The sequence below is a fragment of the Camelus ferus genome, chromosome 1 (genome assembly GCF_009834535.1).
Source record: "Camelus ferus isolate YT-003-E chromosome 1, BCGSAC_Cfer_1.0, whole genome shotgun sequence".
Taxonomy (NCBI): Eukaryota; Metazoa; Chordata; class Mammalia; order Artiodactyla; family Camelidae; genus Camelus; species Camelus ferus.
In genome coordinates this window covers 7,907,027-7,978,649 of record NC_045696.1, presented here as the reverse complement: position 1 = coordinate 7,978,649, position 71,623 = coordinate 7,907,027, and the positions used below count along the sequence as shown (strand labels likewise).

At 47.0% G+C, this 71,623-nt stretch overlaps 1 protein-coding gene and 2 long non-coding RNA genes across 3 annotated transcripts; 1 reads left to right on the top strand and 2 right to left on the bottom strand.

Moving 5' to 3' along the window:
* Positions 1-13,974: 13,974 nt before the first annotated feature.
* On the bottom strand, positions 13,975-26,468 carry CLDN14 (claudin 14). Its single transcript, XM_032468814.1, has 2 exons — positions 25,809-26,468; positions 13,975-15,081 (listed from the first exon to the last, which is right to left on the bottom strand). The coding sequence occupies exon 2, from the start codon at positions 15,033-15,035 to the stop codon at positions 14,331-14,333; it is 705 nt and encodes a 234-aa protein (XP_032324705.1). The 5' UTR covers positions 15,036-15,081; positions 25,809-26,468; the 3' UTR covers positions 13,975-14,330.
* Positions 26,442-35,207, top strand: LOC116660180. Its single transcript, XR_004315556.1, has 3 exons — positions 26,442-26,576; positions 27,860-28,153; positions 35,070-35,207. It is a non-coding gene; the product is annotated as an uncharacterized LOC116660180 (long non-coding RNA).
* A 23-nt stretch (positions 35,208-35,230) lies between these two features.
* LOC116660190 lies at positions 35,231-71,164 on the bottom strand. The gene is made up of 3 exons (XR_004315590.1): positions 70,901-71,164; positions 46,552-46,687; positions 35,231-35,366 (listed from the first exon to the last, which is right to left on the bottom strand). It is a non-coding gene; the product is annotated as an uncharacterized LOC116660190 (long non-coding RNA).
* Between the last annotated feature and the right edge of the window lie 459 nt (positions 71,165-71,623).

Genomic DNA, 71,623 nt, shown 5'->3' with positions numbered 1-71,623 from the left:
AGTACTCTGGGGCCACCTGTTCTCCTCTTCCCCAATTTTATTCACTCCTTCTGGCGATTTTGTCCTACTTTATATTACTGTCATTTAAAAATAATTAAATAGTTTCCTCTTTTCCAGGAATTAAAACAATTATATTCTTTTTTTTTTTTTTTTTTTTTTTTTGGTTGGGGGAGGTAATTAGGTTTATGTGGTATTTATTTATTCTTAGAGGAGGTACTGGGGATTGAACCCCTGACCTCATGCATGCTAAGCGTGTTCTTTACCACTTGAGCTATACCTTCCCCCCCAAAACAATTATATTCCTGTAATTAGAATTTCTACCTTATTTAGAGGTAATTCATATTTAATAGATTCAAGACTCAAAGCTGATGTTTTACCCTATGACTTCTCCACTTCTGAGTTATTTATTTTTATTTTAACTCTCAAACAGATTACATTTTTAACTAAATTTTTTCCAGTTTTACTGAGGTATAATTGAAGTACACGAAACTGCACATATACAATTTAACTAAACTTCTGGAGATGATGGAAGTATTTATTATCTTGATTGCTCAGAAATAATATAGGTGGAATTTCCCTTTCCTGTGTTTTCCTGAGCACTGTTTGAAACCTCCTCTTAGTGCTTATTCTGGAAGGTGAAATGTTAATAATTTCTATTCTGTTTAGATCTTCCATTGCTCAAGGGTCTGGAAGGAGGACCAAGGTTATGGGCAGCCGCATTCTGGAACTTCTGGCCCTGTGCTTTCCCTCTGAATGTGTTGACTCCATTGGAAACTGCATTGATGTCTTATCTTGTTCTGTGCACATGGGGTTACCCTTGGATTTCAGTTTGTTCCTCTGCCTGCATTGGTGTGAAAAGCTGAGTTGGAGTGACGCCTTGTAGCCTGGTTTGTAAGATTCTTTTTTTTTTTTTTTGTCTATTAGCACTTATTTTTATCCAACAATTGCCACTTGTCTGCAGCTCCCAGATCTTCCCAGTTAAGAAAGAAGCTCCTCTGTAAGAAGTTGACATTTGAGCAGGACCATGAATGAAGGGAAGGAATAAGCTGTTTGAAGATTTAGGGAGAGAGCCTTCCAGGTAGAAGGAAGAGCAGATAAAGAAGACCAGAGCTGGGGAAAAGCTTGATGCTGCTTTAGTTGAGAGCCTTTTCTTTGAGCCTTGCTGCACTTGCTGATGTGCAGTGGAAGAACTGTTCTAAGTGAGGGTTTTCCTGTTCTTTCCCAGCCAACTCATGCCTTTCCCAGCTCTTTCAAGAAGCAGCGGGGGTTTTGAGGAGAGGGAGATCCTTTTGGAGTTTCCTTCTCTTTCTCTGTTGACATTCACTGTCCTCGCAAGCTGGGCATTGGTGTGCATGATCCTGACATGGCCTTTCTCACGCACACCTGGCCAATAGTCTTTGAAGTTTAAGGTAAGAGGTTGAAGCTTTTCTTAGTTTCATCCTAAATAAAGTTTTATTTCTCATGGAACTCAGTTATCAATTATTCTCTTGTCCTTTTGCTCCTAAGTGCGTGTGTGTTATGTGTGTTCCCTGCCCTGCCAACCCAGATGTAGAACTCAGTGCTTCTTCAACTTCCCTCCAAACATTCCTCGTTGCCCGAAAGCATTAGTGATTTCACAGATTTTACTGAAGGTTTCGTAGGGGAGACAGAGGAGGGAGTTACATCTTGTACTCCATCACAAACAACTGAAAAATCCTTTCTCTGTTTTATTCATTGGGTCCCCCCTCAGTCAATGCCATCACTTAGAGATTCTCTTTCTAAGTGAGTGTTAAGGATGGAACAGTGGGAGCAGTCAGCGTCCTTTCCACCTTGTCCAACTGCAGCCTTAGTCTGTTAATACTCTCTTCCTCCCTGGAAATAGCCGTGGAGAGCCATCTACTATTATATTTTTTTTTTAAAAATTGAGATAAAATTCACATAACATAAAATTAACCATTTTAAAAATTGTGGTAAGTTAAATTAACCATTTTAAAGTATACAACTCAGTGTCCTTTAGTATATTTAAACAAATTGTGCAACCACTACATCTATTTAGTTCCAAAATATTTTAATCACTCCAAAAGGAAACACCATACCCATTAAGCAGTCATACCCTGTTATTCTCCCCCACAATCCCTGGGAATCTCCAATCTGGATAGGCTAGTCCAGTAGGGAACACACACAGCACATGTGATCTGCCTATACAATGGAATATTATTCAGCCATAAAAAGAAATAAAGTTCTGATACGTGCCCAATGTGGATGAATCTTGAAGACATCATGCAATTTCATATAAATGCAATCATACAAATATGACCTTTTGTGTCTGGCTTCTTTCCCTCACCATGTTTTCTTTGAGGTTCATCTACATTAAAACATGTATTCATTACCTTATTCCTTTTCGTGGCCGAGTAATATTCCATTGTATGGATATAGCATACTTTGTTTATCCATTTATCTATTGATGGACATTTAGATTGTTTCCAACTTTTGGCTATTGTGAATAATGCTGCCATGAACATTCATGTACAAGTATCTGTTTAAATATCTGTTTTCAGTTATTTTTGAGTATATAACCAGGAGTGTAATTGCTGGGTCATTATTACATTTTAATTAGAAGGAGTCTCTATTCTTTAAAATGTGTTATGATATAATTTCCTATGGCTTCCTATAGGATTTCCACCTGTTATTTTATACGTTCTCATTTCTCCAGTCTCACCTACTTGAAATGCTCCCATAGAACTAGTCATGGACTCCAAGGTGTGTGCTGGTAGAATTTCTTAATCCCATAAGACCTGGGCCTTCACATACTTCTTTGACTTTGCAGTTTGGTCTTTCAGGAGTGGAAAAAGTAGGTGGCTGAGATGGAAAGAGTACATGAAAGAGGAGGGTTGCTATGCCAATGCGGCCTGGCCAACGTGGAAGGGTGGATGAAAGACTGAATGAATGTAACCCAAGCTCCAAAGTCAGCTTCTGGGCTGAGGTCTCTCCCAAGAATGTTCTTTAGCTGGGTAGTCTGCTAGTGGTGTAGGACCCAAGTAAGTCCTGGTGCCCTTTTCCCTCCACCCTCAGGCCCTTGAACTTGCTGAGGTAGCAGTCATTTTCACCATAGTGTGAGTCCGTGCTGGTTTGCTAACTTTCCAAAGAAGCACTCATGCCCCCTGCCTTACCTGCTACCATCCAACTAAAATACAGAACTATGTTTAGCCTAGGATTGTGCCTGGTCTTGCACATACAACAGTGAGTGGCAAAACCTCTGCACTGATGGACCTGGAGTCTAATGGAGGAGTCACAAAAAAATGCCTGTACAAACTGAGAAAACAATTCCACATTCTGCGAAGGCCAGTGAAGGGAGTGGACAGGGTGCTGAGATGGACACCAACTAGCATGTGAGGCTGCTCGGATGAGAAGGAGCCAGTTATTTTTTCTGAATTATCTGGATTTTTTTCTCTCTGGGTTTGTTTTTTTTAAAAGATCTTTTCTTCTTTCACTTTGATTTTCTGAAAGTTCATGGGGATGTATCTTATTTATTAGTGTAAATTTTTGTCCATTGAGTCTATTAAGCCTTTTCAAATTTGGAAATTCATGTCTCCCTTGACTTGTTTTAGGTAATTTCCGCTGATCTATTTTCTTTATTGCTTTCAGGAACTCCTATTTGTCAGGTGTTTAATCTCCCACAGTGATGCTTTATGTCTTTCATATGTTTCCTATGATGTTTTCCTGTTCTTTTACTTGTATTTTAATATTTGTTATGCTCTGGAACATTTTCTCTACTTTATGTTCCAATCCTATTTCATTTTTAATAGTAAAAATGAATACTATTTTTAAAAATTCAACTTAAGAGCCTTTTCCATTTTCTTATTTTTTCATGGTATTCTGTTGTTACGGATGAAATAAGATCTTGAATTTCTCTGTTAACAAAGCATAGAGATTTTAAAACCTCTTCTCTTCCCTGAAGTATCTGTTTCTTCTTGTGTCAGTTTTTTCTCTTTGTTTATCTTTCCTTTCTCATGCTGCAGGTGTTCCTCAACTGTCTGGAGCTTCGTTGAAGCATGAAGCTCTACAGAAGCTGGAAGGGAGTGCTATTTATATAAGCAGGGCTTGTCGAAAGGAAGACTTCCCTTTAGCCAGAGGGAGCAGGAAGCTGGTTTTACCCCAAGCACTTCCCAAAAACCCTAAGCGGATGGCTTCATTGGTGAGGTGCCAACACCTACACTATCTGCCTCTTCCCGGGTAGTGAGTCTCTCGCCAGTTTGTTCATTTGCTTTAGGAGAAACTTCTGTATGTGTGTGGTGGGAATGGGGGAGGCAATAAACAAGTACTTCCCTGGAAGTTAGCATTTTCAGCTCCACTCTCCTCTTCCTCCTTTTCTGCTCTTTGTCAGCCTTTACTTTGAATATGCCTAGGGTCTGCCCTGGTTAAGGTCTGTCCTCTTAATTACAGACTCTCCACTTGTAGTCTCATCTGTGTCTCCTGCCATTCTGATAAAAAAATCATATTTTTCATATCAGCTTTCCATCTTCAAGAATTAAAAAAAAAAACCTGATGGCTCTTCTCCCATTCTCTTTATTGTTATATTTTGTTATTTTATTATTTATTATTATTTTTAATTGGATCTAGGGAGAGTTAGACATTTAAACACATGAACTTAGTCTTCTGCCTTGAATTGGTAGCTACTAATTTTTTTTTTTTTGGTAGCTCCTGATTTTAAAAGATTACTTCCACTGTCCTATGAGAAAGAATTGGAAGAGTGAATAGTATCTAGACTCCCAGAATTGTTATGACCCCTACATCGCTATGAAATGAACTTTTTTTAATCCCTGTTAATATTCTCTGCTCTAAAATCTGCTTTGTCTGGTTTTAATATGGTCACTCCATCTTTTTTTTTAAATTAATGTTAGCATTGTATATTTTCCCATCCTTTTACTTTTAACTTATTTTATCTTTCTCTTTAAACTGTATTTCTGAGTAAGAATCATATATCTGGCTCTTGCTTTCTTATTTAGTTTGACAATCTCAGGTTTTTTTAATTGAGATATTTAGACCTTTTACGTTTAATGTGATTATTGACATGGTTAGGTTTACAACAAGAGGACACAATTCTTAGTTTTTGCATGTAATAACAGAACTTCAAAATACAGGAAGTAGAAACTTACAGAACTGCAAGGAAAAACAGACAGATCCTCAATTTATAGTCAGAGATTTTAATACTCCTATCTCAATGCTTGGTAGAACAAGTAGAAAATCAGGAAGGATATTAAATAATTGAACAACCCAGGACAGAGAGAAATAGTCAAGGAGGCAGTCTGGAGGGATGGGGACCCCAATTTGTGTGAAGAAGGCTTTTGAGAGAGAGAGGAGCAGAAAGGAAGTAGAAGATGGGAAGAGGCACAAGTGAGGCTGAAGATTTGGAGATGATAAGAGGGGGAAGCTTAAAGACTTTTCCTTAAATATAAACGGAAAGGCTTTGCCTTCACGAAAAGAATTTTGTGCACAAAGGCCAGATGCGCAGATGTTTTAGAGCACCAGAATCGTACTTCAGCGCTTCTCCTTGAAGACTCTGGTTTAACCATGATCCTGGTCACATTTGGCACGGTAGGGGACTGTGTCTCTGCTGTCTACTGCAGAGTCTACTGACTCTACCGGTGAAACAAGGTTCAGCCTCCACTTGGGAGAAGGGACGGCTCTCAGGTACTGTCTGAAATGCATCATCCTGCATTCTCTCCTCCCTTTCAGTTTAAGTCCCTTGCCCTGTAGTGGAGTTTCCAAGAGTGGAGTGGCCCACAGTGCCAGGAGGCCTCGTTTTCTACACAATGGGGGTCCTGGGAAGTTCTGTGGAAATGGATTTTTAAAACAAAGTCATGGGTAAAATATATGAGGAGTTGCATATCTAAATGGTGGCATTCTTTTGTGAAACACAATGCCATGCATTCAATCACAAATCACTTGTTGAGAAACTATGATGTACAAGGCCATGGGAATGAAAAAATGACAAGAACAGGAAGGTTCACAATCTAGCAGGGAAAAGAAACAAGCATAGAATGAGTTGGAAAGAAAATAAAACCAGTAACCAAATATCCCAATTGTAAGTATCCATCTGGATAAAAGATCACAGAATGAATACAGCTGTGCAACTACCTCCCAGGTCAAGAGAGGGGACTTTACCAGCACCCAGAAGCTCCCCAAGTGCCCCCTCCCAATTACCAAGGTGTTGGTATCAATTTACATTCCGCCTCCCAAGAATGTAATTTGCAGTTGCTTCACCTCCTTGTGAACACTTGATTTTGTCAATCCTTTAAATTTTAGGCATTCTAATGGCATGTAGTGGTATCTCATTGTGATTTTAATCAGAACCAGATTTTATTTTGGAAAAACAAAGGCAGGAGATATTCTTACGCCAGGACATTGTGGAGCAATTCGTAATCCCTACAAATATGGAAGAGGAATTTCATAGCGGAAATACCTATGGATCTATGAATGGGAAAGGAGGCTACCCCTCCTGCTGAGAGGGTTGTCTGGGGAGAGGGCTGGGAATCGGGTCCTGGCTCAAGGACCCCCAAGTGCAGCACTGGTTCTCCCCCTTCCCACAACCTCTTCACTGTCCTGGGCCCCTGCTGCCTCCAGCCTGTGTTTAGCAAGGTCACAGCAAGCTCCTACCCAAGGCAGGCACCAGCTTTGCCAGGCACCTGTTGAAGCCACTAGACCAAAACTCTCCTGTGTTTTCCTGGCTGTTCAATCTTGCCTTCTTGCTATTTATTATGCTGGATGGGAAACCTATGCAAATACTTTATTTTGGAAAAATGCCTGGGATGACTAAAAAAAAACCCCAGACCTCCCCAGAGTTGGAGGCAGCTGATGGTCCCAGCCGGAGCTGGTAGGCTGCCCTAGTAGGATGGAAAGCTCAAGCCTGTCAATCATTTACCCAGCAGGGATGGGAGGGTGGTGAGCTTTTCAACAGAAATCCCCTCCGGAGAAAGGAATTAAGGTGTCTGTTGTGCTGGGCTTTCCTGAGGCAACACTGGTAGAACAGGAGGTGTGAAGAGGGTGCAGGTGATTTGCCCCCTCAGGGCTGGGCCCTCCCAGGTTTATGGGGCGACCTCCACTGGCCTTTCTCAAGCAGGAAATAGGCTGTTTGCTAATGCTTTTCCCCTGCCACACACACCTGCAAAAGCCAGTTGGTGTTATTTTAAAATAATTTACTACAATGAAATTTCTGTGTTTTCCTTTGGATATTTGCCCAGCAATCGGCTTTGTGCTTTTTGATTCAAGAAATGGTTTCAAATATACAGGACCTCAGATTTCAATCTCTCTCTGTCTCTTACGCACACATACACACACACAAGCACCTGTGCCTCTTGGGTGAGAAAGGGTGAGGATACTACCTGCGAAGTGGGGTGGCTTTTTAAAAATCTTTGAAGCCTTAGTTAAATCTGTTTCACTCACTTGTTCTCCACCCACCTCCCCAACTTCCTCTGCTTACTCCCTACTGTGACTGTTAAGCCTCAGGGCATTGCCAATTCCAATTTCATTTGTCTGAAACTGATGTTTCCTGCAGAAGAAATGTGCGATACCTTTGCCTTTGCTCTGGGTCTGACTTGGTTTAGCAAGGTGCTCCCCTATTCCTCCTGTGTGCGGACGGAGCACACCACAGCCAGTGGTCCCTGGCCGGAAACCCACCACTCGGGTATCTGGTGCCCAGTGCTTCTTCAGCTACAGGGAGGAGCTCGCTGTTCTATCACTGATAGGAACACCGCCTTCAGGGGGTTAAAAAGAAAACCACAGGCCTAAAATGGCATCACTTGGGCTAAAAGCCCATAATACCAAACCTCGATTTAACACCTACCTAACTGCATGCAGTTTCCATCTTCCTCAGAGATGTGTAGACAAAGAATGTTGCCTGCCATTCGGGTAGACAACGGAGGTTGCCCGCCATCAAGCCATCGGCCACTGCAGCTGCCCCCGGTGATGTGCCCTGAGGGGATTTCAGGATGGAGAAAATGGGATACGGGCACTGGATAGTTAAGCTGCTTATCGAAGGAGTAATTTCAATGAGCCTAGACTCTTGAATCTTCCCAAACACAGAAAAGCACTAAAACCCTTAACTTGAGGTGTCTGTTTTTGGTGATTAGCAGTAATATTTTGATGTCCTACTACTTGTTTTTTGCTTTTTTTCTTCCTAACAAAACCCCTTATATATCCTCGCTTCTCCCTCACCTCTTTGGAGCAGTTCCTCAGGGTAGTCTGAGAGGCTGCCTTCCTGCCCTATCCTCCTCAGCAAGTTTCCCGAATAAAACATAACTCTCAAATTTGAGGCTGTGCATTTTTTTTTTCAGTTGACAAACGTAATCTTTTTTTTTTTTTTGGTTTATACCTATGCATATATTTCTTTTTAATTTATTTACTTACTTTTATTGAAGTACAGTTGATTTATAATGTTGTATTAGTTACAGGTGAACAGCAAAGTGATTCAGAGTCTTTTTCAGATCCTTTGTCACCGTAGGTTATTACAAGATATTGAATATAGTTCCCTATGCTACACAGTAGGACCTTGTTGTTTGACAAATGTGATCGTAATCAGCCAGTTTGGCATTTTCTAATCAGCACCAAAGAAGTCATCTGTCTCATGGGCTGAGGAAGGAGAGGCGATCTGCATGATAAAACACTTGCCATTTCCTCCCCCGACAAAAAAAACATGTCCTGCTGTGAAAAGAACGTTTTTCTGTTGCCAGTAGCTCCCTTGCCGCAGCCTGCTTCCTATAAAACCCCCCATTGTGTACAAACCCTCAGAGCGCCCTTGGAGTTGTTCGGGGGATGCTGCCTGATTCATGAATTAGCTAATAAAGCCGATTCGATCTTCAGATTTACTCCACTGGATTTGTTTTTTGATGGGAGCATTGCAATTCAGCCCCTCAGGGCATTGAGCTGGCTCTTCCTGTGCCAACGACAAAACTTCCAGGTTTATCATTGTGTTCACTGGACAAAGAGGGGAAAGGATGCTCTGAGAATTCATGGAGGACCCAGGCTTCTGCCCTCTTCAGGAATGGTGCTCACCCTGCTGCCCCCACCCCCGATGCACACATGAAACACCTCCGCGTCCCCAGGGAGCAATTAGGGATTATTCTTAGTGAACTAACACTTATGTGCAGAAGGAAATTGGAACTTGTGGTTGCACGAATGTCTTCTCACGTTCAAGGGGCTTCTAGTATCTTCAAGTGACTTGAGCATGTTGCTAATTTTTTTGTTGTTGTTTTTTGTAGTTCAGCCCTTGTGACTTTGGAAATCACAAATATTTTCACATCGAATTACAATTGTTGCCAATTTCTGAAGATATCATTGCTGCTCATTACTGCTTTGAAATTGCCTCCCCCGCTGGATAATGTCACTTTGTGCTTTAATAAAGGAGCACAAAGAATACTATGCCATAGTTTTAAAAGAGTTTGATAACATATTTCAATAAAATGGATTCCTCTTGAAATCTTACATATTTACTTTTTTTGGTTTATATTTAAAAGTATTCATCTGAGGTAAGGCCATAATCCCTCACCACTCTGAGCACACAGTCTAAACTCCAGCGAGAAGACCCTGTTCTATTATCTGGAGATGAGTGGTCTTACTTTTTATGCAGAAAGAGCAGGAATGTGCATACTCTTCTGACAGGTTATTGCAACCTTATGAACTGGAAATGAGAATTTTCCAATCCCAGTGTGTGGGTTTCCATGACCAGGCGGCTTGTTCCCCACCATGGATGGAGCAGTCCTCGGCAAGTTCCTTTCTTTTCCAAGCCCAGTTTCCTTACCAGTGAAATCAGCTGATCACAGTGCCTATGTCCTGTGTTACTGTGACAATAGAAAGATGTGATTTAACACTGTGGAGCGCGCCCTCCTCCACAGCTTCCAGAATATCCCCCTCCTTGCCCTTCTGGCTGCCTCGCTGCGTCCCCCTCGTCCTCCCAGCCTCTGCACGTGAAACATCCTCAGATCAGCCCTTGGCCTCTTCGATGCCTCATCTGTGTTCACGTCCAGTGTGATCCTTTCTGGCTGCATAGCCCCAGTAGCATCCGGGCTGAGAGCGCCCACATGGGTCTGTCCCTGAACTTCAGCTTCACACTTCTAAGTGCTCATTCGGTGTCTCCACTCGAGGCAGCTCGGACCAAAGGCATGGAAGATAAATCTAATCTGCCTCATCAGAACCCTTTCTTTCCAGAGTCTCCTTCTTGCAGAAAATGGTAACCCTATGCTTCCAGTTGATCAAGTCCCAAATCTTGGCCTTGTCCTTTAAGCTTCTTGTCTTCACATCCTGCACCCAAGCCATTAAGAAATTTGATCAACTCTACCTTCAGACACATTCTCTTCTCCCCTTGTGCAGACCCCCATCTCACGCCTGGAATGTCACCATTCATGCTGTCCCTGCTCCCTGGCAGCGAGAAAGCACAGCGCATCTAAGGTGGGGAGAAGCCGGGTGGCACATGGCCAAGCATGGGGTTGGGGGGCCAGGTTCCATCTTTGGTTTATTAATATTTGTCACACAAATTGTGCATTAATTATGAATGTGCTGTAGTTTTCAGACTCTTTCCATTTAGGACAACAGGGGCCGACATGAAAGTAGGATTCTCTGGGGAGTTTCAGAGGCCTTTGATTCCAGAACGCTAAACCCATGGAGGCAATTAGGGTGTGTTATCTGAGAGGATGGACTTTCAGGGGCTTTATGAGTATAGGAAGCGCAGTGGATCCATTTCAGGAAGTGGCTTCCCAGAGACGGGGCCTGGGACAAACAGTATCTTTCTCCAGGGTTCCTCAGGGTAGAAGATTCCAGTGCCTACTCACACACAGGGCCAGGGAGGGGCAGGGACATGACACGGGTGACTGTGAGGATGGATGGGCTGTGGCCTGGGAGCAGCATTGGAGGCCCTGGGCCATGAAGGCGTCGGCACCTGGAAGTCAGCAGGTGAGCCAGGGACCCCAAAGTCTAAAGGCTGGGCCTCGCCCCTCCCCCACGTCCAGGGCCACCATTAGTGCTGGGGTCCTGAGCCGTCATACATCCAGGGGAGGGAACAAGGAAACGTGGCTGGCTTTAGACTTCTCTGGATCAGAGCCAAACTTGATTTGATTTAAAGACGCAAAGAACTGCAGCATGCCTTATCCCAGGAGGGTCATATTATAATTTCCATTCGTAACTACAGTTTCCTGGAAAACATCAGAGTTTGACTCATGTTTCCTTCTTAATTGTGAAGTTTGGGATTATATGTTGTACCTCAGAAGGAGTCCGTACTTTAGTCAAAACAACCTTGGTCACGACTGCCTGGTCCCAAAGATGTGGGCAGAGACAGGCATCTGTGTGAGGGCTCTGGTGGTTGCAACGTGACAAAAGAGAGGTTCCCAGGACCTGACGTCTTGTCTTAGGAGTGAACGGGAGCAGAAGAGCAAGAGGAAACCTGGAGAGGCGCTCTTACACCCCCTTCCTTCAGGGAGGGGGTCCTGGTCTTATTTGGACCTACTTCCTGTCTGGGAAGGAGGCATCCGTTAGTCACTTCCACCAGCTATGGGGTTTCAAGCTTGGACTCATGGATTTGATATCACATTTCAGCTAATCCAGCCAGAGCCCCATTAACAGAAGCTCTGTGGAGTGATGGTTCTAGAAAGAACCAAATATGGACATGAGATAATTCACTTAAATATATGGATATAGTCTGGACATGAAAGCAGTTAGGCTATAGGGCACGCTTCCACTTGAATTGATGTATTTGCCCCCTGCTTACCCGTCTGGTTCAAATCCTGGGTCTTTTACTCACTAGCCCTGTGACCCTGGGCAAATAACTTAATCTCTGTGTGCTTTGATTTCTTCCTTTATCAACTGTGGTTAAAATAGCATTTATCTCATTGGGTTCTCAAGTATCCCATCGGACCAAATTAGTAAATAAAAGGTAAGCTTGGCACCTAGTAAGGGCTTAATGAATTGTAATCACTGTTACATTAGTCTTACCTGAGTAAGGAGAGAGAAAGGGACATATTTTATTTTAGTAGTGACAGAATTCAGAGAAAGAGTTTGAAAAAAAACTATTTTAGAATGAAATATTGCCATTTGCTGCAACATGGATGGGCCTAGAGATTAGCATGCTAAGTGAAGTAAGTCATACAAAGACAAATATTATATGGTATCACTTATATGTGGAATCTAAAGAAAGACACAAATGAACTTATTTACAAAACAGAAACAGACTCACAGATACAGAAACTAATGGTGACCAAAGGGGAGAGGGAAGGGGGAAAGGACAAATTAGGAATCTGGAATTAATAGATGCAAACTAATATACATAAAATAGATAAGCAGTGAGGATTTACTGTATAGCCCAGGGAACTGTATTCAATATGTTGTAATAACCTGTAATGGAAAATAATCTGAAAACATATATAACTGAATCACTTTGCTGTATACCTGAAACTAACACAATATTGTAAATCAACCATACTTCAATTTAAAAAAAGCGGTTTCATTTTAAAATCTATAATCACACCATTAACTAGAATAATTTCTCTAAACACATTCTAGATTGTGACCATCAAGTAAGGGCTGACAGAGTATCATTCTGTTTTCAAAGATTCTGTTTTTCTTTTTTACTGATTTAGATTTATTTTTGCAATTTAAAGAGTAGTTTAAAACTGCTTGTTTCATCACAAATAAATGATGGCCTTTCTGATCTAAATCCCTGACCTAAATAGGATGGCACATCCCAGCCCCCCTATCTTCTCTGGGGTCAGGAGGCTAAAATGTGCAGCCCTACCTCCTTCCAAACAGAGATGGCCCTGTTGCCTGGAGCCTAGACATTGGCAAAAAATAGAAAAGAGATATGTATATGGAGGACTGTTCCTTAAAGCCCTACTTTCTGATGTTGCTAGAAGGTTTTCCTGTTGCTAGATCTCATCAATGATGCAGATTATCAGGTGTAACTGGTAAGGCTTAAAGGCATCAGAAGAGACTCACTGGGTGTACGCACATTACTGGTGAGAGCCTCTGCCTGCAGGGCAAGCATGTGGTGGCTGGGTTTCTCATCACCATCTCAGTGGCCTGGTCTGAGGGACCAGAAGACCCTTTCAGGAGGAAGCATGAAGTCAGGAGAGCATCAGCCAGACTCCTGCCTTGCTGGATCCAGAAGCGTGGGCTGCATCCTTCCTGGCCTCCTGACCCTTGTCTGGAAGCCTCCCCTTCCACCTTCCTGGTCTTAGGGCCAGGGTCTTACCGGGCCACACCAGCATGCCTGGCCACCTGGCTCCATGTCCACGCTGACCTGCTGTGGCTCTCTTTCCTGCAGGAGATAGTGACGGCTGGAGCCCTGGTGGCTCTACTCCAAGACCCCTTGAGATGGAGGGGCTTCATGTAAGACTCAGCCCTTCCACAGAGCAGGGTATTTCCTTCTGCATTGGGACAGAGGCATCCTGGGGTGCCAGGGAATCAGCCAGTGTGTGTGTGTGTGATTAGATCACAACCAGAAACCATCACCAGTATTCCTAAAGCAGTCAGACCTCATCTGGCCGTCTTGGCGGTTCTTTCCAGCTAAAAGAGCAGTCATTAGCCTCTGGTACCACTGTACTTCCATCCCCAGAAAAGAAACCAGTGACATCCTGTCCTTGGCAGCAAGCAGCCCTCCTAACTGGGCCTCATGCCAATGCCTGGAAAGCCAACTGACCAGGCGCGTTTACTTTGCCTTTTTTTCCTTCTGACTTTTGCTGCCTTATGAGTGGGGGCCTACTGCATTAGAAAATGACATTGTCCTTCTTTTGTGGTTTATAGTAATTACCTGGGGTTTTTTTGGTTTTTTTTTTAGGAAGCCCTGTACTTCCTGCCCTGCCTCTGAGTTTAAGCCAGGATAGGGCAACAGTTTTGGGGGAGGTTGCTCAGGCATCTTTGAGGTGAATATCAGCCCAGGCCCCAAGTGCACTGGCTATGATCACCAGCACCTTAGCAGACAGAATAATGGTCTGGACACAGAAACAAACATTGTCCATTTCATAGACAACCACATCCAAAAGGTTTATTTCTGACTTGCAAACAAATCCCATTGACCCAGCTGCAAGTTGTTTTTTTTTTTTCAGCTGTCATGAAATCACCCACATAAATACATATAATAAATACAAAAACAGGATTTTTTTTTTAAGTCTTTGGTATAGAGAGCTTTTCTTCTCTTCTCTTCTCATCTCGCCTCCTTCCCCGTGTTCTAAGCCAATTTCCTCATGTTCACATTATTCCTTTGGACACAGAAACAGTCCAGAAATAAACTCTGTGCCAGGACCTTGAAGCACTCAGCAGACTGGGTCCCGGCTTCTCTCCGGGCTCGGGGAGGGGCAGGCCCTCAGAACTCACACATAGTCGTTCAGCCTGTACCCGCTGTGCGAGGCCGAGATGGCCGAGGGGGCCCGATTGTCCTTGTAGGCGTCGGGGGGCCGGTAGGCGGGCGCGGTGGCCGGGCCGGCCCAGGGCTGGTAGGGCCCGGAGGGCGCCTCGTCCTGGCAGGCGAGGCAGAGCAGCGTGCCGCCGATGAGCGACAGGGACGAGGAGATGAAGCCGAGGTACAGGGCCTGCCCGATCTCGAACTTCATGCCGCTGGGCAGCAGCGGGTTGTAGAAGTTCTGCACCACGTCGTGGGTGGTCCAGGAGACGGCCACCATGCAGAGCAGGCCGGCCAGGAGGAAGAGCGCGCCGCCCAGCACGGCGAACGTGGACTTGGCCGGGGTGCCCTTGGCGCAGCGCGTGCACTTCATGCCGACCACGGCGCAGGCGCAGGCCACGCCCGACAGCAGGCAGGAGATGACCATGAGCGCGCGGGCCGCCTGCAGGTCCCGCGGCAGCGCCAGCAGCGAGCGGTAGATCTGGCACTGGTAGATGCCCGTGCTGTGCCACACGCACTCCATCCACAGCCCCTTCAGGTAGGACACGGCCGTCAGGATGTTGGTGCCCACGTGCGCCGTCCGGCGCCAGTGCGGCAGGATGGTGGTGATGAGCGTGCCCACCAGGCCCAGGAAGCTGAGCACGAAGCCCAGGAGCTGCACGGCTGTGCTGGCCATGGCCCCGCCGGCGGCTGCCTCGCTCGCTCAGGCGCCCGCAGGAGTCCTAATGAAGCCGGGAGGCGGGGCGGGGGAAAGGAAACGGGTTAAATATTATCTCGATGCATGTATTCTTGCCACGGAAAGGGAGACTTCCATAGGCAGTTGGTACCACGATTAGCATATTTTTCAAAATAGTTTCTGAGACTGGATGGGGTGACAGAATAAGCGGCTGGTTGTCTTAGACACTTTCCCTGGAAGACCAGAACTAGGAGGGGTGACAGCGACATCTGGCTGGCCTGTGCCTTCCAAGGACCCCAGGGAAGGACACTGGAGAGCTCCCACATCTCTTAGTACTTACCAGCCACGTGTGGGAAGTTCCTTCTTACTCTATCCTTGAACTCTGCTACATTTGAATCTCACTTGGTTCTGTTTGATCGGCAATCACTTTGGTTGTTCAGTCAACAAATGAACTGGCAGTTCTTTAGGCTGGGCTGCTTCTGAGTTAGAGAGCAGCCTTAGGCTGCCAGTCAGCAGGAAGCATTTTCTGAAGGCAAGAGGCTTCCCGCTGTGCTCAGGCAGGGAGGTTTAGGACCCAACAGGCAGGTCAGACACTTCCTTCCAGAATCCCCAGATGTGACCTTAGCGATTATCTACTGACGTCAGAGGAGAGGGATGACCAAGGTCATCAGCTCCTTCAATCCTGCGGCCAGGGGCCAGGACCACAAACCAAGGACCTTCCCCTCGGGCAGGGCACCTCCCCTCACACCACTCTGAAGAGGGGCGGGCTGGTTACAAGTCAAAGGCTGCTCCCTGGGTTCAGAGATCTGGGTGTGTGGAGCCATTTCAGAGTTTGTCAAAAGTTCTAACCAAGGCAAAATTCCAAACACTGCTTGGGGGCAAAGATCCAGCATGTATGTAGTGCAGGCATACAAGGGATATTTGGGAAATACGGGGAGGGAGGAGGAGGAGAAACAGGGAGGGAGGGAAGTGGATGGAAGGAACAGAGGATGGAAGGAAAAATGGGAGGGAGAGTGGAACGACCAGTGTGGACACCACCAGCTCCTCTCTCCCACCCAGAGCAGGGTGAGGAGCAAAAGAAAATTAAGAGTCCCGGGCCCAGGGCCACCCCCACCCTCTGGGTGCCTTGGGGCCTCTCTCGCTTTAAAACAAGGGAGCTGGACTTCATGCCCCCAAAGTGTCTTTGAGGGACAAGTCAGTTCAGCATCCCAAACTGGTGAGAATTCAGTAGGCAAAACCCACTCCTTTCAGAGCAGATGAATGTTCTGCACTGAAGCACAGGAAGTCTGCAGGGAGCAAAAGTGCATGGGGGGTAGGTGTCACCCAACACACACTGTCCTGCGAGCCATCTCTGGGATCCCACAGGCCCTCCTGTTCCTAATCCTGGGTCCGTCGTGAAGAAATCACCCACTACATCATGATGAAGGATTTGGTTGGTAACAGGTGATGATTCCAAGAGGGCAGACCATCTTGCTGGATTTAAAAACATATACAGGGCTTACAAATCCTCACATTGGAGGAGGCAGTCTTTAATTCTGTCCTGCTTAACAAACAAGCTGGACAACAAGATGCCATTGTGCTGGACAGGATGTCGTGGGATGAGGTCAGGGGTTTTGCTGGTGTTAAAAATGACTCTTTGTCCTGGACCCTGTGTTCTTTACTCACGCTTCCAGCTGATGGCCACGTGTGTCTTGCTGAGAAGCTGGCTTTCCTTAGGAAGTCTTCCCTCCACTCAGCAAGCACCCACTCTGTGCAGGTGCTGGGCTTGGGGCAGGGGGCAGGGACCCCAGGTCCCTGCTGCTCAAGGAAGGGTGGGGCACTGTCCTGCGGTCACTGCCAGGGAGGAGGTGGGGCCCAGAAGGGGCAGCTCTGATGTGTGGGGACAGAGTTGCCTCCACCGACCTCCCAGATGCACTGGGTGCCCAAACAGAGCTGACACAGAAAGCACCGATTCCCTGGGCCTGGGTGATGCTGGGCGCTACGCTGAGCCCTCACACACGCTGCCTGGTTTTTTATTCCCCTCAAAAACCCAGCGAAGCAGCGACTGTCCCCACCCCTGCTTTCCACATGGGGAAACTGGGTGCAGGGGATGAAATTTCTTTTTGTAGCCTGGCTACTGTTTTCCCTAGTTTAATTCCTTGCTTACACTCTGCCTTTCCGAATTCAGTGGGACTAAAGTTAGCAGGAGGGCCTGGGGCGGTGACTGTCCCCAGTGAAGACGTCCAGTTACAGGGGTTCAGGCGGCCAGCACGGCCCGCTGTTCTAGTTTGCTGGGGACTGAGAGGCCGCCCGGTGGGGGACTTGAAGCGCTGAAATTGGAACAGTCCCAGGCAAACCATGACAGTCGGTTCCTCCAGGAAGCCCCCAGTCTGTGGGCTTCTCCAAATGGCCTCTGAGATCCTTCTAGGAACGCCTGGAGGCTGCCTCCAGCCCGGTGGCCACACAGTCTGTCCGGGATTCTGGGCCTTCCTAGGCTTCTCACAGCACTTGCCTGTCAAGGTCAGTCATTCAGGATCCTGAGCCTAAAGAATGCGGTGTAAAAGCTAAGCCTGCTCGACCCCATTAGTCTAGGGAAGTGGACCAGAAGTTTATTGGACGTCTAAATATTTATGGAGAGCAATGACTGCTAATTTTAGAAACCATTAGGTTGCTATATTTAAACTTGTGCTGGAAGGATTTGCTAATTTAAGAAGTGAGTGTTAATGAGCCCCCAACTCCCAGACACCAGCTCCCCACCCCCTTCTCTGCCGTTACCCACAGCTGCTACTGGGATTAGGTCATAATTCAACTTCCCAGCAACCACTTTTCACTTTAGAGCCATTCAATGGAAAAACCACCTTAAATGTACAGATTTCCTTAGAAACCACTGAAGGCTCATCCCTGATGCTTTGGAAGGAACCTGCCCCGGCGTGGCCTCCCAGGATGGGCAGTGCATGTGGGGCTCAGCTGGCCTGCAGTTGGCTTCACCCCAGGCTACCCTTTTCCTGCAGACGTGCTTGTGGAAACATTTGCTAGAGAGATGTGAGTCCAAGACAAATGTGGTTCTAAGAATCAAGTTCCAAAAAGACCTTGACAGGCTGGCTGGGCGGGGCTGAAGTTAGTCCAGATGATGCATTCCAGGAATAAACGTTGGGTCTTGCATTTGGGTTCACAGGGCCCCCAAAGCACACTCCTGGGTGGACAGTGTGTGAGTTAGTTGCGCGTGTGAGCAGGATTTAGGGCAGTGCTTCCCAAAGACTGCTTCTCGGCATGCTTCGTTTGCGCGATGTCTCTCGTGGAAGACGTAGGTTGGAGAAAACCTGGTAACTGTTGGACTTCTCATTGATGGTAACATGCAAATGTACATTGGGAGTCTCCCAAAAAGTCTTTCGTGTGGCATTCCCTCAACTTATTTGACTAGAGACATCCTTCCCCAGCTTTGCCAAACGGCAGCTTAAAGTCAAATCACTTTGGCAGGTGGACTTGGAGGATATAAGTCTGTTGAAAGTTTAATAGAGCAATGATGAGATAGGGTTGCTTAAAAAACAAAGATAATTTTGATTTGGGGGAGGGTTGAATGAGCACAAGTCAGAGGGTCAGCCAGATGCTCTGATTTGCCCCCAGTAGAGTCTCAGAAAACCCCCGGGCTGTAAACTAATGTGAAAATCTGTGAAGAGCAGCTGTGAGAAACACCAGACTGCTGTCGGCCCCTTATACTGGATCTGGTTTTATGAGCACCAGATCTGAAAGGCAAGGTTTTTTTTTCCATATAAACTTTTATGTTGTGTCCTTCCTCTGTTGTCTGTGAGCTAGATTTTTCTTTTTAAGGAAGGAATGAAAAAAAAAAAAAAAAAAAGGCAGGAACGTACAGCACATGGTGGGTTTGCTCCCAGCCTGCCTGGGCCCCAGCTGTGTCAGCTTTGGAGCTTCACCTCTGACTTAGGCGTCATTTCAGCAGCGGTGGCTGGAGGGCGCAGCCTCGCCGGGACAAGGGGCAAGTGTGTTGTTTCCTGGGTTCCTGCTTCTTTACTGCCTTGTGTCCCTCGGCCCCTACTATGAAGAGCTCTCCTATGGACACACGTGTCCTTTGTCCTTTCCACCCGCACTGCTGAAGGGGACGTCAGTCCTGGAGCAGGAGTGATGCAGGCTGTACATGGGGAGGCAGGAGTGTGGAAGGGTCTTTACCCAGAACCACCCGGGGCCTTCTTGCCCGGGTGAAGAGTTGGGTGATTTGGCCTCGTGCACCTCATTTCAGCTTTTGACTGTCCTGCAGTCGCAGCAGATTTCAACCCGGCCGGGAACGGCCCATCCCACACAGGGCTGCCCCACAGGCTCCTGACACAGTGTTGGATCCACTGTGGAGGCAGAGGACTTGAACTTTGTCTCCTAGAGTTTTATTGGGAAAATGAAGAGCTGCCTTGAAAGGGAGATGGTCGTTGGACTTTGAAAGAAAGTAGATTTGCTGCAAATTTGATGTTCAGCAATTTAAGAAAATGTCTGGTTCCCAAAACTCTAATGTCCTCCCTGACACCCCAACCGGACTCCATCATAGTTTAGATATTTCATAAATGCTAGACCTTGGAAACCAAGGATAAACTCAAAGGAGATTTGGATTCATCTAAATGAGATACATTAGCAAAACTACCCAACAGGAGAAAATAAAAAGGACTTTTATGCTCTATCAGAAGGAAATAACTCTAACCAGTAATTGCCAAATACACGTTGGATACTTATTTCTTAATAATGTACAAGGCAAGTGGATCTCTTTCCTAGGAGCTTAGGTATACTCCAGAGGTGCTATTTCAGTCCCTCTTCTGACACAAAGATTTAAGAATGATGAGAAAGCAATCAAATAATAATACCTTGGAAAAACCATTTCATATTCACTTAGGATGGGCTGGACTGTGGGGTTTTTGGCTCTAAAAATGAAGTTTCCTTCATTATTATTCCAAACTTTCTGTAACTTTCCTTGGGTTATTTTTCAGACTGGCAGGCATCTATATTTTAAATTTATAAGGACTTCTATGCCATCTACACATGGTGTGGAAGAACCACAGTCTTTCCATAAGAGGCAGGACAGAATGAGAGTTGGGATTGCTAAGATGATTCAAGAAAACCAACGTGAAATATCTTGCCCAAATCAAATAGAAATGACAATTTACAGATTAAAATTTCCCCTCTATTTTGGATGAGTAAAGAAGAATCTATTTTTTCTAACAAGAGCTGGTTTGGGGGAAAGCCTGTGTTAATACGAATGAAAATCACAGTATGTGGTTAAATGCCTGTCTAGGCCATTTTCAACTCAGCGAGATTGAACAGACTATTGATTGAGTGAAAACTACAAGCTTAAGTTACCACGACCATAAAAAGCCTACACTGTTTCCCAGCGGGCATTGTCTCTCTAATTTCAACTCACCAGATTTCATTAGAATCCATTAAAAATGCAGTAGATCAACATGTGAAAATGAAAGGACTGAATTTCATTTAACAAAATAACCTGGTGCCTTTGCCTAAGTGTTTTTTTCCTGGCCAGATAGTTGTGTAGATTTGCTCTGTTGTTTTCATTTTTTTGAGGGTACAGGTGGCCAACAGTCTGCTGTGCAAGGAAAATCTTAGAAAAGCAAAACACACAGGTTATAAGCTTATTTTCTAAAGTATTAAATGATGATTTTTTTGACTAATAAAATGTTGTCTAGAAAAGCTTTGTATAAGGGATGCTGTGGGTTGAATTGTGTTCCCCCCCAAAAGATACGTTGAAGTCCTAACCCCCACTCCCTCCAAAGGTGACCTTATTTGGATGAGGGTCATTGCAGAGGTAACTTTTGGTTCAGATGCGGACATACTGAGTACGGTGGATCCCTATACCAACGAGACTGGAGTCTTTGTGAGAAGATGGCCACGTGAAGACAAAGAAATAGGGAGAACACCATGTGAAGATGGAGGCAGAGGTTGGACTGATGCCACTCTGAGCCAAGGGACAGCAAGGATGACCAGTGACCAGCGGAGGCTTGGACAGAGGCCTGGGGCAGATCCTTCCTCGTGAGCATCAGAAGGAACAGACTCTGCTGACACCTTGACTTTGGACTCCCCACCTCCGGAACTGGGAGAGAATTCATTTCTATCATTTTCAGCCACTGCGTTGGTGGTACTTTGTACTTTGCAGCTCTCGCAGACCAGTACAGGTGCCCAGCTGAATGGTGGCACGGGGAATCACAGGAAAAAACAGTCATGTCTGAATGTGAGACTTGGGTCCCCTTCCAGAGGAGGCACTGAGCATGGTCTGATGGCTTCACATCTACCATGGAAAACCGCAGGTCAGTGGTTTGCTTCATGTCCCAAGGTATGGAGGACGGAGTCCAGGGAGACGTGAGAGAACATGGCGAGGGAAGAATTTGGAAGGCCCTTGTGTAGTGGAAACTCAAGAGCCAGTGCCAACCACAGCGGGTAACCCACACAGTGATCAGATGACTCAGCTTCTCCAGGCTGGAAAAGCATATGAATCCACTGATCCCCCAAAGAGTTTGGGGCGCTCAGTTCCCCAGTTTGTATGTAACTGGCTGGGCTGCACCCAGAGACGTGGCCGACCTTTTCAGGCTACTGTCTGGTTTTCTTAAATCAACATGTCTTGGCTTCATAGACCAGAAAAACCCAAATTTGGGGTGCAGGCCAGGTTGGGATAAGGCAACTCCGATGGTTGCCCAGGCTTTCCCTTGGAAATCCAGGAGAGCACAGTGGGGCCTCCCTCTAGGACTTAACATCAAAACAACAAGCCCCAGGACGCTGGCCCTGCTGGGCTGGAAACCTCTATGGATAAGACAACTAGTCGATGGATTTTGTAAGCCTGTGAAAATGATTTATTTGAGCACGGAACTGGGATTATATTGCAGTGACTAAAATGAAGACATAAGACTGAGGTGTACTAATGCTAAGTAACATACAGCTAAAAATGTTTAGTGCTCATTCTCTGTCAATTTTAGCCCCAGGCATCCAGAAGCTGAGTTAATAATGAGAAGTAAAAGCAATCACAGCCAAATGTACTGAGTGTTCGTGAGATGCCTGACACGTGCTAAGTGCCTCCACAGATGTTAACTTGTTGAATCCTTCAGCAAATCTATGATGTGCCTGACATTGTCCTCATTTGTGGATGGAGAAACTGAGGCTTGGAGAGGTTAAGTAACTCATCCAAGGTCACACCTGGGCTGAATCAGGGAGACTAAAGAAGAGTTCTGTGGTCATCCATGTAAGAGATGCTGGCAGTGACAAAGGTGGGTACTGAGAAGGGGTGGGTTCCTAGATACATTTGAAGGTGAGAGTGGCAGGGTTTGCTGATGGTTTAGCAGTGGAGTGTGAGAGACCGGTGTCAGACATGGCTCCAAGGTCTTGGGCAACTGGAAGAATGGAATTACCATTTATTGAGGGTGAAGGCAGTGGGAGGTGGGAGTCTCTGCATTTGGAGGGTGGAGGGAGAGGAGTTTTGTTTTGGACATGTTGAATTGGCATGGCTGTGACCACCCGGTGGGGGACGGGAACACCACACTTGCATGTATAAGTGCAGCGCTCAGGGAGGGCACGGAGTGAAGAAGTCCACTTGGAACTCAACAGCACAGACACAGGATTGAAAGTGGTGAGATCGGGTAAGAGCCCCCAAGGAGTGAGTGTAGACAGGGAAGAGCAGGTGCCTGATGACTGAGTCTGGTAACCTTCCAACATGAGAGACTGGGGTCTGAGGGGGAGCCAGCAATGGGCCACAAGGAGTGGCTGAGAGGGAAGAGGCAACCCAGGGGGAGAGTGGTGAGTGAGGACAGAGTTCCAGGTTGGAGAGGGTGACCCACTGCGTCGTCACCAGACAAATCACATTATCTGAGCACTGAGAAATACGGTTGGAATTAGCAACATGAAGGAAACTGGAGACCTTGACAAGCTCAGTTTCGGCAGAGTGCTGGGAGTCAGTTCAAGAGAGAGTTGGGATAGGCGCACAGGAGATAGTGAGCCCAGAAGATTCTTTCAAAGACTTGGACCATCAAGGGGAACCAGGAAATGAAGCAACAGTTGTAGGACAGGGGTTCTTAATTCCGTAGAATTCAGGGTATCTGTCATCTTGGATGGGGAAAAGAGTTGCATGATTTATTTCATTGGCCTCCCCCTAAAATGAGCATGTCCTTGTGTTGAGTAGAGGCAGCCACCTACAGCAGTGTGACCAGAGCCTGGGACGTTACCACCCATAGGAGTCGCTCATGGTTTGCAATGCTTTACAGGTGTTGCAGACACCAGGAAAGATCATTTACTGTCGTTGCTATTTCAGAGTTATGGAAGTTATAAGACCCTTGCTGGGGCTGGGAATGTGCTGCATTGATAGAGAACAAGGGTGGAGGAAGAGGCCGGGGAGGAGACAGGGTGGAGGAAATGGTGGAAGGACCATCCGCTTAGAAGTTTAGAATGAATTGGGTCAGGTCTGAGATTTCAGCTGGTAGAAGTCCTCAGAATGGCCTTGCAGATGAAACAGCGCACAATGAAAACATGGGTACCCTTGTTCAAAAATGAAGAATTTCAAGGTGGCGACCACAGAGTATCAAACCAGGCTGGCGCTCTTTCAAAGTGCAGGGTCCCGGGCAGCCGTGCAGGTGGCAGGCCCTTGAAGCCTGTCCTGCCGGTTATGGATGGAACTGGGGGACTCAGCATTGGGATTTTTCCTCCCTGAAATCAAAGAGTGCATCTAGTTTGAATGTTGAAAGGAACAGGAGACACTTGTGCTGTGTTCTGCAGAATTTAAAAATTTGGTTTCGTAAGTTTGTTTTTTCTTCATTTGAGTGTAGCCCAGATGCCCCTGTAAATTTCTGCCAAAGAGGAGCCTTTTGAAAACAAAGCTATTGCTGGTCTCCTGTGCCCAAGAGAGGCTGCCAGCGGAAACCCCAGCCGTGTTCCAAATCTCAGCTTTCATTTCTTTCTTGTTCCAGGGAAGCTGTAGGTGCATGGGTGTGTGGCGTGCACATTCAAGTCCAGGGGTGAACCACTGCCCGTGGGTGGCTTGCCTCTGCACCCCAGAGACCCTGCTCACAGCCTCCCGGTACCCTGGTGGGGGCCCCCACCCCCAGGGAGAGAAGAGGATGAGGCACAGAGTTCCATCTTCTCCCTTCTTGCCTTCACAGAGTCACTGCACAGGGGCGGCTCTCTTAGGGCAAGCCCCAGGTGCCCTCCCAGAAAACAGCGCGCGGTGGAAAATTCCTGTGCGTGGCCGCTGTTGGCCGCCGGGCAAAAAGCCTACGGCCCTGGCAGCCACGCGTCTTGCCAGCAGTGTGAGGACTCGCCCCCAAGAGAGGATTGTGAAGATCAGCTGGAGGGAGGAATGTTTGAGTTTCAAAGCGCCAAGAATCACTCCTGAACTGGCAACAGCGACTGTCTGGATTTTTAAAAAGACACCGGGAGCAGCCGGGAAAACAGGCTTTTAGACTGTGTGCTCTATGTAATGTAAGAGATTCTCTGATACAAGCGAGAAGGTGAATTTTTTAAAAACAAAAATGGATATATTTGATTTTGTAGATCTTTAAGAAAACTAACTTGGAAAGCAGGAGATATTTGTAGTAACACTTTCATGGCACTGAGGGAAGAAACTGTCTCTTCCTTTTTACAGATTTCTCTGCAGATGCTTGGGAAGAATCGATCCATTGTCTAGATGGATAAGTAGAGGATGGTGAGCCTTAGAGATTTCTAAAGCTCCACAGCCAGGTAAGAATGGAGGCTGGCTTCCGGTCAGACTGATCCTGGGCAGACGACTCAGCCGTACCTGACCCACCTGGCTATGGACATCATAGCAGCGGCTTCTCAGAGCTGTCTAGAAGATGCTAAGATATGCAGAAACCTGTAAGCCCAGTAAGGAAGGACACCCAGTAATGCAAGGGTGTGCTACTGAAGTTTTATCATCGTTGCAGATAAATCTGTTCCAGCTCAACGGGAGCCAACCCAGCAGGTGCCCTGGGGTTGAGATGCTCAGAGAACATGGTGATCGGGCTACCCTCTGGTTTCCTAAGACTTCAAGACTAAGCTGAGTAATTGAGATTTTTGGCCTTGTAAATGGCAGGAATTAAATCTCTCAGTGGGAATGTGCAGCCAAAAGCCAGTGCCCGTGTGGCTCCACGGCCTGGGCACTAATCCCAGGCCTCGTTCTCCCTGGTCTGTGGCCCTCCCAGCAGGCCTTGGCCCTCTGGCCCATCCAGGGAAGACCGTGGCAGCTACTGGGGATGCAGAGTTCAAGGTAATTGAAGGATGAACTCATGGATCAGACTGCCTGGAATGTCTCCGCTTCAGTACCATTTTTTACCCTTATTAAGGGAGATCTGTAACTTTCCCGCGCCTTCTCCCAGGCCAGTGTCTGTGTGTTTGAGGGCAGGGGGGAGGGCTGGGGGAGGATAAGGCTCCCAAGTCTGGAGGCTCTAGACACTCACCGCGCACAGAAGGGGCAGTAACAACCAGCACCCAAGCTGCCCCGTCCCCTGACACTCCACAGACCTGGTCCTTGCTCCCAGCCCAAGGACGGCCAGCAAGTTCTACCCAAACGCTCAGGAAACGGACTCCATCCTTCCTGGCTCATTAGGACACCAGAGCTGGGTCCCCAGGGTCCCCCAGGGACCCCCAGGCCCAGGCACGGCTGGCCTTCTGCTGGGGATATTGCCTGCTGCTCTCCCGGAGACCTTCCGCCTGCACCCAGACCTACCGGCGGGGCCTCACAGCCCTCAGACAAGCGACGGCCAACCGCAGACCGCCCCCCCACCCCGACCCAGTGCCTCACCCCGCACTCACATGCACGGGCCGTGGAGTCCAGCTGCCTCTTCAGGCCCCTGGCTGCTCTGGGAACTGGCCGGGCACCGGCCGGCGTGACCCGCAGGCCCTCAGGGATACTGCCGCCCTCCTGTCCTTCCTCTTCCACCAACCAGAAGCTTCAAGTTCAGGGTATTTGAGAGGACAGTGACTAGACAATGACTGTGTCCTTTGAGAAGGACTGCGTGGGCACACGTGTCATTTGGTTGGGCGGCTCACTGCCCTATGCCCGGGATGAGGCAGCCGGCGAGGCAGACGATGCCCGGGATGAGGCAGCCGGCAAGGCAGACGATGCCCGGGATGAGGCAGCCGGCGAGGCAGACGTGCAGGACCAACCAGAAATGTCATTGCTGCACCTTGGAAAAATCCCTGATCCATCTGAGCATAATCATCACCTCCCTAAAGCACCCTCTGGTGACTCTCCTGGGCTGGGAGGACAAAGCCTTGACCGCCCAGCTGGGCGTGGAAGGCTGTCTAAGGTCCGGCCCAGTCTGGCTGCCCCAGCTCCCTACACAGGCCGTTGGCTGCGGACACTTGCTCCTCTGCGTCCGTATTCATCACCCCACAATGGACAGCCTGACTCCTGCCTATGACTGCGACCCACACGGCTCCCCTCCTGCCTCCCCGACCACCTGGCCTCTCTGAGCTGGTCCCCTGATGGTTGTCTCCACATGGCTCTGGACTTTTGGCCTATTGAGCAACAAAGAGTTTCTCAACTTGCAGGCTGCTATGGGCCCTGTGGGCATCCGGGTGAGTTTTGATCAAAGAGCAACTGTTTTTTGGCTATAATTGCAGAGATGGATGGTTCAGTGGTGTCTGTCGGGGAAGTGTGGAGCTGGGAGGGTTGTGGGCACCACTGGGAATAAGGGACAATTTGCTGTTAGTTTGAAATAAGAGATATCATGAAGGTGGCTTTTTGGGGATGTACAAGTAGGACTTAAGAACCCAGTCAGGCTGGGATTGTTCTGAAATTTAGGACTACACATGAGGCTGGCCAAGGGACTGGGACATGCTGGGAATGCCTCCAGCCCCTTCAGGTGTGCTGCTGGCCATGGTGGGATTCAGAATGGCTGAGAACCGCAATTCACTTGATACGCAGGTCTATCTGCTCCTCATCGATTCCATCACGGGTGCTCCAAGGGCAGCGACTTTGTTCCTATGTTCCTTCTGTGGCATTCATCAATCTGCGTGGCTTTAGTTGATGCTCAGAAAAGGATACAGTGAAGGAACATAGGTGTGGGCGAATGGCCCTGGGTGTGGACTGTGTCCATGGCAACCAGATTGTGATGGCAGAGACAGGAGCATCTTGTGGCTGGGAGTTTGGAGCAGGAGTTCAGAAGTGTCTGTTAAATATTATTGACTGAGGATCATTCCATTGATTTAGGGCAACCTCTGTCCTTATGGATATGATGGAAGCCAGTGGATATTTTGGATTAAATGGATGGACGAATGGTTGGGTGATGGATGGAGGATGGATGGGTGGGCAGATGGATGAGACATGAATAAAGATGGATGGGTGGGCAGGTGGATGATGGATGAATAGTTGATGGATGAATAAATCCATCACCTTTATTCTATCTCAACTGGCCTTCAATGCTTTTTTCATTTTTTAATTCTTCATAGAACCAGGCTGGGGTCTAACACACATTAGGAAGTCAGAAGAAGTTTGTAGAACGAATGAATTAATGAAAGGAAAGTTATGTATGTGGTTTTCAGTAACTGTTTTGGGTCCTCTTTGATTTGAGCCGCATACCAGCAACGTGAGTCTGAGTTAGCGGACTCAGCTATCTTGCTGGGGTGAAGGCCACTGTAGAACTTGACTTTGCTCAATTTATCGACAGCATATCCTGTCAGACAAACAAGACTTCCATGAAATCCTGTCTGCACGGTTTAATGTTAACTTTGCAGAGGTCCGATTTTGGCGAACTCCTCGTATTTGTGATGTCAGTAGTAACAGTGGTACTGAGCTCACTGTGTACTGGTTGTTGTTTTAAGCACATCACATACATTTACTAATTTTATCCTTAAAACAGTCCTTTGCTTTAGGTACTACTATTAGCCCCATTTTTTGGATGGGGAAATGGAGGCTCTGAGAAGTTAAATAACCTGCTCAAGGTCCTACTAAGTGGTGGAGGCGAGATTTGAACACAGGCATCTGGGCTCGTATCATTCTAAGTCGGCCTTGGAGTGTGGGTTCTGTAGCCAGAGATTCAATCAACCGCAGAATCACGATTTGAAAACTCTCTACTTTGGAGTTTAAGATTGTACTTCTTGACCTGGAGAATGAACTGCAAATCAGCTTGGGAGGAATATTACTTTTTCATCAAGTAAGTAGGCTTAACACTTGCCAGTGTTTTTGTTTCCTGGGACTTCTGTAATAATGTGCCACAAACTGGGCGGCTTACAATAACAAACATTTATTCCCTCACAGTTCACAGCGGGAGGTCAAAAGTCTAAAACCAAGGTGTCAGCAGGGCAGGACTCCCTCTGGGACTCTGGGTGGAAGTGTTCCTGCCTCTTCCAGCTTCTGGCGGTGGCCGGCAGTCCGTGGTGGTCCTTGCCGTGCAGCTGCTTTGCCCCAGTCCCTGCCTCGGTCCTCGCATGGCCCTCTCCCCGTGTGTGTCTCTCTCTTCACGTGACACTGTCCCTTTCTAAGGACACCAGTCATATTGGATTAAGGGCCTGCCCTCCTCCAGTCTGACCTCATCTTAAATAATTATATCTGCAAAGACCCTATTTCCAAATAAGGTCACATGCACAAGTACCAGGGATTAGAACTTGAACGTATCTTTCTGGGGGACAGAATTCAACCCATGACAGCTAGCGATATCTGTGGCTCACTACTTACTTGCTATTCTTTCTGTTATGTGGCACGAGAGTGTGATTTCCAGGGAAATCTGATCTGTCAACAAAGACTTGAATATGGGCTGCACTGGTAGAGTGGAAGACGCCACATCAGTCATTGCAGCGGTCACGTTCACTTCCAAATACAGAGCAAAAGGAAGATGCCTTCCTAATCTTATGCTTCAGTTTGTTTTTGGGAGCTGTATCTTTGGCTGCCTCAGGACACTCTCTCATCCTGAGAGAAGTGACAACAAAGTGACATTAAAGGCAAACCAAGTAACTGTTTGGAAACCACATAACCTACTGTGGAAAAATCCCTCATTTCCCACCAACTGTTATTTATAATATTTGCACATTTCTTGAAATAATCTGTCATAAGTAAGTAGAGATAATAGTGCTTCATAATCTATTTAAAAAGAGAGACAGAATTTTGCTTAGTATGGACATTTCCAAATAGAGAATAGAGAAGTCAATTGATGGCAAATGTGTTTAACAGGGAAGAGCAGTGGGGAAATGAATTAAATAGGTTCCTGTCGACAGTCTTCTTTCAGCCAAAGTGACATCTATCTTAGTTCAGGCTGGGCTTCTTTGGGACTGTCAGAGCGTAAGTATGTTGGCTAATGCTGATATGAAATGAGAAGTTTCTAAAATTCCAACAACACATTTGTGAAACAGGACCCCAGTTTGACTTATCTGCTGTCCATCATTCAGCTGACAACAGTGTTGGCAACAGACATTTCAACATAATCCTGTGTTTGCTAGTTGCTCTTTTGTACTCTAGACACAGGAAGATTTAACCTTTTGGACAAGATAGATACCAGTAAGTTTCCAGCCAAGGAGGCCAGGGATCATCTGATAAAGTGACAACCAAAAAATTATGTCTTAAACTATAAAGAGACCCCAAAAACGGAAAGTGGGAGCTCAGACAGAAATTTGTGCCCCTACACTCAAGAGCCAAAAGGTGGAAACAACTCAGATGTCCGTCAGTGGATGAATGGATAAGCAAAATGTGGTCTATCCGTACGATGGAGTATTACGTAGCTTTTAAAAGGAATGAAATTTGGATATATGCTACAACATGGATGGACCTTGAAGACATCACGTGAAGTGAAATGATCCAGTCTTAAGAGGTCAAATATTGTATGATTCTGGTTACATGCGGTCCCTACAGTAGTCAGATTCACAGAAAGTAGAATGGTGGTTGCCGGGGCTGAGGGGAGAGAAGGATGGGGAGTTGGTGTTTGGTGGGTACAAAGTTTCACTTGGGGAAGATGAAAAAGTTCTGGAGATAGATGGTGGTGACCGTTACACAGCGTGGATGGACTTAGTGCTACTGAATTGCATGCGTAAAAGTGGTTAAAATGTTAAGTTTTATGTTGTGAGTCTTACTACAATAACACACACACACACACACACACACACACAACAGGAGAACAGACTGGTCCGATTTTAGCCTTTCTGAGTTAGGTCCCCCGCCCAGTGGTCTTGTAGCAGCCCAGCAGTTTACATGTAAGGAGTTTCATTGGGAAAAAAATGTTCTCAGATGTTAATCTACACAACGCTTCCCTCCTGTCTCTATTCTAGCTAATTCTGAGAGCCAAATGCCAAATCCAGGTCCCAGCCCACCTGGCAGGATGAATGAACCACTGGCAGAGGATTTAAGGCCACTATCAGTGACCTTCTTACAGTGAACGCTCCCTTTCTCAAGGTCGCACTGTGCCTGGGCCGCTCAGCCGGGGGCGGGCAGGCTCCCCACCACAGGAGGAGGCAGCGTGGAGCCGCGGCTCCAGGACCCGGTGGGCGCACAGCAGCAGGAGGGGCTGGAGGAGACCATCAGCTCATCCACCTGCCATTTGGGACAAAGATCTTGTCCATCCTGGTCTCCTCCTAATTGCTATTCCTTAACAGAAAGTCACCTGACGCCAGGTGTGGCACCTCCAGGGGCCCTCATGCCTTGTAATTTACTAAGTGTGCTTACACCAACTGCTATTTAATCACACAGAAAACTCTGGGGGGCATCTGTTATCATTGCCAGGCATCTTGTCCAGTCCTCACAGCTGGTCACAGAAAGATCCGGGCCTCTGATGTAAGCCCTACGTTCTCTCCCGCACAAGCTGCCGGCCCAGTGTCCCGCACCCTCCCTCCAGCTGTTAGAAAAGCTGGTTGTTACCAGCAGGTGGCTTCAGGGAGGATCCAGCACTCAGTCAAGATTTGCTGAATGAACAGGTGTGGGTCTCGAGCACAGCTTTCTGAAAGGTCTTTCCTCCACTCCCGATTCCAGTTTACACCCCCCACAGCTGAGCGACCAGGATGACCTGCTGCGTCCTCGCTTGAAACACCTTCAAAATATCTCAGCTGCCACAAATCGGGCAGCATGTGGATGAGAAAGTCAGGGGTTCTTGAGACACATTCATATACTCTCAGGCACTTTTCCAAAGGGAGAGGACTCCTCTGAATATTCAATTTCGTACGCTGGGAGGGACGTTTGTTTGCGCCCTCCCCTCCCCCTCTGCTTCCTGTCCCACCCTCTCCCCTTTACACACACATGCATGTGTGTGCATAGGCACACCCACGGACACACGGTGGACATGCACACATGTGCATGCCGCACACACAGACTCACATTTTTTCTTAAAATGACTTTTGCCAGCAGCAAAGCCAAATCTTCCCAATTCTCTGTGAATAAGGTCAAAGAGGAATAACTTGGAGCCAGAGAAAGCCCTCCCTTTCATCATGTTGGGTTAGGGAGCTGCATGTCCTTCACCATTTTCAGTCCTAAACACTGGTTGGTGGCTTTCCTGAGACTTTTTTACTCAAGCAAACTCACCAGGGCCACGTGGGACCACAGGATACATTTCCCATCCCTGAACTAGGGTCCCCCCCCACCACAATCTCCTTTCTGAGGTCCACGTCCTAAAACAAGTCACTTTGATTGCTATCTGCAGCTCTCAATAATCCAGAATCTCCTTTCTCAGCTAGCGGTTTCTTCCATCAGGAGGTGGACCAGAAAACAAGGCAGTGCACACGAAGTTCACAAAAGCAGGACAGTGAGGAAGAGACTGTGTTTCAGCGAGTCAGCGAAGCTAAAGAAGAGGAGCCCAACGTCAAACTTAACATGATCCTTTTGATTTCCAAGTGCTTTGGGGGGTTTTCGTGTCGGTTTCATGGAAAGTTGTGTTTGTGGAGAACACTGTGTTTGCTACAGGATCTTCCTGGGTTCATTTAGCCTGGTAATAAAAGCCTTCCTGGAACAAGAAGGGGTATAAACAAAAAAGCAAATGGTCATCAAAGACCAGGGGAGGGGGGAGGGCGGGTTCAGAAGGAGTGTGGCTGAGCCCAGGGCAAGCGCTGCAGGCCAGTGTTCGCAGGAGCTGCTGACTTCTGGAGGGCGGTGTAAGGCGATTATGAAAACACATACCACTTTCAAGTAAACACGGGGCGTTGCGGAAGAACGGGCGAGAAGGAGGTCTCTCTCCGAGCACCCACTCTGTGCTTGGGGCTTTATCATGGGAGTCAGAACGGCATTAGGAAGCATTAACTCATGAGTCCCTGTAATGGGTGGACAGTGTCCCCCCAAACTCATGTCTACCGAGGCCCTCAGAATGTGACCTTATTTGGAAATGGTCTTTGTAGATATACATCAAGATGAGGTTGTACCGGATTAGGGTGGGCCCCAAATCCGATGGCTGCTGTCCTTATAGGAAGAGAAGAGACACACAAAAGAAAACCATGTGAAGGCAGAGGGAGAGCCTGGGGTGATGCAGCCACAAGCCGGGGGACGCTGAAGAACGCCAGGAGCCACCGAGGCTGGAAGAGGCAGGGAAGGAGGCCCCCCCTACAGTCTTCAGAGGCGTCAGGGAGCACGGCCCTGCTGACACCTTGATTTGGGACTTCTGGCCTCTAGAACTGTGGGAGAACAAAGTTCTGTTGTTTCAAGGCTCCTAGTTTGTGATGATTGATCATGGCAGCCACAGGAAACGCATCCAGCCCCCTGCCTGACCGGGAGCAGTTTAGGCTGTGAGAGATGGGGCATCTTAGAACCAAGAACATGGTCAAATTCTTGGCCCTAAGTTAGGAGCTGAGGTCCAAGAGCCATGTGTGTTGAGCCAGTTTTGTTTGTTTATTTTGATTTGTTTTTTTCCACCCGAGAAGAGATAGAGACCCTCCTGGGCTCAAGGAGTAAGGGGACAGCATCACAGCGAGGCTCGAGGTCAGCCCCATGGACAGGTAAGGTTACCCTAGAAGTCCCGGCTGAGTGGGGGGTCTGCGAGTAGAGAGGGCTGCCCTTCTGGCTCCCTTCTGGGGGTGGAGCATGGGGGAGAAGTAGCAAAAAGGACTAGGTTTTGGCTTCTGATATCCAATATAGGTTTTTATGTCTCCAGCAAGACAGTGTTCTTGAAAGCCGGGCAATGGCAAAAGAGAATTTTCAAAATTCCTTTAACCCCTATAACCACCTAGAGATCCAGACCCAGAGATTTGATGTCCGCGGGTCTTATCATTCAGAGTACACAGCACATGGCGTACGAGTTTCTGCCACGAGGAACGAGGGAAGCATGAGTCTTCTGGCTCAGCTGGATGAGGGTGAGGAGGGAGCTGAGGAAGGGGAAGCCAGTGGTCACATACGTTTGCCCCAAATCTAATGTACTGGGAAGGAGCCCAAAGAAAGTGGGCTTTCCTTCTGCTCCCTGTTGTAATCCTTGGAGGAGATGACCCCTCCCAACATGGGGAGTATGATGTGGTTGCAGGAAGGCAGGGTGAATGAGCCAGAGTCAGGATTCCTTACAGCGTGCAGGGGACCCAAGGATCCTCACATGTTCCCCAGGCTGGTACAGCACGCAGCCGAGTCTGCTGGGAGCCAATGGCTGTGAGGGGCCCACCTTGACCAGAGATGGAGTGGACATCCCTCCAGACCTAGGGGATCTCCAGGGTGACTTGGTCACATGTGAGAGCTCCCCAGCCTAGCCCACAGTCCATTGCCTTTAGCAGGGACATCAGCTGGATGTCCAAAAGGCAGACCCAGCCTGTGCACCCCTGAGCAGATACCTGTCAGTACACTCACCAGGACCAGCACAGCCTCCTGGAGGAAGAGGCCAATGCAGGGATGGGACAAGACCAGGAGACCTGTGCCCTCCCCACGGGGACCATGCGTTTCCCTGTGTGCTGGCTGCCATCTTGGACCTGAGGGTGGTGGGAAGAGAACGGCAATGGTAAGAGTTGACATTTACCAAGAAATGTTTCCCTAATGGAGCTGTTTTCATAGAAGGTGACTGTTTCAGCCAGAAGGGCTGGAGATAATATTCATGACAGATGAATCCCTTTGGCTACTCAGAAGAGGGGCTCACGAGGAAGAGAACTAAGGAAGCTTTGTGACCCCCGCACACCTGAGTAGTGGAAGGAGTCCGAGTTCTCCCTCCCACATGGCGTGGAAGGATGGTGGTTTGGGCTGAATTGTGTCCCTCCCAAACTCCTGTGTTGAAGCCCTAACCCCCAGCACCTCAGAATGTGGCTGTCTTTGGAGAGAGGGTCTTTAAAGAGGTGACTAAGGTAAAATGAGGTTGGAGGGGTGGGCCCTAATCCAACGACTGGTGTCCTTAGACACAGCCTCAGAGAGGACGCACACGGGGAAACCACGTGAAGACAGAGGCAGAGATGGAATGATGCCACCACCAGCCAAGGGATGCCAAGGGTTGCTGGTCGACCAGGAGCTGGAAGAGGCAGGGCAGGACTCTCTCCTAGAGCCTTCAGAGAGATCAGGGCCCTGCTGACAACTTAATTTCGGACTTCTGGCCTCCAGGACTGTGAGAGACTCCATTTCAGTTGTTTTAAATCACCCGGCTTGTGGTACTTTGTTACTGCCGTTCTAGGAAGCTAAAGTATACCGCTTTTTAGAAATCAAGTTTCCTGAAGGATGGCCCACCACGTAAGCAGACTTAGGAAACTTTTCCCCTGAGGGCAAATTTCTCCAGATTTAGACCACGTGGGGACCTCGGGGCACAGGAGGTCACAGGGCACCTCCCAGCATCCCTGGTTTACATCATCGGAGCCCGGAGGAAATGCTCCCAGTCCACTCGGGCTCCCTCCCACCCGATGGCGAAGGAAGCCGGGGAGGGAAGGAAAAGGGCCGGCAGAGAACACAGGTTTTCTTTGCTTTCCAAGGGGAAAAGGCCCTAAGGCTGTTTTCTTCTCTCTTCCCTTCAAATTGATCTTTCGTATCTCCAATAACTCTTATCTTTCAGCAAACTCAAGCAGGCCCAGCGTGAGCTGTGAAATGACCGAACTTCAAAGGTTTTGCACAAATCATCATAAAGGCCTGACCTAAGCCAGGGAAAGCCAGAACGGGGCAGAGAAATCACTCCTCATTTCATCGCCGGGTAACTGAGACTTTGTTCCCCCTCGCAGGTCATATCTGTCACCTCAACTGCCCCCACCGGAGTTCCAGCCACCTCGAGACACCTGCATGACCCACCCTCCAAGGGCTGAGTTATGAGCTGTGCTCCAGATCTATCGCCAGCGACGTGCAAGGTCTTTCAGCAGCGCAGCGGCCGTGGAGGCTGTGGTTAATTTCCTTTGCTGCTTTCAGGGCAGTTTGAAGGGAGTGGTGGAAGGATGGATCTCCGTGGCACTCAGTCTTAGTCTCAGCCACGGGTGGTGGTGATACAGAACCACATCGTTGACAAGGAGGGGTGCCTTGGTGAGCTGGGAGAAGGGTGAGCAGAGAGAGAGGGAAAAAAGCAAAATATTAATAATAATGTTGCCTTTTCTCGGGTCCTGGAGGATTGCAAGTTGACCAGTCCTTCTCCACGGATTTTATTTTACATCTCTTGTCTGGAGTTAGCCATTAAAGACCAGTAGAACAACGGATGGGAAAAATGCAGGTAGGCAGCAGGTTGGTTGAGCAGGAGAAGAGGTTTCCAGGCTTGAACTGGATTATGTGCCCCAATGTTCAACAGACACGTTGGGAGTATACGCTGTGACTGAGCTCTGTTGGTGATGGAAATGTGAAAATGGATAAGACGGAGAGCAAAGTGTTCCTCCCAGCCACTCGGGAAAAGACAGACACGCAGGAAGTAGCTGGAGCTCCCTGCAGCCCACAGACAGGTGGGAGCAGCCCTTAGCAGCCTCCTTGGGCTCCATTAAGAGGTGACAAAAGGAACCTGGGTTCTGCGTGGGGCCCAAGCTGCCTGCATCCATTTGGGCAGCGTCAGCCCTGTGCACATGTGGGCCTCGTGGAAGCTGAAATCCCACCGGGGCTCCGCTGGCCGAGCCTTGCTCCCTGTCCTGGGAATCTTTTTCCTCTACGTGGCCCACTCCGCTGGGGCACTTTTTGCAATTCAGCCGCCAGGACAAAGGTCTCTTTTTGCAATCCCTCCACCTGGATGGGGCACCCTTTTTCCCCCACTTTGCACAGTCTCTCTGTACGTGAGCAGCCCCGATCTCACACACCTGCAGCATTTGTGTGGTTGCTTTTAGGAAATTTCACTGAGGAAGGGGGAGAGATGATTTCAAGGATGGCAAGCCTAGAGAATTAAGCCACATCACACACCAGTTGGGGGAGAGGGGCAACGAACCCTTCAAGTCATGGGAAATCAGCCTTTAGCATTTTCCTGTGAATGGGGCCATTCTACTTGCAGCCTTCTCCAATTCTGGTTTTATAGGGGAAGTCCAGGACTAAAATCTAGTGAGGAAAATGGGGGCATTGTGTTTTCTCTTTGAAGCGACCCTGTGCCTACATGGGAAAACAAGGCCCTCTCTTAACAATCATTCGGTGCACGTTTCATAACTAGAAAAATCCTTTAATTTCCGGAGGCGGCTCAGACACCTTTTCTAAGCATGGGGCTCCTGTGATAATTGTCTAGGAAATTCACAGAAGAGGGAATCAGAAGATCTATGTGGAGTGCCGAGCGGGGCAGCTGCTATCTCTACCCGCCTCCTCCAAAAACTGCCCCTTGTCTTCTGTGGACACTGATGGAGGGAGATGCGGTGACTGCCGGGCTCCCTGGGGCTCCAGCCCTGTCTCAGTGGACTCTTGGCCATCACCTGGACATCATTCTTCACCCCCTAGAGACCCATCTTCAGCTTCCTTCCTTCCTCAAGCCCCCTATATTCGTTTCTTTCGGCTGTCTGACAGATCACCACAAACTGGCTGGCTTACAACAACAGAAATGTATTCTCTCAGCATTTAGGGACTGGAAGTCCAAAATCAAGGTGTGGGCAGGGTTGGTTCCTTCTTATGGGTTCAGAGGGAGAATTTGTCCACGCGTCTCTCCAGCTTCTGCTTGTTGCCTGCAGTTCTTGGCATCCCTGGGGTTGCAAATACGTCACTCCAGCCTCTGCCTCTGTATCGTCCTTCTGTGTCTGTCTCTGTGTCTTTTCTCCTCTTCTTATAAGGATGCCAGTCATAATGGATCAAGAGTCCACTTTACTTCAGTGTGACCTCATCGTAACTCTACTAATTACATCTGCAGTGGCCCTGTTTCCAAATAAGGTCACATTCTGAGATTCTAGGAAGGACATGCATTTGAGGAGGGGACACTATTCAACCCAGTTCACCCCCATCCTCCAATGACACTGAAATCCATGGAAGTCAGTCCATGGGATTCCATGGAATTCATCCTTGGAAGCTCCCAGCCTCACAGCTCACCTGGTCTCTGACTGTCTATCCGGCCACTTTGTCTTCTGTTCCAGAAGAAGCTCTTCTCTTAACATTACGCCCCACTAAGAAATCCATTCACCCTTTATCTATTTAATCAAGTCTAAACTCCTGCACCTGAGTTTTCATGTCTCCTTACCCCGTAATATGTATTATCCTACTGCTGATGTGGCTCCTGGCCACACCATCTCCCAGACCTGCCCTTCCCTGCTCTCAGTCCACTGAGCCCTGGTCAGGGTCCTCTCCTTCTCCTCCTCCTCCTCCTCCTCCCCCGCCTCCCTTTCAGCAGAGCCCATCCCACTCCTCATAGTGCAGCTTCTGTCCCTTCTGTCCCTATCCTGAGGTCAGCGCACAGTAGGTCTCAGTTTATGCTCGTTCCACTGAATGGGGTTCCCCGTCGTCTTCCTGAATTCTCTAAGCCACACTCACAGCCTTTGTTTCCAGGACCCAAGAGCGATGTCATGTTGGAAGTCTCTCCGTCCATGAATTGCTCCCTGCCTCTCCGGTTAGCTGGTGTTTCACTAAGGAGCCATCTTCCCAGCCAGATTTTTAGGCTTTTTGAAGGCTGAGACCATGACCTATCTGTGCTCCAGCCCCGCCCCCACCCCCAGGGCACAATCCGGGAACTGAGAACACAGTATGTTTTCACTGAAAACTTGCACAAATGCAGCCATTTTGCTTTAGGGGCCTGTGTTTTCACAGAGCATTGCTTATGAGGGATTGAGTCAGTTTGGGATGTTAATACAACATGATCAGGATTAAAATTTCATCACTTTATTGTATGTGTTTAGCGTTTCTAAAGGTAGGCTTAAGTCTCCCTGTTTCAGAGCCTGCAGGGTTGCTTATTAAAAGTGACCCAGATTAGCTGATTCAGAATTTTAGGGGTGGGTCCAGGAATTTTGTTTTTATATGTCAGCCCCGGCCTCAGTCCAGGGGATTCTTAAGCATGGCAGAGTTGAGAATCACTGATCTAGACACGTGGATAATCAATATTGATTCTAGATGTGTGAGCAGAGCTGAAGATAAACTAGTGACTTATTACAGCTCATAGAGCCAGCTGGGGCAAAGCCAAAAGAGACTCACTGCTCCCTAGGTGACCCGTCGCTTCAACGGCTGCCATTGTCTCCCGATGCAGAGTGACAGTCTTGCAGAGTCAGGGGTCCAGTAAGGAGAGTCTGGAGGGTCTTTGGAGTGACCCCTGGGCAGTGTTGAGCCTGAAGCCTGCCCCAGCCGCAGAGTCTCGTCATGCCGGTCTGTAACCCCCACCCCGCTCCCCACCCCGGGCGGAGAGTTACAGCGTGCTGTTTGGTTCTAATGTTTGTTTTACTTTTGGAAACACCTCAGGGCAACTCAGGATAGGTTTTCACAGAGGTGTTTGACTTGGGCTTGGCTGCAAAGTTCCCCCTCTTTGGTCTGTTTATTGCAAGTTAGCACATGGCCCGAGATCCAGGAGCCCAACGCTAGTCCTAACAGAAATCAGGGGGCAGGCACATGAAATGAGACGTTGGGAGGGCTGATGGTGCTTCCCCGGGCTCGTTTCTTGTCCTGGAGCTAACCTGAGGTCAGGATGGGCATCGGGCTGCTTTGGACTTTGCAGCCTCTGGCCTGGTTCTGCAGCCCAGTGATGCCTCGGGACCATGGGACAGGCCCAGACACTGCCTGCCTGACAACACGGCCTGAAAGTTTATTTCCCGGGAAAGGGATATATTCCATTTTTAGCTCCCATTGTCCTTACGTATTCTCTTATTTAAAAAAAAAAATCAACTAACTTTCGATAGCAAATTGCTGGTCTCTCGTGATTTTAATTTTCAAGTTGCAAACAGACTCCAGGATACAGCTGGATGATAATCTCCATCACTGGGCCAGCTATTCCATTACATCGTTTCATTTAATCTGCACAGAACTCGATGCTGAGGGTATTATTAGATCCCATTTAGAGATGAGAAAACAAACTCAGAGAGGTTAAGTCAGCGACCCCAGGTGACCCAGCTAATAAATGGGGAGGGGGCAGGGGTTGTAGCTCCAGGAACTACATTTTCTCAGCAGCGTGAGGGCTCGACACGTGGTGATGACCTACCCCAGTCTGAACCTTCTTTCCTTGCCTTGAAGAAGGAATGAATAATGGTTTGCTGAGGGCTGAAAGATTTCACCTGAGTCTTGCCCCATCTGCATTAAGCATATCAGCTCAGTTTATATCAGTAAAACAAAAATCAAGGAAAGTTATGGGTTTATAGTGACATGTCTGCAGGGCATTAAAATAGACTGTTAAAAAAATTTTGTGTGTGTGTCCAACTATTATTTTTTAATTCTTTTTTTGTTTTTCTTGGGGGAAGGGAGGATTAGGTTGGTTTGTTTGTTTAATGGAAGTACAGGGAGATTGAACCCAGGACCTCATACATGCTAAGTACACACTCTACCACTGAGCTGTATCCACCCCCCACCTAAAATACACTATTCATGTGAGTTTCTGCCCACACCACATTTCTTTTTCACACAAATGAGAAGTATGATTGAGAGTCACTAGCATGGGTGGTAGAAAGAGTTTAAAATCCAATCAGAACCTAATCAGGACCTTGGAGATGTGACCACAGTACTTTGATCCAGGGAGGGTCATGCTCAAAGGTGTAGGTGTTGGGTGAAATCTAGGACATGTGGGGCTGGGGGAAATTAAACTGAAACTTATGAGTTTAGGGAACGGGCCCACCAACTCCCAAATTTCCTACTTGAAGATCCTCTTCTTACTGCTTCCCTTCCAGAGTTTCTACTGCGTTGACGTGGACGCAGCTCTCCTGCCCCACCACCCACGGGGTCAGCATCTTGATCACGGGAGATTGTAAGCTCTGTTAATCTTTCTTATCAGCAGCCTGGGCTTAGTTCAAGGACCCATGGTTCTCTATTTGAAGGGACACTCAGCAGGCTCCCAGCCAGTCCCTGGCCCTGGGCAGCAGCTGTTTTGGATGGAAGGAGGAAGACTGAACTGAGAATATTTTAGGACTATGTTACTCTGTCCTTGAGAGAACACTCAAGGATAGAAAAAGAGTCCTATGAATTTAAAAAGCCCAGTTATTGATTAAATCAAAGGAGCTAAGCTATTATTTAAACATGGAGCTCAGTTCCTAGAGGCTGGACGAGGTCAGCTGGGAGGGGTTAACTGTACTATGCTGCCTTGAATACTCTGGAAAACACCATCTTCTGACTTTTTGCAATGAGTGAAATGCAATCAGAAAACAGCACCACAAGTAACAGTGATTAGTCTTGCATTTGAGGCTCGATGTGTGTTCCATGTTTATATATATTTAACCCTAATATCTCCGAGAGCCGAAGTTGGTGTTGTTATCCTGGGTCTGCATTCTGGGGAATAAGAGATGTGATGGGTCCAGTAATTGGTACAAGATTATAAAGTTAATCATCGGTAGGGCACAGAAATGAAGGAGGTCCTTTCTTCTGTAAGCCGTCTCCCATGAAATACTGTGCTTATCTCTGCTGAGGTCTGACGGGGTATCACATTCTACCACCACACTAGCCAGAGGTCAAGAGCGACGGTGCCAGCCCTGCGGTATGCTGCGGGGTCAGTCCTGGAATTAGCAGAGTTCACTCTCAGCCAAGAAAAGAGTATTCCAAGGAAATGATATCTTAGATACTTTTTTCCCTTAGTTGGTAGACATCACTTGAGAGGGTTATGGTATATTAAAGCCATATTACTGTGACATCTTGTAAATTTTATAGCTACTGTTTTACACTTACTCAGCATTCCAGGTCTCATTGTGGGGTTCACTTCAAATAATATTGTATGACTGAGTGTGTAAGAATCAAATGCAAGTTGTACTGAATGAATTTTTCTTGAATATCATGGTTTTTATTGCTTTAAAAGTAGAGTTTCTTTGCATTCATGATTATTATAGTTGTAAGAAATAAGGGTTGTTTACTAGAAAACAAAATGCCAAATATTTCTCAACTATTAAAAAAAAATCTATATAATCTCAAAAGCATCTGACTTAAATGAAGGAGGAAGTTCTCAGCCCAGGCTGCACATTGGAATTTAAAAGCTTCAGAAGCTTTTACAAGCTTCTAATGTGTGAGCCTCACCCCTAGACCAATTAGATAAGCTCTCTCAGAAGTGCTGTCTGGCTAGTTATAGTTTAGAAATTTCTGCAGGCAATTCTAAATGCAGCCAGTCTTGAGAACTACTGGGCCTAAGCAGTAATGGATTTTTTAATTCATGGAGTTAGGTCTGATTGCCATCAGTGCATTAGTGTATCACAAAAAAGAGCTACATTTTGCATTACAAGTAAGAGTTTTGAATATAATGCAAATGAAATATATGCAGTGAATACAATATATGCAGTAAGTCAATATGTTAACATATATAAAGCAGATGCTCAATGTTACTGAGAGAATAACTGAATGAACATCCTACAAAGTTTCATATGAAAAATCATATTTTGATAAAGCTAAGATGTCATCAATTGTAAGACAAAGTATCACTGAGAAAGAAAAATTTTTAATTAAACTGTGATGTGCCACATATTTTAAGCCATAACTCAATTTCAAAAATGTTCAAAACAGGAAAAAAGTCTGAGCTTTATAATTAATGAAATACAGTACTTAAAAATTACTACACTTATTTTTCTGCCTGGTCTACTCCATCTGTTATACCACTGATGTCCACTAGATGCCGCTGTGAGCTGCAACTTCAGGTTCCAAAAGGAAATCTGAAAACCAATTTTCTTAGGTATTTAAAATTGAAACAGTCTGCCCCTTTTAAAGACAAAAGAGCTTTAAAATCTCGTATTGTGAGGGGTTGTTGCTCATAATTTACCTTCTATTAAGATCCATCCTCAGTATCTCACAAAGTGTAAAATTATTTAAAAAGTGAATTGAAAAGTTTTCATGGCCAGATGGAAAAAACTATCACTTCCCTTTTATCCACATCCTCCAATTTCACATTTCGCTTGTCTGTAGCTGGTTATAGAGAAGAGACAGTAATACTGATAGGAAGGTTGATGTTTGACCTAAATCAAATTGAAAGTAAAACCATGAAGGAAAGAATATAATGTCTAATTTGAAGACAGCAGATCATGGGATCCTGCACACATGAGTAACGGCTTCCCACACAGGAAACGATGGGTGGAAAGGGGACCAGGGGTAAATGGGCAGGACCTCGAGCTTAAACCCAATCCCAATGTTAAACCCTGGGGACTGACCAGACCCGCCATGGCTGAAAACTGGGATGACTTCCCCTATTGGATGAGAATCACTCTCCCAGCAAAATTATAGAGGCTTAGGGTGGAAAAGAAGCTCGCAGAAGCTTCTAGAGTGTGACTCAAACTGCTCCTGAGCTTTAATGAGATGAGAACAGAAACTGAGAGCATTTCAAAAATGCGTTTAGAGCAAAATAACAGAGTAATATTCTATCTAAATGTAATAAGAAGAAATTGGGCTCATAGTTTGTATGTCTTTTATTTCATTTTTCTAACCATTCAATTTTTCTGGTACTTTACAATAGTATCAGTCCATAACAGATTGGAAATTGAAAATAAAGAGTAGTCCTTCACCCCAGATAGCTTGAGAATTACTGCAGAAAATCCACCCTGAGCCACCAGAAGAGGAGATCCCAGAACAGCAACTCTATTAACCCCCTTAATAATTTTCTAGTGGACAATGCAGGTAGAAAAGGGCTGAGGAACAGGGGCACTTGGATTGTGAAGGGCAGGATGACTAGAGAGGTAAAAAGAAATCCTAAGAACAGTACACCTCGGGGAGCCCCAGCCTCTGAGCCTGCGGTTGGCAGTTCACCCCAGAACCCCCTTCCAGCTCTACAGAGGCTCAGACACCCTGCATCATTAAACCCCAGCTGGCCCCCTGGCCCGATGCAGACACACAGCAGACTGACCTTGGGACAAGAGGAACACAGGGGGCCGCAGCGAAAAGAAAATACAAAACCGCTCAGAACTGCCCAAATCTTATATATTTAGCTTCAGAAGACAAACACAGAGAGAAGTCCATAGTTAAATTCCTTCCTGGCTTAATCCAGCCCAAATCAGCAGGCTCTGATGGAAGGGAGGCTTAACACACTGTGGACGGCCATTTACGGATAATTGAGTTGGCTATTTTGCTTCTTTAAAAACATTCTGTTGCATCAATATACTGTTGGTATCTCTTTTGGAAAGCAATTTGGTAACAATTATCAACATGTAAATTGTGACTACTCTTTAATCCAGCTGTAGAAATTCATCCTACAATTATACTCTTAAAGGAAGCAACAAAACACCCAATATTGTATCCAGTCCTCTGACTGACTCTTTAGGAGGGAAAAAAACTGGATAAAAGCTAAACATCCTCAACAAGAGACTAGCTAAATGGTGGCACCCCTAGACTGGAATAGTACACCCCACTGAAAGATGAAATGCTTCTCCAGGTTCTAATGTGGAAAGAGTTCCAAGACACAGCTTTAAGTAAAGGAAGCAAGTTGAAGTCCAATGGGTACCGTATGGTCCTATTTGTGTAGAAAAGCAGCCTATGCACTTTGATCATGCAGAGAACCCTTCCAAGGCTGTGTCTGTTCACCATGATCATCTCTGGGAAGTAGAGCTAAGAGCCAAGACTTTCATCTCTAATATCACACCCTTCCATGTGGGTTTGTTTTGTTTATAAGTAAAAATAAGTATTAATTTAATGTGGAACGAAGTACCTATTGCAGAATATCAAGACGTACAAGAAATGGCAACAAATATCAGTCAACCAAAGATATATCCAGAAACAAGGGGTTACATAAAATGATTGCACCCCAAAGCTCAAGAGATGTTGGCCGACATTGACAAAGAAAAAACCACAACTCCTAGATTTTCTCATCCATGGCTGGCGAATATTTTTAGTGACAGCCAATACCAGCCTGGGGAACGCGTAAAATCCAGTGGACCATGATGCAGAGGACTCAAGGCTTCCAGGCATCCTGGACACCACCAAACCCAGTGGTGACCAAACCCAGAGACAAGTGCTCAAGTATTTACTTACTATGTGGAAATGGAAAGGGACTGGGATTGGTTAACTAAATTAAAAACGGTTGCCTGGTCCTGCGTCATAGACAGAGGGAGTGTCTTGGCTACCAGAAGTGCTGTACCTTCTATAAATGGGATACACACATTTCTTGTTTAATTACCCTACATAGCGCCAATTCATTCTGATACCATTGGTCTTGGAAATACTTTTCTTAAAAGTTATATGTAATTACTACACACACACACACACACACACACACACACCCTACTCTGTACTCTAAGGATGAGTGCTGGGGAGGGAGGCTCCCTGTCCACCCTGGGGCCCTCAGCCCAGCGCACTGCATTATACACGCTCCTGATTAACAAGTATTTTCAGTGCTCCTCCGAGTTGAGTATATTCTGCAAAACACTCCACTTACATCCCTTTGGCCTTTCTTTCTGCCACTTATTTCATGTTCTAGGTACCAGCTTTGATCCATAGTCTCAGGTAAAAGATGTTCAGGTGATCATTATGGACTTGCCTCAAAAGGTAAAGGAAGAATATTATGCTGGATGTCAGAAAGCCAGTTTCCAGGCAGCCTGAGTCACAGAAATGGTAGAGGAAGCAGAGGGAGAAGTTTGGCACCCCCCACCCCCACCCCGGACAAATGGAAGTCCCCTGCGATTGTAACAAGCCCCACAAGCAGCATTGTGGGCCTGGGAGAGATGACCAAGGGCATGTGAAGGCAGTGTCAAGGCAGAAGCCAGAATTATGCTTATAAAGACCCAAAGAGCAACCTTCCCTAACTTCTGTGTCTCTTCTGTGTCATGGCCTATCTGACATATGTCGGGGGCCCCGGGTTGCCAGCAGTGGTGGGCAGGGAGCAGGCAGGCCCAGAGCCACCCCTGCAGGAACACCAGAGCACTCAGGGCTCCCAGTGCACTTGGAAAGAAACCACATTCACTTTTAGCCTGGGTGGGCCAGCTGAACAGCTGCGGCACCACTAAAAACAGCAGCAAGACAGAGAGACAATAGTCTTCCCCAGATCTGCCTTCAGGGGAAACAACCGGGAGAGGGAAGGCATACCTGAAGAGGGCCTGGAATGAAGGTTTTGAAGGGCCTGAGTGGGGACTGTCTTTTGAGACAGGTGGGTGACCTTAACTGCAGGCTTTTATTTTGCTAAGGTTGGGGATTGCTGCAAATTTGGGGCCAGAAATGAATTCTCTGGAGGCGGGGGACACGCTGAGGCTACCTCCTGGGGACTTTCTCCCCTGTTGGGCCCTTCCTTTATTTATTTAGAGGACTCAGCCTTCCCCCTAGGTAAATATTGAACAGGTACTTTAAAAACGCCCATTTAAACAATGGCGAACTGTTCTCCTGAGCTCCCGGCTGGCATTATGCCCTGACTTCCTCAGCGGAATTGGGGGAGCGCTAGTCCGGCACTTCCGGTGATGGCACTTCCGGTGATGGCACTTCCGGTGTCGGCCATCCATCTTGTGAGGAGGCCTCGCTTAGACCGGAAGTCCGTGGGGAGAGAGGCCTGGGGCCTTGGTTTGGACTCCATTAGGAGAAGGGTAGACGTTTGGGTGTGGAAGCTGGAGTTGGAATGGGATAGAACTCTTCAGGCACAGAGAAGGGGAGCCGTGGGGGACTGGCTGAGGTCCACTGAGGGTCTCCCACGAAGAAGATAGATGTTAGGAGGGGAGGGCGGTCCTACCACACACGACTTTTCTCTCTGCAACAACCTCAGAGGCCCAGAGGATCGTCTCCCGAGGAGAGAGTAGTCACTCCATTGGAAGCACAGGTTTTACCTCGACACCTTAGCAACCGAAAGTCTGTCTGATCACCTACACAACCTGTGGCTCTCCAAGGAACATAAAGGCCCAGAGCCTTACTGGAGATGCACTGCATCAGGGTCTCGCGGGAGATGTCCAGCAGAGGAACAGTCAGAGCCCATCTGTATCCAGGGCTCAACTGGATTCTTGGCCTCCTCATCCTCAAACGTGGCGAACACAGCTCTGGGCTCAGGCCCAGCCAGCGCTGAGCCTCCCGGGACTCCCTCCCACCAGCCGGGCTGGAAATACCGGAAAAGCCAAGGTAGCGGCCCTCAGAGGCAGTGCAGGTATTTTCTTTCCTTTTGGCCAGTTTGGTTTTAACTAGAAACTGGAATAATAATTATAATGATACATGTTTACATATTTTAACTAATTAATCCCTTGGAGTCCTCTTTTGGGGAGAAAGCGTTCTACCCACCTCATACATCAGGAAAGCAGGGCCATGTGGTTTGGCGGGGCTGGGTGGTCGCTGGTGTCAGTACGAGAGCGGAGACCTGGGCTTCAGCAGTTCTTGACTTCTTGGCCTGCGTCCAGATTGCTGGGCCTTGCAGCCCCTAGAAAGGTAACACGTGAGAAATTGAAGTGGCCCAGACCATAAACCATCAGGAGTGGTTGGCGGGCTCCCTGGCCCTGCCTGTGCCTGTTCCTCCTGGAGAAACAGGCTTGGAGAGGAGGAAAAGCTGTTTCTCCAGGACTGCTTTTGCCCATCTTTAATTACCAGGTAAAACAAAACTTTGCAGACAGAAAAGCTCCCGTTGAAAGAAAACGCCTAGTTGCTGTGAAGGTTTCATCTTTCTCTTTCGACTCCCAAGGTCTGCCACCATGTAACCCAGTGTTGGCCTGAAAAAATATTTGTCTACAGAAACAGCCACGTGGGGTGCTGGGGACACCAGTGCCTGGGCCTGAGGGAGGAGCCTGTATGGTTACCCTCTTAACCCCTTTTAACAAGCGATATACAGGTTTTCTCCTGATTCTGTCTTCTCTATCTGCTGGCAAATGTTTTTCACAACAAATTAGGGTGAGTTGGTAGGTGTAGGTGAAGGGAGAAGGGTAATCAATGTCTTCAATGGCCATGGCTATTCCTAGGTCGGGGGGTGGTGGAAACACAGAGGAGGCAGGCTGGGAGCCTTTCAGCCCCAGCAGTTGAAGACACGTGTAGAGGCATCCAAGTCGGCAAAGAAATCCAGGCTGAGTCTGCAGAGAAAATTGCTTTTTTGAAAGAAAGAAGTGAGCAGGCGTGGTCAAATACGACCCTCTCTGAGTGTTTGTATCAGGGCAGACTAGCAGCCCTGTTTGGAAGCGGAGCCTGGCTATCGCAGCGGAGTCTCCTTCTAAACGCGTAATAGGCATTTATTTAGTCTGCACCCCAGGGTGCCTGGTATCATCGTTCAGTTTTTCATATGTGGATGCTATCTTTCTCCTGTTCAGTTGTAGGCTTCCTAGTGGTAGGGACCAGAGTTTTCATAATCCACATTAATTAAAATGACGGATCAAAAACTTTCCCCTTGTGTGTTATCAGCGGAGGGACATAAACTAATTTCGGTCTCGTTCCTATTGCCTGACTCCCTTTCATTGTTCCAGGTTTCCTGTTAAGGTCTGACTTTTGAGAGTCCTCCCCGATGCCAGAGAGCACATCTGGGACACAGATGTTTCTTTTCTTTGCTCTTTCACAGTGGTAATTTTCTCAGCTACTGCAGGAAGCTCAGGCAGATTCAGAAGTACAAGGAGCCCCAGTGAGGCCTGAGATGATCTTCACTGGTGCTATCAGCGGGTCTGAATGCCAACATCTGCTTCAAGAGTGATTGCTCGGAGAAGTTCCTCCCAGTCCTAAATTTGGTTGCTCTGTTTTGAGGTGATAGCCTCATATTGAAGTAATTTCTCCCCACCAAAGGGTCTAGAATAGGTTCAGTTGTAATCGATTTTATGTAATCGTGACTGCCTCAAGAAACCTGGAAAGGGTTATTAAGAGTGTGTGTCTAGGCATATGGATAACTGTTCCAGCTCAGCAGTCTGAGCACCATTAGTAGCCCTTGAAATGGTTCTCCAGGAAGTGCGGGCTGCTAATAACTCTGCCCTGATGTTATTATGTGAGCCAAACAACGCATAACTTTTGTAAGTAGCCCAAGTGCTCTGAATTGGCAACCTGCTCAGGGAGACCACGTTGGTGTGCCTTCCTGAACCCAGGAAACCTCACCAAAGGAAAGCAGAAAATTATCAACCCTCCCTTGCCAGTAGGTTGACTTGTCACTGTCGATAGACAAACTGATAGATTTTGGAGCTATGTCCCTCCTACTGGCTCAGAAGAGGGCTCTACCTAGAGCAGTCAGTTGCGCTAAGACAATTTCTGTGGCAAGAGAAAGAATCTTTCCATTGGAATTGTTAATTAACTTTTTCACTTTGTTGAAAAATGCTGTATTAAGTGCTTGGAGATAAGAAAAATATGCCCTCAGGTTGTTCATCGTCTACCTACGAGGATAAGGCAGAAGATTGAAAAGCTAGTTAAAGTGCAAAGCAATGGCATATCCACCTTGTGGGAGAACATTCAGCCACTGAAGTGAATGAAGGAAATCTGTAAGTCCTGAGAGCTAACCAGGAAAAGGCCAGTAGCTGAACAAAATACCATCTAGGTAAAAATTAAAGCGAAGTGCCTCTGTGTATGAACATACAGTATATATGCAAATGCATAAAGGGGACGGGAAGAGACACAGCAAAGTAGAGAAGGAAAGTGAGATTGGGGGAGGCTGTAAAGAGCATTTCTCATATTTTTACTCAGCATTCTTCTGTATTGAATAAATTATTTAGAACAAGAAACTATTTATATATTTCTTACATAAAAAAAGGAAAGGGTGAAAATATCACAACAAACCAAGTACATGATGGGTACCAAGAGGTGACACCAAAAGTAATCACAGGTGGTCCCATTCCTCGGCAGTGATTCCCTGAGCTTAATCATGTGATACCATCAGGGCCAATGAGATTTAAGGGGGTGTCCAGGAGGCTGCTGGGTAAGGCTTCCTTGCTCTTAAGGAGAGGAATGAAGAAGAGAAAGCACATCGTCTTCCTTCTGTTGGACATCATAGTGTCTGGATGTGACTCCTGGCAGTGCAGCAGCCATCTTGTGCCTTGAGGAGCCACCCTGGGGACCAAGCCAAACTCTGACATTGTCACTAGAAAGATGGAAAAACTTGAGTCTTGGGAGACATTGCTGAGCCAGTGAACCAACCTGCCACAGAGCTATTCTCCCTCGGGACCTCTGCTCAGTGGGAGGGCGCGTTGGTCTTGCCATTGAGGTGGGACTATCTGTTACTTGCAGCCTGGTGTATCCTACCTGACATTCCATCAGCAGGAGCCCTGTCTGATTATGAGGTCTTAAGGTCCTTGGGCATATCTGAGGGGGCCTTTGGGCCCTAGGACCATGACACCTGGGCACTGGGACTTACTCCAGAATAGAGAAGAGGTCATGAGGCTTGTGGCTGGGAGGAGGGAGCCTTGGAGAGGCAGAGAACACATCCTGAGAGGCAAGGACACTCAGTCCCTGGCACCTCAGTGGGCAAGTGGGGCTGCAAGTGTCAGGTGGGAGGTAATCAGACAGGGGGCCCTCAGTCTGGCCCCTGGGGCATTTGATACAAGCTCCTAACAGATGCAGGAGCTGCACTTGGGAGGCTGGAAGAGCCATCGCAACCTAAGGCTGTTTGGAGGGGACCTTTCCTTCCTGGGAGTAGAAGGCCCCAGCTCTCCTGGGGGCCTGGGGAAGGAGCGTTCAGCAGCCACCCCGAGCAGAACCACAGCCTTGCAGAGCCAGGTGGGGCTGCAGGGGCTGCCACCAGCAGAGCCCGGGCCAGCGCAGTGGCGTTGCAGCAGGCTGGAGGTGGCTCCGTGCAGCTGTGCAGCGGGAAAGAGGCGACAAAGCCCTGGAGACCGCCCACTGCAGGTGTTCCCAGGATCCACCCTGAATTGCTCCAGAAGTGATGATGGTTTTGATGGGTTTGTAGAGGAGTCTACCTGAATTAAACTCCAGTCACCCCAAACTGCTATTGATTTAAGATGTTTTAAGCCAGAGCTGCAGTGTTGGAACTGAGGCTCTGCAGGAGAACCGGGAAATGAAGTCTTACTCGTTGTGGTTGCCCAGGACGGGAGTGGAAGAGAAAGAGTGAGCGAGACAGAGACACAGGGTCTGGGCGGGGGGCTGGTACTGGGATGATTTCTCATTTCACCTGATCCCAAAGAAAGGGGTGGCTGGCTTCTACTTGGGCTCTGAACATCAGCCCTTGCGTGGGGAGATCTCACCTCCAGCTTGAAATCAATCACCCCACTCACTTCTTGGAGTGAAGTCAAAGAAGGCTTGCTCTTAAATCACAAACTCTGAGAGGGGGTTGAAAAAAACCAGCACCGACTTCTGAGCTAATCTGTGGAACTGAAAGTGACATGATGGCGCTTCGGGGACAACAGATGCACAGCTCAGATCTCATTTAAAAACTGCCTTGATTCACTTGGAAAACAAAAAAACAAGACAAAACCAAACCAAACCAAAACAAAAAAAACAGCAAACAAATGTTGGTGGGGATGTGGAGAAATTGGAACCCTTGGGCATTGCTGGTGGGAATGTAAAGTGATAACAGCTTCTGTGGAAAAGAGGATGGAGAGTCCTCAAAAAAAATTACACAGCAGATCTAGCAGTTCCACTCCCGGATGCTCACGCCAGAGGCCTGGCAGCAGGGACGCAGACAGAGACGTGTGCACCCACGTTCACAGCAGCGTTATTCACAACAGCCGAAAGGTGGAAGCCACCCAGGCAGCCATCCATCAATGGATGGATCAGCAAAATGCGCTCTGCCCAAACAATGGACTGTTAGAAAGGAATGAAGTTCTGATACATGCAACAACGTGGATGAACCTTGAAGACGTTACACTAAATGAAATAAGCCAGTCACCGGAAGACAAATACTGTATGATTCCACGTATAGGAGGTACCTCAAACTGTCCAATCCATAGAGACCAAAAGTACAGTAGTGGTTGCCAGGGGCTGGGGGAGGGAGGAGCAGGAAGTTACTGTTTAATGGGTACAGAGTTTCTGTCTGGGATGACGGAAAAGTCTGGAAATGGATAGCGGTGATGGCTACTTAGTGTCACTGAATTCTACACTTAAAAATGGTTAGAATGGTATGTTTTATGTTGCATAGATTTTGACCGCAATTTAAAAAAATCTCTCTCGATGTGTATACACATACGCACATGCACACGCACACAGACATCCCGTGGGCGTGGTTTCTGACTAACACTATTACCCAAGTTTCTCAGTTTCTGGTCGGAAAGTGGCTTTCTGTCTACCTAGTCCTGCACTTTGCAAATTTCATCGCTTTTTCAAATTTCAAAACTTTTTAAATTTAAAAAATGAGATGAAATTACAAATTTCATCTTATCAAATGATTAAAAAAAAATTTCTCACACTCTTGATCCTAGGACTTTAATTGAACCATGAAGTGTTTAACTGAACACCAGAGACACATTTGGTAGATGCAGTCAAGGGTAAGGGGAAGATAAGATATAGTCTCTGTCCAAATGCATCCAGACAAGACTGACAGGTGCACTGTTAATACCAGACCAGCACTGAGAAGCCCCTTGACAGGGGTCCAAAGCAGGGCCTGGGGCAGTGCTTCTCACAGGAAGAGATGATCACTCCAGCCTTGGCACTAGCAAAACCGACTTTTATTTTCATTTCCCTTTTCCCTTCCAGTCTATTTCTCTCCCAATCAGTAAAAACCGTAAGCTTCTCTGGTTTCCCACACAAGTCCAGCAAGAGACAAGGGTCCGAAGACTGATCTCTCAACTCTGCCACCTTTCCACTGCAAGGAACTCTTCCAATTCAGCTGCTGAAAAGGAAGAGAATAGCCACACTGGTTCCACGTCCCATTTTCACCTGGGGTGTAGTAGCTTCTCCCTTACTTCCAACCACTCGGTTCAGTACTTATACCAGAGTTCACCGAGTACAGAGTCAGAGGAGGAAGTGATTCAGCTGTCAGAACCACGGGCATGAGAGATGGCAGTCAGCTTCCTAGGGTTGCCACCGCACATTTCCACAAACTGAGTGACTTAAAATGGTGGTTTATCCGCTCACAGTTCTGGAGGCTGGAGATCTGAGGTCAGGATGTCAGCAGGGGCACGCTCCCTCCCAAGGCTGTAGGGGAGGCTCCTTCCTTGCCTCTTCCAGCTCCTGGTGGTTGTCAGTAAGCCTTGGCATTCCTTAGCTGGCAGACAAGTCACTCCAACGTCTGCTTCCGTCTTCACGTGGCTGTCTTCCCTCCGTGTGTCTGTGTGTTGAAATTTCTTTCTTCTTAGAAGGATCCCAGTCAGTGGATCAGCACCCACCCTACTCTGGCGCGTCCTCATTTTAACTTAATTATGTCTGCACAGACCCTGTTACCAAATAAGGTCACATTAGCAGGTTTCAGGGATGAAGACTTGAACATCTCTTTGGTGGCAGGGGGACACAATCCATCCCACAACAGCTGCAGACCCCACACACTTCCTAACAATCCACCAGAAGCCACCATGACGCAAGCAAAGTATCTCTTTCCAGCCCACCCTTCACCCCACCCTCCACCCATTCATGTGACATCACAGGGGCCCTCCCGTGGCACCTGCAGGGGACAGAAAACAAGTTGTCCATTTTTAGAAGACGCTTGGCAGGAGGGGGCCAGTGTGTTTCCTACAACCCTGCCCTCTTTTTGGCTCTCCCCATGGACCAGGCTCACTGATTTGCAGAGTGACTCTGGCAGGATGGTGGGAGGTCAGACGCTGCAGCCTGAGCAGCTGCTCACTTCAATTTTCGAGCCACACTGAGCAGAAGGCCCAGTGTGGCAGTGGTTTGGGGAAAAGCCAGGTTTTCCCCAAAAGCTGTCATTTCAGAGAAAAAAAAAATCCACTTTTTTTTTTTTTTTTTTTTGGATAGGCGCTAAGTATCCAAGATTTAAAAACCTGGCTATGACCACAAAGTGTCTGAAAGTGGAGGCTGTTTTGTAAAGATCAGCTTCTTCTTAAACTGCCAGGCCATCCAGCTCCTGGCAGTGTCTGAGTTACCCGGTGGATGTGGCCGGCGGCGGGCTCCCAGAGAGGCAGGAGGTATCACACGGCCCCGTCAGGTACCTACTCAGAGAAGAATGCAGAATGAGGAGGAGAGCAAAGGTAGGGGCGGCTGGGACATTTTCTAAAGGTGGTTTCCACCTTTCCCAGTCATTGATACACAGGAGAGGAGGGCAGAGTGGCCTGCCTGCCCGAAGTACAGAAATTTAGTACTGAAATCATTGCTCAGACAGTCTTGTAACTGGAGCCACACAAACCTCTACTTCTGAATGTTCCCATGGCCAAGACGCCGATTTTCACAACATTCCAAGAAAATCCTGAAATCGAGTCCTGTAGATGGCTTGGAATTTTGGGGGCCAAGGAAATAATCTTCTACGCATCTGAGGTGCATCTGTGTGGGCAGATGTCTTGGGAGCCAAGCAGTAAGACCCAAAGCTGGTGGTCACTGCTGGGGGTGGGGGCTGGAATGCAGACTGGAGAGGGGGCTCAGTCCCGATGATGCAATGATGCCGAGAGAGCTAGTGCTGGGCTGGGGCCCCCCACCAGCTGATGGGGGGCAGCAGGGTAAGGACTCAGGAATGCGTCCGCCCTCCCAGCTCCCCGCCCCGGACTTCTCAAGGGAACCAACCGCCTTGTCATGATTTCCCAGCTAAAAATCATGTTGGAGAAAATTCAGTGTTTTTAAAGCTCTTAGGCTTTAGAATTTTCTATCAATGGCAAAATGTCAGCTAAAAAATACCTATCAAGTGATTAGAGGAAATTTATTCATGCCTTAACTTTAAAAATAAAGACCTGCACCTCCCAGCAAAATCTTTGTGGATAAACTGATTCCCAAACTGAGATCATAGCAGGCCTGCTGGCACCTATGCTTATTACAAAATTCATCTTCTTTTCACGTCCAATATAATCAAGGCAGCCACACCCCACGCTCAGTCGGCCTGGCCTTTCTTTTCTCCAATTCCAGACGGCACTTTCTACGAGAATACGTGTGATTACCCTGGCGGGCTCAGAGCCTGTCTTGAAATAAAGCACGTCAGAGCCGCATGGGAGGGACTCAAACCCAAATTGTGCGTCCTGGCTTGGCACACAGGACCCTCCTGTCCTCACTTATTAACTCTGGGAGACACTGAGCGCTCCCCAGGATGGCGGGGGTCGAGGTGGGGGTGGTTGCAGATATTCCTGCCCCCAGGCCAGCAAAAGCAAGAGGCAGGAGGAGCCAAGCCCAAAGCTCCCTCGGCCCCCACCCCAGCCCCTCTGGAGACAGAAGCGCAGCCCTGCCCGTTCCGGCTGCCCTGGATTCCACCAGCTTGAGGCGACGGCATCTGGAGGATGCTTGATATATGGTCCCTTCCAGAGAACAGGATGCAGATGCGCGGGGGAGGGTAACCCGAGAACGGTGCCAGAAGATGCTTCTGTCCCCCGGAGTTCAACACATAAATTACAAACCACAATTTCAAATTGGAAAGAAAGTATTGACATTTTTCTCTTTTGCAAACATTGGCCTTTTGTGCTCAAGGTAAGTTTGAAGGAATGTAGCTTTGACCCCAAGGTGACTTCTTCCCATTCTATGTCAGTCATCTGGTCCCTGACAAAGGGTGAATACGTCCGTCACGGTGACTAGGTCATGAGCAGCGAGGACCTCGCCTCTACTGCCCTGGCATCACTGGCCACAGACCCCTGGTGTTCACACGTGGTCCTTCCTGGGAGCAGAGGAGTTTGGTCAGGGAAAGGGAGAGAGGAGATGTAGGTACATGTGAGATGGTGCAGGGAGACACCCGAGTCACTGCAGAGACCGAGCCTGAGACCAACCAGGGCACTCGGTGTGGACCACCCCCTCCCCATCCTGTTCTGTCCAGAGTCACTCACTGCCCTGAGTGTAACCTCTCCTTACCTGATGCTTCCACCCTCCCAGCTCCAGGGAGCAAGGAGTGAGCGTGAGCACACCCAGTACCTCCCTCCCCCACACACGCGGGCCACCGTCTCCACCACCCTCTGTATGTATTTCTTTTGATTGCCTTTGTGAGGAGCAAACAGACGGCTTCAAATCCTTGGTTGGTTTCCTGCACATCTTGTGGGAAACCAGCTTTTGGAAAGCACAGATCCATCTCCTGAAACTTCAGACACAGACAAACGGTGTGTGTGTGTGTGTGCGCGTGCGCTCACGTGTGCACCTGTGCACGCCAAAAGGAACATTCTTAAGCTAAATTGTTTAGATGACCTGCGTTCACCCAAACTTTTGCAAACAAGGGATTGCACTTAAGACTTAAACTTTAATTATTTGGAAAATAATCAAGGAAATGCCCCAGTTTAGGTGGAAAGTGGATTAGGCACCGTCCCAAATGGCAAGTGTTAAGGGGCGTCGCCATCTGTTGCGCACCTGCTCTGAGAAGCTCCAGTCCTGTGGCCCCCAGAGCATTACGTACGTACAGGACAATGGAGCAGCAACACGACGTGTGACCTCAACACCAGGGCCTGGCTGCCCACCACGCGCACGGGAAGCCCTCTTGTACGTCCATCCCACCCCTCAGCAGTGCTAGCTGTTGGCAGTGTTCATCTGCCTAGGAGTATAACAAGCACGAGGGAAACAGGGGAGTCAGTTACAGTGAGAATTAGGCTCCTGTCCCTTCAAGGGAGGCTTCATATGACCATGGTGGAGGCCTAGAACTAACCCGGGGAGCAGTCTGTGCGGTGCCACGCGATAGCCAGGGTCATATATCCAGAACCTGCTGGACCCTGGCCCACTAGGGCAAATGCAGCCACTTGGGGTTCAAATGTCATGTTTAGACCCAGCCACTGGCCACTTTCTGGCAGGACGACTGGGCACTTGGTAGGGTGGGAAACAGGACCTATGTGGGGATATCCTATGTCTTCTGCACCAGGTGTGACCATGGCATGACTGGGATGGGCACCTGAGGTGAGTGAGGATCCAGAGATGCCTATCTTTCTCAGGTCGTTCTGGTGCATGCTGGGGACACAAGGCACACATGCAAGGTGCTTTCTGCTTTGGCCGTCCCTCGGCTGCTGGGCCACCTGGACTCTCGCCCTCCGAATTCTGGGCCCTTGAGAAACTTCTTCGCCCTATGCTGCCCACGAAGCTGCTCTGTGGACCTTTACACAGCTGAGCAGACCCTCTATCCCAATGCAGGAGCTCTGTGAAATAGGCTGGTCAGCTGTCTCCCACAGAGAACAAATGCCAATGCCCTCCTCTGCATGGTGGGCCAAACCACTCTATAATCAATTAACTGAGGACTCCCTAGTCAAAGCCCAATCTGGTGACCCTAAGAAAAATATGAGCTGGAGACCCTGACATCAAGGGCATGTGGATGTTCCTGGAGACCGAACTGAAGTGCACAGAACCAGTAGCTGCCAGTCTGTGGAGAGCTGTCAAAGAGACTGGCAGGCTTCTTGGAGGAGGTGAACACCAAGCTGAGTCTTAAGGGGTAAAGACATCTAAGCTAAGGGCCAGGGGAAAGAGGAGGTTCTGGGGCTGGGGGCACAGCTCGGTGTTCAGGGCGGGGGTGCTGAGGGTGGTCAGAGGATGGCAAGGAGCCCCCAGGCCAAGACAGAGAAAGCGGGTGATGACAGAGGGGCCAGCATGGGGAGGCCAGATGAGGGGGACTTTGCAAATTTGGCAGAGGCTTCAAATGAGCAGGCGGGTGACAGGCTGTGAAGGGTGGGACAGGTCTGGCAGCCATATGTGGGATGTCCGGAGCAAAACAGAGAGAGTAGATGTCCTCCGGGCGGCATCAGACCCTTCCGATGAAGCGACACCTACCAGATCTGACCCCAGCTACACACTGTCCTGCATGCGGAAGGTCAGGCCTTTGGGAGGTGTGAGGAGGCCCTGGCATCATCAATTTCCTTACTGGGAATTGTCCACTGCTAAAGGGTTGTCGGAATAGCCATCATTCAAAAGTCCACAAATGATAAATGCTGGAGAGGCTGTGAAGACAAGGGAATCCTCCTACACTGTTAGTGGGAATGCAGTTTGGTGCAGTCGTTATGAAAAACAGTATGGAGAGTCCTCCTTAAGACTAAAAACAGACTTGCCATATGATTCAGCAATCCCACTTCTGGGCATATATCCAAAGAGAACCTTAATTCAAAAAGATACATGCAACCCAATGTTGGTAGCAGCACTATTTATAATAGCCAAGACATGGAAACAACCTAAATGTCCATCGACAGATGACTGGATAAAGAAGTTGTGGTATATTTATACAATGGAATACTACTCAGCCACAAAAAAGAATAAAATAATGCCACTTGCAGCAACATGGATGGTCCTGGAGATTGCCATTCTAAGTGAAATTAGCCAGAAAGAGAAAGAAAAATACCACATGATATCACTTATATGTGGAATCTAAAAACAAATAAACAAACAAACTTACTTGCAAAACATGAACAGACTCTCAGACATAGAGAACAAACTTGTGGTTACCAGGAAGTGGAGTGGGGGGGGGGTAAATTGGGAGTTAGAGATTTGCAGATACTAACTGATACATATAAAATAGATAAATAACAAGTTCATGCTGTGTAGCACAGGGAACTCTATTCAGTATCTTGTAGTAACTTACAATGAAAAAGAATATGAAAAGGAATATACGTATGTACATGTGTGACTGAACTATTATGCTGTACACCAGAAATTGACACAACATTGTAAACTGACTAGACTTCAATAAAAATATGTATATACAAAAAACCCCACAAAACCATGAGCTGGGGCCCCTCCCTGGCCCCCACACTTCCACTGGGGGCTCCCAAAGCATGGCCTCTGGGCTAGAGGGAAGGGGAACCATGAGGGAAGAGGTACATTTATTTGGGCCTATCCAGCCTCCCCTTCTGACCTCTCCTTGAGTCAGTGTTGTCCCTTCCACTCAGGTATCCAAAGGCCTCTGATTCTTTCCTTCTTCCCAGAATCCCAGACTGCAGAGCTGGAAGGAGCCTAGACAGGGATCACCTAGATCAGGGGCCAACAAACTCTTCCTGTAAAGGGCCAGACAGTAAATATTTTAGCCCTTGCTGACCACACAGTCTCTGTCACAACTGCTCCACTCTGCTCCTGTTGTGTGAATGCAGCCGTGATGGCCCAGAGGCCAATGGTATGGCCGTGTTCCAATAAAACTTTATTTATAGAGACAGGCGGGGGGCCGGGTATGGCCCACAGTCATAGCTTGCCACCCCCTGACCTAGTGTTCATTCTCATTTCACAGACGATGCAGCTGAGCCCCAGAGGCATGGACTAGCTCAGCCAAAGCCTCAGGGATTTGAAAGCCCAGCAGGACCTGTTGGGATGCTCGTGTCTTCACTGAGGTAAGGACTTTATTATTATTTGTTAAGTGTATTCATTCAAATCAACTTAGAGACAAATACCATATAATATCATTTATACGTGGAATCCGAAAAAAATGACACAAATGAACTTATTTACAAAATAGGGACAGACTGACAGACATAGAAAACAAAGGGGACCAAAGGGGGAGGTGGGAAGAGGATAAATTAGGAGTTTGAGATTAGCAGATACTATTATATATAAAATAAACAAGGTCCTACTGTACAGCAGAGGGAACTGTATTCAATAGCTTGTAATGACCTATAATGAAAAAGATTATATATGTATAACTAAGTCACTATGCTCTACACCAGAAACTAATGCAACATTGTAAATCAACTATACTTCCATTTTAAAAAACTTAGAGATTTAAAAAATTTTAAGTGCAAATAGCCTATAATATTAAAAATAAGAAACAAATCAACTTTCAGTCCTGCCAGGCAATACCGGCACATCACACTTGCAACATTGACCTGGGCAGCGACACCTGAGACAGATTTCACTCCGGTCTGGTTGTAACTGATGTCTCCTCTGGGTCTTCCCATCACCTACAGAATGACACAGTCCATTCCACTAAGGCAGGCAGCCCCTCTGCGAGGCGTAGGATGTCTCAGCACCACAGATGGGCTCCTTCCCTGTACGGTGGGGCAGTGAGCCAACCCCCTGAGGCGTGGGACGTTGATGGGCAAAACTCTGGCTCTGAGGACCACCTGAGAAGCCCTGGGCTTCCCCAGAGTTCTGGTCACGCTCCCTAGTAAGAGCCTCTTATTAGTGTCAATGTCAACTCCAGGCACCATGCACCCACCCCCCAACCCCGCCCCGTAAGAGGAGAGCAAATAATTTAGAAGGAAGACTCGGGGATCTGAGTTAGCTGGGCCATCCCCAGACTGGTCCGACTCACAAGGCTGAACTGTCCTTCCTTTCAGACGCGACAATTTCGTCTTTTCGGACCACCCCGTCAGCATGTCAGATTTAAAATATTACACGTGGAATAATGAAAAATTGCCAACCTCTCACCACCATCTTTTGATTAATGGGTAGTTCCTCAGAGATTGATCAGTTTGTTTGATTTTGTTACTTGGAGTGACTGATGGCTATTTTAAAAAATACTTAGCTTTAGAGTTACCCTCCATGAGATAATTTTCATACGCCTTGTGTAGCCCCGTCCAGAATAATTGGACTTTATTGCCTTCCTTCCATGCATGAACTGAAGTTCCCTGGAGAAGCAAAACAGATTCCGACTTTGTTGCTTTAATATTTCCATGTAGATCGGCTGCTGTATTCACAGGGCAGCTTTGACCAGATGGCCGGCCAGCCTCGTAGCGACATTTCCCATTTCCCGTCTATTACTCACAGATGGAAAATAATGTGACATGAATTCCCCATTTTGGGATAATATGTGGTTATATCCTTGTCATACCTGCACTAAAGATAAATGACTTATCATGCAATAATTTCTTAACCCTCTAGGGAGAAAATAGGAGAAACAACAGTGCACCGTGTTTGGCAGGAAAAGGGAATCGTCATTGTTCAGGCATTTACCAGGACACCGAAATTTTATTTCCTAATTTCTTCTTTTTTTCCCTCATTGCTTATTTTTCTGTTATTCACGGGTGGGTGGACTTATTTTTGCTGCTTAAAACATTTGACCTCAGGTTTTAGAAGGGGTCCTCAGACGTCTGGTTTTGGTCACATCCTGGGATGTCCCTTCTAGACGTTGGTCTAACGCAGAGCTGAGGGGGGCAAAAATTAGTGGGAAAAAGTCCAATTTTATCATCTAGACTGACTCAAACTTGTCCAAAGTTGCTTAAAATTTCTTTCTTTTTAAAATATTAATTATTACTCTTCACTGCTTGACACTATGTTGTCAATACTCTAAGATCAGCCTTGGTTTTCAATTTCTCACCTCGCCCATGGAGGTAAATTTTTTAGCTATCGCCCGCTTTGATTATAGTTAAAGATGAGTAAGTGACAATGATAACCTTATTAGTAAAGAGTACATAATTAAAACGAACGCTTCTTCCATCTTTAACAGGTGCCAGGCAGTAGGGGAAGAGTGTCCCACATGTAAGTCACGTAACTGCCACCGTTGTCCTTTGGGGCAAGTGCTAGTATTACCATCATTTTCCAGTCAAGACAAGGGAGGCTGGAGAGGAAACTAACCTGCCCGGGTCCTACAGCTTGAATGGGATTTGAACCCACAAATCTGATTTTAAGCTTTCAGCCTCTTTGCACTGGGGAAGCCAAGTGCTAGGCAACTCTTCTTTCTGGAACATTCCAACCTTTTCCTTCTCAGAAAGAAGGCAACTCAGTTACTGCCCAGTTTCTGCTCTTCCCATTGGGCTGGCTGCTGGTCTCTTTCTGCCGTGTTCTCACTGGAGGGCAGAGCTAAGGGGCTGGGCTGGGGTTCTTTCCTCCACCAGTTGACCCCAAAGAATGTGGGTCCCCTGAGCTGTCCATCCATGCAGGGAGCATCCGTCCCTATCCTGTCCTAGGCATGAGTGTTTCACCCTGGGCCCCAGGTTGGCTGCTGGCAAATCGATTTTGTTCAGCGAAATAATCTGCATATTGGAGGCAGCAAAAGGTTCTGGATGCAACGGAAAGTTCTGGAAACAGCTTCCTCTCGCCTCCTCTCCCCCATCTCCACCAGACACAGAATCCGCAGAGTGAGCCTCAACCTTGCCATGGCCCTCTATCCACCGAGCCCAAGCAGAACGCAGGCCAGGCCGCGGCCGAGAGCAGCGTTCAGCAACAGAACTCCACCAAGAAGGTCACCTGCCCCGAGCTTACCCCGCTAGTAACTCAAGCCTTTTATAAACTCATTTGTATTCATCCAAACGGCTGTTTTGGCTAGAAAGAAATGCTTCCTCCTCACTAGAATTACAAATAATTTGAGCAGAAAGCTACAGGCAAGACATATTAATCAAGTTTGAAAGGATGTACCTTTTCATACAAAGGTTTTCTTAAACCGAAAAAAAAACCTCCCCAATCTGTACTTACGTCTAATGGTGGTTTCTAACAGGCAGAGAACTCGCAGCTTGCTTTTTCATTTCATTCCCACCTCCCCTGCAGGCAAAAAATTCAAATCCTTGTCCCATAAATGCACCCCTTTAATCACAGTCTTCCTTGGTAACTTGCATGAGGTTCCAAGGAATGAGCAGCTACAGAGGTTTTTCCACAATATTTCCCCTTATCAGTTATTTGTATTTGTTAATCTGAAAAACTCCTATCACCTGATATATGAAATATGAGATGTAGAACATTTCCCATAATATATTTCTTTTTATATTTGTTAGTCTAAAAAAATAGCATTGCCTGACATGAAATAAATAAATGGAGTTAAAGAAATGTTTTGTGCAGAGCAGGATACTGCTACATAGTTTGAGATTTTGTTAGTGTCAGAGCAATGCCGGCTAACTCTGTCCCTCACCCCCTCATAATAGATACTTTGGGGGGGAGGGGTGACTCCCAGGGAAGTGGGTTTTGATAGGATGATTAAAAAGGTTAGCATTGCTATGATTAGTTTATGCTTCACCCTGCATTTCAGTTAAAGATTAAGTTTTTGCATCAGGTTTTAGCTCAAAGGCAGGTTTGGAGGGAGGTGCATTTTTTTTTTATATTTAAAAAAACCCTCATAGATTGAGTTGGGTTTATTTTTAACAGGAGCAGAAGCATGGTGGGAATGGGTTCGCAGGCTCCATTTCAGCCACAGGCTCTGTTTTGCAAACAAAGAAGCAGCCTCCAGTCTCCCTGATGAGAAAGTGTGTTAGGGCTGTAAGACACCTGTACCTTGCCCTGCATGGCAATCCCGGCCACAGGAGGATCTGGGGCAACCCTGCTTTCTTCCTCCCTTACCTTAGGGGGCGGTTTCCTCCCATGAGCTTATGCGCCCTGCCTCGGGCAGGTCCGCCAGCCTTTACAAGCACCTACTGTGTGCAGACCTTGCACATGGATGCAGGGTAGGTTAATAAACAGAAATGTCTTCCTAGTATTCAGAGTAGTTAGGTAGAGGAGGCAGCATAGAAATGAATATTGATTGGGTTAGGGTTAGGGTCATTATAAGTAAGGGAAGCCATGACGATAAAGACTTAAGTAAGTGAAATCCAAGAGCTAACAGATACAAGTGTAGGTTACAGAGAGGGAGGGAATGAAGGATTCTGACAGGTAGGGGGCAGGGAGAGCCCCCAGCACGGCTGATGGCTGACAGAGCCTTGAAGAATGAACCAGTAGAGAGGGGGCGCTCTTGTAAACATCGGGAGGAAGGTTTTTTGTTTGTTTTTTGAGTTAATGTTACCTAGAGGTTGGTGCAAGGCATGATGTTAATTTTTTTTTTAATTGAAGTTTAGTCAGTTTATAATGTTAGGTTAGTCTGTGGTATATAGCATGGTGATTCAGTTATACACACACACACACACACACACGCACATACATCCTTTTTCATTATAGGTTACTACAAGCTATTGAAGATAGTTCCCTATGCTATTCAGTAGGACTTTGTTGTTCATCTGTTTTATATATGTATCTGCAAATCCCACACTCCCAATTTATCCCTCCCCCTCCTTCCTCCCTGATAACCATGAATTTGTTTTCTGTATCTGTGTCTGTTTTCATTTTATAAGTAAGTTCATTTGTGTCATTTTTTTTAGATTCCACATATAAATGATATCATATGGCATTTGTCTTTCTCTTTCCAGCTTACTTCACTTAGAATGACGATCTCTAGGTCTTTCCTTGTTGCTGCAAATGGCATTATTTCATTCTTTTTATGGCTGAGTAGTATTCCATTGTGTACATATACTACATCTTCTTTATCTAATCATCTATTGATGGACATTTAGGTTGTTTCCATGTTTGGCTATTGTAAATAGTACTGCTATGAACGTTGGTGTGCATGTCTCTTTTTGGATTAGAGTTCCCCCTGGATATATGCCCAGGAGTGGGATTGCTGGATCATAAGGTAAGGGAGGAAGTTATGTTTTAGATGCACCTGGTGGAGTCAAGGAAGAGAGCCTGGAGGAGGGGAGACAAGAGACCAGAGCAAACCTTCCAACAGCCCAAGTAAAGAAATTAGCACTAAATCTATTCAAATGAACATGGAAAAATCTTCCAGACAGACTGTTGACTAAAAAACCAAGATGTAAAACAAATTACATTTTTAAAAAACCTACAAACAAGACTGTATATACTTTAGGGGTATATATGAGACCCTGTAACTATAAATGCATCTTTAAAAGGTCTCTATTACATATGTATCCCAAACCAGTAACAGTCTCCGGGAGGCAGAGGAGGGAATTAGGATTGGGGATGGGAGGTCTGAGTGGACTGTATTTTTTCTGTAGTGCTTATTTTTTTGTAATTCAGAACATAGTCTGTATTACCTATGTAATTAGAATATATTTTTAAAAATCAAGTCAATAATCTATTTTTCATTATAACACATGGCACTTAAGGCTATTACATTATGTCCATCTACATCTAGGTTTGGTATTTCCAAGTCAAATGGATTCTGGAGAAAGGGAATTACTGATCCATAAAACCTAGAGTTCACAGAGTCTAATTTCCTTCTTTTACAAATGAAGCCATGTAGGTTTCACAGAGTATTTTTATGTATAAGCGTAGGAAGAAGTGTGTAAAATAATTCATGGAAAAGTCATTGTTGCCTTTAAGTTTTCCAGGCAGCTATGAAAACTACATTAAAATGTTTTTTTACCCCCAAAGTTCATTTGCCCAGCCACAAAAACCATTTTCTCTGAAAAGGGGTGCTCAGTTACAGGGCTGGAGTGCAACATACGAGATATTGGGTCGGCAAGCAAGTGAGTTAAGTTCTGCCCAGAAGCCACCATGTGACCTTGACATCAGCCAACCTCAGTGTCCCCATCCCAGCACCAGGGATTTTCCTAGCCCTCAGGAAATACTATTACTCCATTCACAGCAAGGTTGGGGGGACGTCTCTCTGTGAGGGTAGAACGCTAGCCTTTAAAAATGTGCTTCAAACTTATTTGAAAAGTGAGATTCTAGTGTGGGGGAGGGGAAAATTGAGAGTATGGAATTAATAGATGCACTACTATGTATAAAATAGAAAAATAAGATTTTACTGTATAGCACAGGGAACTATATTCAATATCTTGGAATATATTCAATAGAAAAGGATCAAAAAAGGAATATAGATATATACATACATGTGTACAACCGAATCACTTTGCTGTAAACCTCATACTAACACAATATTGTAAATAACTATACTTCAATTTTTTAAAAAGTGAGATTCTAGTCTAAGTCTTGCAGGATCTCTAATACAAGAGATAGTCTGGTGGAGTTGAAAAACAAAAGGGCTTCTCCGGAGACTATGGTGAGAAAGAGAAACCCCTATTTTGACTAAAGAAAATATTTAAGTTATGATCAGAAATATATTTGCCTAGAAATAAAAAGGGGTTTTCCCCCTTAAATATTCACAGCTGGCTCTCTGACCATATAAAGTTACCATGCTACCCAGTGACTCAACTCCCAACATCTGTATTGGTGACTGACATAATGTATTAAGGGCTATCTAAGTCTTTGAGTCACGACACCCCTGTTTGATTAAGGTTTATTTTACTAGCACCAAGAGACTTACACATTTAACATCTGTGGTGCTGCTCCTGAAATTCCGAGCCATAAAACAAGTAAATTCAGCATGGTCTGAAATTTCAGAGCATAGCAACCAACTGCCCAGAAAACACATTCGGGAGGGCTGGTCGGTAATGGAGCGGGGCTTATCTCAAGCGGGACTGCACATCTGGCCGCACCTTCCCGGAGCAAGTGTGGGAAGAAGGAAGTGGGGGCGCCGGAGTCCAGCTGGACAGAGAGGGACGGGGTGGTCAGCCGGGGAGGGTGTCTGCTCTTTGCCCTGCAGTTGGGAAGGCGCTCCCAGTGCAGTTCACCTCTTAGGTACAGGATTGTTGAGATGGGGCACAACCCACTCAACGCCATGTATTGGGGCTGTGTTTGAAGATGCTCACAGCTTACGATTGTGGACCCAGTTCCGTGTCCAGCACCAGGAAAAGTTCAGTAAGTCCTGCCTGTCTCTGGAGTATCACAGAGTCTTTAAAAATGATGGTTCCGTACATGTTGAACCATTATGGGAAAATACTGATGGTCAGACTCAGCCAGAGGCAAAGAGCAGAAGAACCTCGGGCAGCAGCAATATTATGGTAATAAACTGATAAGCCCTGACACGCACGCGCAGCCCAGGGCCAGAGCGGACGCAGGAAGAGATCAGTAGCTCAGCTCACCGGCGTGGAGCGTTTCTTTCAGAAAGTTTCTTCATTCTATTAATGGAAATGAACAATTTTATATCATATCAACAGAAGTTATACTAATGAAAATTAATCCTCTAAATACACAATCTCTGCTGTTTTAGAAATCCCAGAGTCCTGGGAGAGGCGGGGGAGTGGCGTATGAATACAACATCGGGTCAACCGTGGAAAGGGTTATGACGGAAACACAAGACAACCCCCTTGGGGAGCTGGAGCGAGAGCGTGAACTTCAAAGCTCTCTGACAAGTACAGGATGATAAAAACATATGGCTTCCGGACGACTCACATCTTCCCATGTGGCTGATGCCCAGAGGTCCTTCAGGCCACTCTTCCATCTGAATACACATCGTGGTTTAGGTGCAGGTGCATCAGAGAGAGATGGGGGTGACCAAATCACCATAGCGCTATCCCACCAAGATGACACACAGGCTCCTTCCCACGTCTGACCAATGTCCTACGCCAGGAACAAGCAGCCTCTAATGTCTCTGCTATTGCCCGCCCCAGTGTCCCATTTTCACGATGCCACCCAGCCCTGGGTTCCTTCAAGCCATGGCCCATGTCCTCCCCTCTCTCCCGACACTTATATGTCAATAACATGGCACAACTTCAGATGTGCTGGCTGCATCTTGCCAAAGCACAGCAAGAGGGAATGCCGTCCCCTTCCCCCGATGACAGAATTGGACCATCCCAAGCCAGGAAGCGTAGCAGGAATCTGTGATCATACTATTTAATTACAGCCACAGAAGTGTGATTTACGAAGGGGCGAAACAATAGACTTTGTCCAAAAATAGGGCAGCAGTTAATTAAATTGCAGTACATCCATTCAGTGGAAAATCCCTTATCTGTTTTAAAAAATGACTTCATAAAGACGATGTGGTAATGGAAAAAAGCACATGGTATAAAACTGAGAAAAGATACTGTACAAAATTGTATATGCATTATGATTTATACATACACATCTAAATGTAAATGCATGGATAATCACAAGTCTTACTGTAGAAGAGAATTAATAGGAGCACTGGCAGGGAACAGAGCATCTCTCTAAGTAAGTGATTTAGATGGTTTTCAGAAGTGGTGGGATCATGGTTTTTTTTTTTTTTTCCCACTATTGTCCCAAATTTCTATGATGTCGTATATAACGTGTAATTGCAAAATCATCATCTGAGAGAGCATGAGTTTTGTTTTCTGGCAGAGACTTTCCAAAGTTGAAATGGACAAACTAAACTGCCCAGGTTTTGAGGGGCACATCTAGTAGCTAACCCACCCCGGTGGCCTGGCTGGAGGTGGAGGCAGGACAGCACAAAGGAGGCCAGACCGAGGTCTTCCCTCCTCGTGGAGAACAGGAACCCATCCACACTGCTACCCCTTCTCTTAGTGTTTTCCTGGGGAGGTAGGAAAGCATCACAGCTGTGCTGTTCAGGGCTCTGGCTCCGCACTTAAGCGGATAGAAAAAAATGTATCAGAAAATCTCGGCGGAGTTTGTAAGTTCAAACAAACTTTGGCCACCTCTGTGCACAGATTGTTGGATGGGGGCTGTCCATCTCGGGGAGCCCACAGCTCAGGTTTTCAGCTTCATCCCAGAGGGCTAGCCCTGCACTTGCTCTGTTTTTGCCCTTGGAGCCCCAGAGCCCCAGAGATCCAGGGTCCAGCTGGAATCCAGCTGCTCCAGAGGACTTGTCCCAGGGCAGCCAGTGGAGAGAGTGGGAAATTGAGGACCAGAGTCAGGGCCAGGCAGTCCGCCACCTGCAGGGCTTCCCAGCTCTCTCCTTGTATCATGTTAAACACAGAAATTAACTCACCCAGACTGGACTCACTTCCAAAAAATGACTCCACTGTGTTACGTTTTTAATGTTGTGTCCCTGGCTTTGACCTTCTGTATGACAGAGGCAGCTCAATGAAGAATGTCTCTGAATCATTTAAGAAGATGTTCAAGAAGCTTCCGATTACTCTGTTTGATGTCATTTGTCTAAGGATTCATGGGACAAATTATTTTCATAAATCTAGTGTGAGTAAAGTGTATGCTTCTTGAAGATAATTTTTTAAACTTTTTTTTTCATTTTTCCTTTGGCAGCCAGAAACTCAAAGTTAAAGCTCATGTTTAGTTACACTAACAACATTAATGTATGTTTATGGCATATTTGCTCCTCCCCTCCACCATCTTTCTACATGTTAAAAACATATTTTCTTTTATTCAACAGACTTTCTATTTCATTGTAAATGGCCTTAAATTCATTCTAGGAGGAGACAGTTTATAAATAAACTTGCATAGCACCGTTTCTTGAGGAAATTGACCATTGACCCAGCTTCATATGTTAAACAAGGTTGTTAACATTGCTCAACCAAAAACAAATTCACAGTCAGGACAAATCCAGAACACAGCTTTCTATACAGCAACTGGAGCAGGCAGTTCAAAAGTCAAAGCCCTAACAAAACAAGGCTGAGAGACTTCTACATGAAAAGAGACAAAAAGACACAACAACCCACATGCTGACCTTTGATTGGATCCTTGTTCAAGGAGACAAAAAAAACCAACCCAGCTATAAAAGATGTTTTTGATGCAATTGGGAAATTTGAATATGAACTGGATAGCAGATGAAAATTAAAGTAAATTTTAATAGGTGTGCTAATGGTATTGTGGATATATTGGAGAATGTTTTTCAGAGAGTGAAATATTTATTGTGAAGTGTCATGACTGTTTATAATTTACCTTTAAATGGATAAGAAAAGCAAAACATATATGTGTGTATACATAGATATTATATATATATATATATATATATATATATATATATATATATATATATAATGCAGGGAGAGAACAAATATGGCAAAATGTAAACAATTGCTAGATCCAGGAAACAGTTATTCATTGTACTGTTCTTTGATCTTTGCTGTGTGTTTGAAAACTTTCACAGTAGGTTGGGCAGAGGTATACAAAACTTCAGCATCTATAACGTAGATTGACCAAAGGTGTTTTAAACCTGATGGCAAGTCATTTTTTGGAACCCCAGGTGTACCTCAAACTTAAATGACTAAGGCTGACATTACTGGGGTTCAAGGAACAGTCATAAACTCAGCAAGAAAAAGGGAAAGCAACCACCGCCACCATGTCCCTCCGAGCTCAGTGCACCCACTCACCTGGGGCAGCTAGACTCGGCTGCCTCTCAGGTGGTACAGCAAGACACGCACACTGGAATTAGGATGCTTCAGTTCCAGAGAAGCCACCTCTATTAAAATCTATTTCCGTAGTCTGCATGGGCACGTTCATTTCACATATGCAACCCAGCCAGTACCAGGATATGCACGGACTGCCTCCTATACCTGTGGAGATCACCCAGACCCAAACATATGCAGAAACAGAAGCAGTAGGAAGCCCCTGTCACCTGACCGCCAGCACCACTTCCAAAGCTGCAAAAGGCCCAGTTGTGTCCCTCCAGGTTCCACCTCCCGCACGGAGGCTGCTGACCAGTGAAACTCTCTGACTCAAGCTTTTAATGATAGATTTAGAGCGAGATATCTTACCTTGACCCTGCTCCAAACTACTGGCTGGGAAGTCTGTTGCCACTCACATCAATTTAAGGGAATGAAGCCGTGGATGGACATGAAATGACTTAGGTTTTACCACAACGTCCTTTGGCAAGTTGTTTGTGAGTAGGCAAGATGTAGTTCAAGTGAGACATGTATCCCTTAAACGACGGTGACCGGGGAGTAAGAGAGAGGCAGACAGAATTGACAGTTTGCTAATGGGGTGAGAGAAGAAGGGAAACAAGGGAGGCTCCTAGATTTCTGGTTTAAGCAAATCCTGACACCAATTAGGGAGGGGGGATGACTAGGAGTGGGCAGACTGGTGCAGAGAACACTGACATCAACAGAGTTTTTCATCTTCTGAAGAATACCTCATCCCTTTTGGTCAGTTAATCAACCTGGTACTTGTTGAGGTTTACCATGCATTGAGCTCATCACATTTACCTTGACCATATATTTTTTTCAAAGATGATTTGAAAGGACTTGCATTTAAAGTCACAAGTACAAAAAAACTATTGAAAAGGTGTGTGTGTGTGAAAGTACAAGAGCCAAGTAAATAAAGGATGGAAAGAATCATATGCAACTCTTAATTCGAAAAGAAGCTGCTATGATTGCAAGCACAAAACTTAGCTCTGAGCTTCCCAGCAGCCAAAGAAAAAAGGGAGAGGTGAATTTTGCAGAAGTGATTGTCTAATAACAGGAAGCATGCTGGCTTGTGTGGAGAAATAAAACTGTTCTTACTCTCCACTTTGAAAGCATTTTGGTCACTCCAGAGCTTCTCTCCAGGCCAGTGATCACTATGGCAAAAAAATTTTGTCAGTAACAGTTTAACACAAAATACAAAGGCCTTCTATATAAAACCTGAAAAAGACAGCTCAAATGCCCAGTAGAATGGACCATAGGGGGCATTGGTCAAGGACACAGGTCTCTTTCTTTGGTTTTGTTTTTAATAGTATCATTGTGATTGTTACCTTGATAGCCACTGATTTAACTACAGTTTCTTTTTGTCTTAGGATGTACATCTTTTGAGTATCTCTCTCTCTCTGTCTCTCTCAAGATGTGTGTGTGTGTGTGTGTGTGTGTGTGTATGTGTGTGTGTGTGTGTGTGTGTGTGTGTGTACTCCATTTGAGAGTTAATTGCAGGCTTTCTAACACGTTTTAATAAACCTCACATACTCCCCCTCCCCCACCAGGAAAATTCTGACTTCATTTGCTTTGGGAGAACAACTGTCACACAACAGACTTTCCAGACCTTGTTCACGTCACAGTGGAAATAAAGAATCATGAACTCCTTTGTTTCTGTCCTCTGCTCTGCTGACCCACGCTGTGACAGCCAGGGAGCCCCCTCTTACATCACAAGCTACTTTTTGGGAGACCCCGGGTACTGTTAAGCTCCTTGGGACCAGCCTGAACCAGATTCCAGTCTAAATTTCCGGAAGCTGGGAGAAAGAGCCCCCCAGTGCGCGGGATGAGCTGGAAGCACCCAGGAGGTGCCTGGGATGGCCAAGCCCCGGGGGCAACCCCGAACTCACCCCTCCTGGGCGGCTTCACAGCAGCTCATGGCAGTTCATGGGTCAGCAGCAGGGTTACAGCGGCACCCCGTTCCCTCCTCGAAAGCGGGTCGTGAGCCCCGGGGCAGCCCCGGAGCGCTGGGGCTTCAGTGGCCCGCGAGTGGCCCCGCACCGCGAGCGGAGCGGGATAAATAATTGACTGATTGAGGCGGCGGAGTGGAATTACCGCTGCGGGCGGGTCTCACCGCAGCCCGCACCTGCCCTGCGCTGCCGCTGCCACCACCCCCTCCCTCCGGGAGCACCGCTCTCTTCCCACGACGCCCTTGCCAGCCTGGCCGAGCGCACTGCCTCCCGGCTGGGAACATATTTGCATACCGCATTTCAGGTTCAAATGCGTGCGCATAACACAGAGGATTAATGAGCAACCTGGCGAGGTCCCCCTCTTGCCTGGCGGGAGAGGTGTGAAAGCCCAGCGGGCTGCGACACCCCCCCACCCCGAGGAAGCGCTGAGGGACCCATCTGCTGAGGCTGGGGCTGCCCCTGGGGTGCAGGGAGCCCCAGTTTCCAAACCGAGGTGCTCAGAGTGCAACCGGTTGCTCCTCTATTCTCTGCCTTCTTTCATTCATGTTTTTCCCCAGCAGTCATTCATTGAGCATCTACCATGTGCCAGGGCTTGGGATGGGAGGAGGGGTAGCCTTAAACCAGACAAGCCCCTGCTCTCACGGAGCCTCCATTTGGTGGGGA

Bases quoted from the DNA above. Each gene is read 5' to 3' on its own strand.
- CLDN14 (XM_032468814.1), bottom strand. From the start codon at position 15,035: ATGGCCAGCACAGCCGTGCAGCTCCTGGGCTTCGTGCTCAGCTTCCTG.